The 71,498-nt window shown below is 47.8% G+C and overlaps 4 protein-coding genes across 4 annotated transcripts; 1 reads left to right on the forward strand and 3 right to left on the reverse strand.

The window, feature by feature from the left end:
* Positions 1 to 2,938: 2,938 nt before the first annotated feature.
* Positions 2,939 to 6,256, reverse strand: LOC123054087 (ELMO domain-containing protein A). Its single transcript, XM_044477768.1, has 9 exons — positions 6,018 to 6,256; positions 5,790 to 5,899; positions 5,445 to 5,513; positions 4,828 to 4,943; positions 4,672 to 4,726; positions 4,246 to 4,366; positions 4,043 to 4,090; positions 3,512 to 3,606; positions 2,939 to 3,421 (listed from the first exon to the last, which is right to left on the reverse strand). Exons 1-9 carry the CDS (start codon positions 6,082 to 6,084, stop codon positions 3,320 to 3,322), a joined length of 783 nt encoding a protein of 260 aa, XP_044333703.1. The 5' UTR covers positions 6,085 to 6,256; the 3' UTR covers positions 2,939 to 3,319.
* A 1,793-nt stretch (positions 6,257 to 8,049) lies between these two features.
* On the reverse strand, positions 8,050 to 12,067 carry LOC123054086 (uncharacterized). Its single transcript, XM_044477767.1, has 5 exons — positions 11,612 to 12,067; positions 10,791 to 11,183; positions 9,902 to 9,994; positions 9,180 to 9,319; positions 8,050 to 8,695 (listed from the first exon to the last, which is right to left on the reverse strand). Exons 1-5 carry the CDS (start codon positions 11,951 to 11,953, stop codon positions 8,257 to 8,259), a joined length of 1,407 nt encoding a protein of 468 aa, XP_044333702.1. The 5' UTR covers positions 11,954 to 12,067; the 3' UTR covers positions 8,050 to 8,256.
* Positions 12,068 to 28,825: 16,758 nt separating this feature from the next.
* On the forward strand, positions 28,826 to 30,114 carry LOC123054088 (classical arabinogalactan protein 9). Its single transcript, XM_044477769.1, has one exon. The coding sequence runs from the start codon at positions 28,940 to 28,942 to the stop codon at positions 29,930 to 29,932; it is 993 nt and encodes a 330-aa protein (XP_044333704.1). The 5' UTR covers positions 28,826 to 28,939; the 3' UTR covers positions 29,933 to 30,114.
* Positions 30,115 to 69,277: 39,163 nt separating this feature from the next.
* On the reverse strand, positions 69,278 to 70,230 carry LOC123049702 (stellacyanin). Its single transcript, XM_044472588.1, has 2 exons — positions 69,870 to 70,230; positions 69,278 to 69,755 (listed from the first exon to the last, which is right to left on the reverse strand). Exons 1-2 carry the CDS (start codon positions 70,039 to 70,041, stop codon positions 69,358 to 69,360), a joined length of 570 nt encoding a protein of 189 aa, XP_044328523.1. The 5' UTR covers positions 70,042 to 70,230; the 3' UTR covers positions 69,278 to 69,357.
* Between the last annotated feature and the right edge of the window lie 1,268 nt (positions 70,231 to 71,498).

Consider the following 71,498-nt stretch of genomic DNA (forward strand, 5'->3'; position numbering starts at 1 on the left):
ACGTCGTCGCCTCGGCCTCGCCGTCACTCCCCTCCAGCCACCGAGTCCCGCAAGCCCCTGCCCGAGCACCCCAACGAGCTCATCCCGCAACCTCGCCGATCCGTTGGAGCTTGCCGCCGCCATACACCCATGCCGGTCACCCGCCTTGCCTCCGGCCAGATCCGGGCCGACGCCTCCCTGCCCCTGCCTCACCGTCCCATGCGTCTCCGGCCTTCGTCACTGCTGCCACCGGCCTCGAGCTCGCCGGAGCACCACCATTGCCATTGCCTGCCCCGCCCCTGGACGGTGTCATCCCGGTACGATGTCGTCCGCTGAACCAAATAGCTCCCTGCATCGGCTCGTCCCGCTCCTCGCTGTCCCAGTTCTCTCAGGGTATATAAACGACCAAGTCTTTGGATTTTCATCGCCATATTGCATTTTGTTGATGCATGTAACTTTATGCATGTTTGTCCGATGAAGATAGGTCATCACCATATTGGATTTTCATCTACTCTTCGTTCTCTACATGATGGTGTCTTTTTCATGCATGCTAGGACTCGTATACATGCTCTAATCTTTGTTGCAAAAGTGCATCGCAATGTTAACTGCAGAAAATTGTTATTACTTTCAAAGTTTGCTTGATGATTGCCACTGGACTAGGGCTCATATGCATGTGATTCCTTCATGTGTTTTGTTCTCTATAATGTGTAAATCAGTCACATGCCCTTGGATGCCATGTAAACTTGTTGTAGCATGTCTCTTTGTTGCCCTCAAGATGCCATCATGGTAAGTAAAACTGTCATCATGTTAACAGCAAGTTCCATTTCGTAAAAATCATAGCAATTAATCCATGCATCCTATGAACTTGTGCCAATGGAGTATTTTGAAGATTGCCATGTCAAATATATGCTCATACCATTTTCATAAATAATAAAATTTCTATACTTGCTGTTATGTTCCTCCGAAGTCAGCATCATGATATTACTATTTGCATTCCCTGATTTTCACCAAGTATGTAATCAGCATATTTCATGGTTGCATATTGTTTTCATAATTGTCATGAACCTGTTGCTCCTATGAATATGCCATGTTGTATGATTTGAGCTCCATGTTATGTAATAGCATTATGTGCCATTTGATGCCATGTTCAAGTACTGACCAATACACACTTGTCTGGGTTGAGTTTCATCTAAAGCAAGCATAGGTTGGCAAATGTTTGAGCGAGGTCGGTGAGGAGGTTATCCACGTTATGTGTCTTGACAGCCATATCATCAACATAGCTCAACGTTGAGATCTGATTGTGAAGGCACTTATGCAAGGCACTGGTATGTTCTGCGCGCATTTTAAGCCTAAAAGGCATGGTGTTGTAGTAGAAGGGGGCGAAGGGAGTGATAAAGAAGCTATTCTCTTGATTGGACTTTTTCATTCTGATATGGTGATAACCAGAGTAAGTATCCAGGAAACATAGCCGCTCACATCCTGCCATGGAGTCGATTACTTGGGAGATGCGGGGGAAATGAAACGGATCTTTGGGCATGCCTTGTTGAGGTCGGTGAAGTCGATGCACGTACGCCAAGTTAGGCCTTCTTTTAGATTATAAATGTGTTCGCTAGCCATTAGGGGTGAGAGAACAACTTGATGAAGCCAGCAGCTAGGAGTCGGGCTATTTCTTCTCTGACTGCTCTGTGTTTTTCGAGCGCAAATCGACAAAGGGATTGTTTCACTGGTCGAGCATCTTTTATGACATCAAGGCTATACTCGGCGATGTTAGCCGGAGATCGAGTAGACCAAACTTGACATGAGAGGAGTCTGTAAGGAGAGACCTGAAGGACGTGAATATCAGCAAAAAAAACTAACCACATGGGTGTGTGACTAGATTTAGAGATCTTATGCATTTCAACTCTAGCCTACCCCAACTTACTTGGGACTCTACAACATCACTCTAGCCATCTCCAACTTGTTTGGGACTAAAATAATTGTTGTTATTGTTTGTGTATTCAATCCTACGTACAAGTCAACTAAGTTACATAGGAAAGAAAATCATACAATTCAATTATTCAAAATTCCTAGGAAAATCATTTGCATCAAAGAGGCTCTGAAACTCTCCCCTCCAGGGTTCGCCTCTCCTCTGCCTGCCACTCCATCGACCGGTGACGGGAGAGGAATCCTAGTGCCTCCGCTACGGCTGGTAGTTTAGGTTAGTGATTCTTCAGTCCTATAGGTGTGGCGCTCGGGTGAATGTCAACGCTTCTTCTTCGAGATTGTCTTCGGGGCTCCAATCATCCTCGAGTTTGTCCATCTAGACGTAGTAGACGGAGCTTCGGGGTAGACTCGTGTCGTCTCCTTGGGAGTTAGATACTCTGTCAGCGAGAATTGGTGTGTCATTTTTAAGTTTAACAGTACGATGCGTCTCAGAGCGCGGGAGTTAATTCTCGTCGTTAGTTGTGTCTGATGCAGACTATTAAAGATTAACAGAATGCGGCTCCAAAGCGCTAGTCCTTAGGGGACGTCACGCACGTGCATGAAGGCTTGTGACTGTCAACGATAAAATCAAGCCGGCTCCAAGCGTCTCTTCTAGAGCATAGTGTCGTCGGTGATCTATGTGCCTCAATGTAATTTTTATTATGTTTGTTGCTTGAGATGTTTTATACTTTAGGAGAACTTTTAGAACAGAGTGGATCCTTTTCAAAAAAAGAGGAGGCTCTGAAATATTGAATGACAAGCTTCACGCTTCCACTGGATTTAAAATTATCTGCAAAGTCTGCATTCAAAAAGTAGCGGCTACCTTTACTGGATCATGACTGCTTCGTCTTCCTTGTGTATGCACACAGACCTTACCATAATTCCTCCTAAACACGTCAAGTTTGGTCTACCCGACCTCTCTTATTTTTGAAGTTTGGTCTAGCCGACCTCTCTTATTTGGCTGAACCAACTCGACAATGTCAGTACAATCCATGGATAAATCACACAAAACGTGTGTGTTTAGTGCAAAACAAGAGTGCACCAATATCATTTATGAACTTGGCTACAAAGCTGTCTTGAGTACTGAGGAGTTTCAGAACTTACTACGTATTTCCTAGCACGAAGACTCCGCGCCAGGACAAATTGTTTCCGAAAGTACATCCTACCGGCACTAGCATGGCCCAACTGCTGTTCAGGTAGCCAGTTACTCTAGAGGTCAGATCCAAGAAGACCCAAACATGCGCTCAGGATATCAGAGTACCTAAGCACGATAGCAAAAACCACACAAGCACGAGTCCCTGATTCCTACATTCCACTCTTTAGAAGCATGTGTCAAGAACTTTACTACACGTGGCGATGTTAGGCAAGACTTCAGTTGCTAACGGGCGAGAAAACTGTATGACGGCATGTCCTCAATTTGCTGAATATCTTCAAGTAATAGCTCTCTCTCAAGCTGGCGGCGTGTGGATTTAATAACAGTCTGCAGTGAGAGTATACCAATTTGGTCAGAAAAGAAGGGACTCTGTACGAAGAATGTGACAAGGAGAATGCATACTGAAGAAAGGCATACATTGAAATCCATATATGTGGCGTGCATTTCAAGCCATTTCCGATCCATCAGCTTAAAGGTTATGCAGTAAAGAATATCAAAAGCTCGATCGTTTTCTGCAGAAAAGAACAATGGTTAGATGTTAGTAGCTAGGGGTACACTTACAGTTACAGTAGGAGCAGGCCGCCCGTAATAAGATGGTGGCGTTATTTATTACACCTATGATGTCATCCAATATTAAGGATATTAATTTCCATGCTATGGAATTAAATTAAATTTATTTATGGTCAAGTCTTCAACTGCCCTTATAATTGCTGTGCATTGAAGCATGGAGAACAGTCAAAGTTAGGCCATTCAACTGAGCCCACAAGATCAGCTGTAAGGATATTGCCTTGTTAACAAGCACTGAACCTTTAATCAGTCATTAATTACCTACAATTGATGTAGATTACCGCATAAAACTACTGTACTGTACAATTATTCTGGGACAAAAGGTCCATATAGTAGCCATGTAAGATTTCAATTTTGCAAAAATGTTACAGTAGACTGTACCTATAAGTAGATTTAGGAACACTGCTCCAATCAAAGACCTTGGCTTAGCTGCAGAAGAAATCAGTATTAGTCACTGTGCCATTTGTTGATAATTGCAAAAGCAAAACCAGTTTCACAGTTTAGAAAATTTGCTCGAGGGGAAGGTTACATAGAAGTAAATCCATCAACTAATGAAGAAGCACAGAAAAGTTTAATGAACAAACCTGCTTGAAGATCAAGCATCTGAATGAGCATAAATGTAATATTTACTCCAGCTACAGCAAATGGATATTCCCATAATGCTCTGTCACCATTTTGCTTACAAAGGAGCTCCTCGAAGGATTTCTGCACAGAAAGTGCCTCATTGAGATGAATGAAAGGCCAAACATATAAAAATATAAACATTACCTATCTTAATAGTTCGATAATAAATATTATACATTGCAGTTATTAGCAAAGGATCATTAGCTGTTCAATTTTCAAAGGAGACAGGGTTCCATTGCTAGCTGAATAGATTTGTATAACTGTATATCGCATGAGTCATTAGATTCTTCCCTGCTCTAGCTAAGAGAAGATCATTGAAACCTAGCAATTGGCGAGAAACAGCGATGAATCTGAACCAGCATTTAAGTAAAGGGATTTGTACTCACTGGATAGTTCTTAGCGAAGTAAAGTAAATTCTCCAAAGAGATAAAGCCACCACCCCTGTAATTCCAGCACAATAAATGATTCCAGATCCAAAATTTAACTAAGAAATTATTTATTTCGTAAAGGGCATGTGCGGGAATGAAGGAATGGAACAATACCTGAAATCTGTGGATGGATCTTTCCCTTGCCATCCCATCTCCTTCCATTGATCTGATACTAGTCCTAGAAGTTCAGTCCCAGGAAAAGAAGCATGCCAAAGGGCTTTGAGTGCTTCCTAATGAACAAAAGGTGTGATGAATGGGTTATCAAATGTAGCATTTGAAATGTATGTTCAGGTTTGCTAGATCAATATGAACTATTAATAGCAACAGAGAACAAACTATAAGCAAGGATTTGTGCTGGTGAGCTGCAGGATCATTTGGTCAATTTACTCATGCCAGAAATCACTTCCCCTACTTTGAACAATCTACGGGCACAGTAGTCTAACTAAACTGATTTACTGAGTTACACACGTCCAGTAAATCCTGATACCCTGGGAACATCATATTACTCTGCTCTATTAAAGCAAACATGAGAGAGCACATCCATTTTGTTAGGTACCACACTATACGATGTCAGACAACACTGGCCAGCCTTATAATCAGAGAACAAAGCTCGTCACGAGATTTTAACAGGAATACCCTGTGTTCATCTTACAATAGAGCAATATGGGGTGTCTGAAATACAGAAATTGCACACTACAACCGACAATCAAACACATTTCCACGGATCATACCTGATGCTCTCCATTTTGACTATCATAAGGCACCTCAATCCGGTTCTGTAATCTTTGTAGGCACTCTTCCTGCAATACAAAATACATTACTGTCATATAGGAAGCTTCTAAGTATTTTTTTTTTCAATGGTAGCTTCTAAGTTCAAAGTCCTAAAGACTGCGACATGACATGCCAATTCAAGAGAGCAATATTTGTTGGACCATTGTATATATTCTGTCGTAATCTAAGCACAAATACAATGAAACACGACAGTTGCACCCGCTGTGATTCCAGTTATCCTTTGCATTCATGTTTGAAAAGCAATCGCGTGGTTGCTACATCAACAAATAGCGAGCACCGTTCACCTGAATGGGGGTCAGATCGAAGGAAATGCGCGCGTCGCTGTCCCTCCTCTGCACGCAGACGCAGGAGAATCCCCTCCCGATCCACGCCGTCGACCCCGACACGACGTCCGCTGGAGAAGGGGAGAAAAAAAAATAGAAGCCCATGGGCGTTCGTCAGCCTCTGAACAAGCAAGGGGGGATCCGAGGCGAGCGGACTCACGCACGCACGCACCCACGTGACCCACGTACCCGGCGATGGGTGGTGGTGGCCGGAGAGCCGGCGCACGGCGAGGAAGGAGCCACCATTCTGCTCCATGCGGCGCGCGGGCGCTGCCCCCTCCCTCCTCCCTCCTCCTCCTCCTACGGTGCCCGCCTGCCTACGCGCCGCGATCAGCGAGGGATCCCCATGGCAGGCTCGGGCCGCGGCTTGATCCTGGTGGGCGGGGGAGGGCGAGAGATCCCACGGGCGGATCACGGGGGGGAAAGTGGGGGGGCGGGGGGGCTGCACGACGACACGAGGGCTCGGCGCCGCGGCGGGCTCTTCTCTCCTTCTCTTATCTCCCGTCGCGTCGCGTTGGCGTTGGCTTGGGTTGGCAGCTTTGGCGCTTCTGGATGGCTGGGCGGATGCCGACGGGGGTGGCGGCCTGCCCCTGCCTCGCCTTGTCCGCTGGGGATGGATGGATAGTTGCGCTCGTGTCCTGTTGCTTTCCGTTTTTAGCCAGATCTGACCACCCGTTAACCTCCTGCAATTAGCCCATGATTCCCGTTACCAAAATTAATCTCCTCGTGTCTTTTTTACAAACAACCCACATAACCACAGGAAGAAGAAAACAGAGCGCTAAGATCACAAAACGCCCCTAATTCTGCTACATTTTCGCTCCGCGCATTGGCCGTATGTCTGCAGAAAATTGAAACCACATTAGCTTGCTCATTTATTTATCTATTTTGAGTCGAGCTTGCTGATTTTATTTTATTTTGAACAGCTGGAGCGCCATGTCTTCAGAGGGAAACCAAAAGCTAGCTATCTAAAATTATCCTCAAAAAACAAGCTACTACTTAGCAAAAGTAACGGGAGAAAAGCTAAAGCTACTTGCAAAGGTAACGGCAAGAAATTAAAAGGTGGCCATCGATCATCCCGTGGTCGAGAACGCTTACCTTGCGCTTAAAGCTTGCTTTAGGCAGCGAGCATAGCCAGTTTAGAATGGGGTAGAGCGCGCATCAACACGATAATTCCCACCTACTGTGTAAACTTTGAACATCTATTTAGCTTGTACTCCAAACATAAAGCGTGATTGCATAGTTAGAATGGAGTGCTACCAAACAGCCTGTTCATGGAGTACTTCGACCGTGCCGTGTCCTTTTTAGCATGTGTTCTTTGCTGCAAGCACTAGATTCCCCATTAACGATATTCGGCTAAAGAAAGCAATGCAAATGGTGCGACCTCCTTTGTTATAGTCCACCTTTCTAGCATCAATCTTTAATCACCAGAACCATATGCATGGACCTCAGGTCTTAGATGTTTAGGTTTGGCTGTGATGTCTGTTTGGTATTAGGCCAGACTATCTGCGCCCCTTCATCAATTGGATAGTGTAGCGACAGTTGTTGCTTAGACGGTGGCTTTAGTCTTGCTGTTGTATGGCTTTGTAAGGTCTTGTGAGAATAATTAATAAAGTGGCCGTATGCATCGCCTAGATGCAGAGGCCGGGGGTCATCCTCCTTTTCTAAATTAAAAAAAAATCAACGGTTTCAATTTTTTTACGGAAAGTAGCAATGTTCTTCATCGTCTTTCTCAAGGTTTGAGTACCTTGGTTGCATCTTCCAAAGCTCGACTTCCTACATCTGCTCCATGAGTCATGACCATGGTCCAGGTCCACACCCCTGTTCTCCAATGATCAAGCTAAGTAAACATTATATCCACAACATGTAAAAAACAACACTATTGACGATCTGGAAGAAACAAAAAAAAAAAGAGATGTGATCAGAGGGGTACCTTTCAGTACACCTTGCACATGATGGAGCCTGATAGCTAACATTTTTGTATCCGGTTATACCTTTATCTGTCAATCACAGTAGTTCAGGCTATTTTTAACTCACAGACACTGACCATGGTCATAAATCTTGTCCCCCAAGAAGCCAAGATCTAGATAAAGTACAATGTGGAGCAAGTGGCCTAAATTAACCATTCTAAATTGAGCTGTTCTATGCATAAAATATGGCCATGCACATGGCAAGCAAATGCCTAGGTCTCCTTCCTGGGCTCTTTTTCAGCCCAATTTCTTGCTGATGAAACCGAAGCCTGCGCATTCAACAGAGGCAAAAGGTTTTACAACCGATCTATGATGTACATCAACTGGAGCACTATTTTATATTTGAACTCACACATCCATAGACATTATTGCTCCTAAGTACTACTACCTCTGTTACTATCAAGAAACAGATGTCAATACAAACAGAAAGCTTAAAGGGAAAATGTAACGGATTCTTTGAACTACGGTGGGACTGGTTGATTCCACCTGCGCTTGATTTCAGTTTTCATCCGAACCTCCCTGAGCTTCCCGTCAGTTCCATAGTCTCGCTCCATCACCAGATTAATCCCTTCCTCCGAGTACCAACTAACTCCGATGCAGAGTATACCGTCTTTATCTACGTCAACATAGGCGGTGACGCCTCCAGGCAACCAAAGTATAGTCACGTCTTGCATATCGAGCATCTCCTCCTCCCCAAAGAAAACAGAGCTCTCTGGCAAGCTTCTCTTCTTCATGGTCTCCATGCACAGGTATACAAAGGCAGCTCCACCCTCTATTTCTTTCACTTTCTCACTGAAAATTGGTGTTGCACTGACTTCATATACTTTCCAGGGGCCTGTCAGTTCTGATGGTTTCGTCCGCTTTCTTTGAGAGAAAGGACTGACGTCAACAGGGGTATTACTGCAAAACAAACATGCTATTCAGGAAGAGCAAGCATAATTAGTTCATTAATCTACAAAGGCTGATGGTTCTTGTGCGTGAAAGAATATCTGCTGAGGCATGAAAGTTATGTTGCCAAACTATAAGGAGGCCGATATATAAGACAATTCAAATCATGAGGAACAAGCATGCACAAGCTGTAGATGAGAATGTCTTCAATGCTGTGAAAGTAGAAAGCATCATCGAAGGATGAAATCAAGCAGCAGTAAACCAAGTTTTCAGTTAACCTTGTTTTAATTCGTTGCAAACAAACTACAGTCTGTGCTATGATGTTCTGTGCCCTGTCTAGATTGGTGGCACCAGTCTGACACTATTAGTAAATCAATTCATCATTGTTCAAACTGTACAGTTTCCTCCTGAGTCATGATTGCTGAATAGCAATAAAGATATATGTCATGAGCAGAAAAGCAGATAAACTTGTAGTAGTGGATAACAGGAATCATACTCTTCAACATGGATATTTGCTGGGCTAGCCCATTTTTCTTCATACACAGCAACCCTTACAGTTTGTATATTCGCTCCTCCTTCATTAAATTCAATGGTATGCACAATACGCAGTCTTTTGTGGCATCCTTTGACCAGACTCTAAAACAAAGCTCGATGCCATTGTCAGTTATGAATTGGCAAATCCAAACCCAGAGACAACACAAAGTGTCGAAAGGAAAGTTAAAGGCATCTACACATGAAATATAGAGTATTATATTTATACATATACATATACATATATACATGATCATCAATAATTCATTCCCATAACAGTTGGAGCAGCCTCTCCAGCAAAAGGCCAACATGATAATCATATTCTTGAACACAAACTAGTTGATTAGTAGCTACCTCTGCAAAATGATTCCATAATACTAGCTGACACAGATTGTTGTTACAAAACAAAGAAAGAGGAGGAGTCCCTAGCACATCATCAGAAGCATGTATACCAGCATCACTGTTGATTTTGCTATTTAAGCGTCTGTATGATTCATAAGAGCAATTCACATGTCTATGCAATAGTTATCACAGGAGTCTAGTTTCGTTCCTCTTGTAAAAAGCCAAAAACAGATCTCGAAGGAAAGCATCGGGCAAAAGACTAATTCACAGTCAACATTGCAGTATTGCACTGAACAGAAATTCAGTTTTTGGGCAGATAAGTAAAGTTCAGTATAGTAAACATACTTGCTCAAACTGATACGTTGGTGAAAGGAAGTATTTAGATTCATCATATTCGCCGATTTCTATATCAAGTGGACCTCTAGAGTATGATCCATCCTGAAAACGAAAAATGCAGTGGCCAAAGGAATAAGTTGATAATTCAAATTCACAAAGCAGAAAATGTGTAACATTACTGAATTAAATTAGGGGAGATGATAGCCCAGTCTCACAGCGAACAAATGTGATTGAACAGTAATGGATATACTTAATGTCAGCAATATATTTAACTTATATGGGGAGGAACTATCCAAAAAAGATCCCCTAAGGAGATAACTCTACAAATTGTCTGGAAGCTCCTAGGATCTGTTTCAGTTTTTCTTGCGTGGCTCGTTTGAACTACGAAAGTTTGCTTGAATACAAACTAGCTGTTAAGTTAAACTCATCTTTAGAAAAGGACAGAGCTTAAGCTATGCAAACTATCCAAAAAAGATCCCCATGGTTCATGATTTCCCCAGAGTCTGAAAAGTGAGCAGGCACTATGAGCACCTTAATAAGGTGCTGCTACCGAAGAAAACTTGCTGAGAGGTTCAAGGTTTAACATCACAACTGACTGCCTTTTCTAAAATATCATCTAAGCGTTCTATGTTCAGCATCAGGAAATAGGCCGTAGTTATAAGTTATAACTTCTAAATTAGTACAACAGTAGAGAGGAATGCAATCATATTTTTGGTTCAGTTAGTTATGGCTAAATAAAATATACAGTGTAACTAAGGTCAATCATCTATTGCAACTTTCAAATCTCAAAAAAAAACTATTGCAACTTTCAAGAGCTGAATGGCAAAAGATGTTTCAAAAAGCATTGGAAGTATTTGAAAAGGGCAGAAAAAAAGGGGTGAAGGGAAAAGAATCTCACCTCGAAAAATACAATCCCCGGTTCTTCAATCATAACATCTTCATCAAGTACATCGCTCCTTTTAAGATCAAAATATTCATGTGCAGGTAAATCAACAGTCCCACTTGAGCTACCATGATTCCATTCATCATCGCTGGCACTCTGCTTCTCAGCTTCCCCATGAGGATTGAGTTGCACCCAATTTGTCTTCCTTCGGATCTCAGTTCCATGACCACTATCATACGACTTCTCAATGAGAGAAAGGGTGTAGCAATCATAAAGATACTCCTGTTTGCTTCCTAGTCCAACAGGTTCCATCTCTGCTGTGATTGGCGAGAACACAGCTCCGACACCCTTCCATACGCCACTTAAGCTACTCGCAAATGTATCCCAGGAAGGCCTTAAAACAGATTCCTAATAAGATAAAAGAAGACAATACTCAATATATCAGAAATTACAGCAACTGGATAGGATTTACTGGCCTGGTAAATGCTAGTATTTGATTGCAAGTTTGCTTCGCCACAACTCATTCTCCATAGTTTCCCTCTATCTGAAGCAGTGGACTACAGACTACTTGGTCCAGCTTTGCGAAGTGCACACTGCACAGTGGACTACAGACTACTTGGTCCAGCTCTGCAGCAGGCGTTGGTTAAATGGATAAATTGAACTCATAATCCCTATCAAACCGCATAACTGAATCAATTGGGAAGATTTTGCAGGACGAAATTGAAGAATCCGTCAGGATGACCCCCAAAATGGATTTGCAGGCCAAACTACACACGCCTGTCCATGGCACAAATAGTCCAGTTAGCTACAGTTAGATACTGGTAGTGTCGGTGTACCTGGGTCTGGAGCACGGTCTCGACCTCCACCAGCATGGCTCCGGAGACCAGAACTCTCGTGCCCGCGTCATTCTCCTTCCTCCTCCCCGGCGGCGGGGGCGCCCTGCTGCGGCCGCCCGGGCGCCTGCGCCCGCGGTGGTTCTTCTGGGACCGAGCCTTCTGCTCGGCGGCGCGTTCGTTGTCTACGCTCCAGACGTTCTCCTTCCCCCTCGACGACGCCTTCCCGCCACGAGCAGCGCACCGGACGGTAGCCCTAGTAGAGGTGGAGGGGCGGTGGCGGTGGGCGCCGGGGCCCAGGACGGCGGGGCTGCCCCCGCACGCGCCCAGGCACGGCGGCTGCATGCTCTCGATCGGTGAGCGGCTGCTCGGCGAGTGTGCAGCCGGCGGTGCGGAGGCGAATGGTTTGGACTTTGTTTGCGGATAGTGCCTCCGAGACCGTCGTTACGATGACACGCGGGCCCCGCGGCTACAGGGAGGAGGGAGACCTATCTCCCGGAGAACACGCCTCTCCATTCGACTTGAGATAAACGCTCATTGAACTCTCACGACATAAGCACATTGGTCACTCTTCTCTCAAAATGTGATGAACCGGTCACAATATTTATTTTGATGAGCAAATTGGTCACTCTACCGTTTACGGCCATAACGGGTGCTGAGGTGGCATGCTGACTCGACGTTGGGCCCACAACTACGGCACCTGCACATATTAGAGGTTGGGATACTTTGCAAGAAAGACCCTGAAAATATTAACTAAGAACTTGTCATGGCTACACCAGTTTCACACTAAATTGGGGCCACCTGTCAGCCTCTTATGGGCCATGCATGAGCAACTTAAACGCCAGTTACAAGCGCGACAGGAGCTACGGGAGGTGAGATTGGCGTAGGGGCTATGCGGGAGTGAGGTTGCACCGGCCTGGGGTGGTGCGAGTGTGCGGGTTGGCCACAGGCACGCCGATAGTGAGCTCCAGTGGCACTAGGGCGCATGCGGGCTAGAGAGGACAGAAGAGAGAGAGAAGAGGTGCACCAACACCGAAGGGCGCATGCGGGTTAGATCATGCGTGAGCGGAAGGAGATGACAGTGAATCTTGGAGGTGAGGCCATGGCTGCCAGAGGCGGCGGCAGAGCAAGGTTGCGTGGTGAGGCCTTCTCGAGGATGCGTGACATGGACGGGATGTCGTCATAAGCTACAGACGATTCCCATGGGGGCTACCAAGCTGAGAATAAGAAGCTGGGGTCTCCAGGGATGGATTAATACGCGACAATCTTCCGCCCGAGGGGGAGAAGAAGAGTGCGGCGCAGGTGCTACAGGGACTCGGGGTTCGATTCCTATGGCAGAAATTTATAGGGAATCTCTGCGAAGCCTTGGATAAGACGGCGAGGTTATTGTCTGTGCGTGCGACAAAGGACGTAGGAGACGGTGCACACTGGATGCCGACCACGAGCGTCGTGGACTCCGCGAGCGTGAGTGTAGCTGCCTAGGCGGTGATGTTTTGGTTATTCCGATGAGATGTCATGAGGGAGGACGCGCATGTGCTGGTCCATAGTGTTGGTAACGACGCGAGTGCTAGCATGCCGGAGATGAAGCAAGTGCTAGCATGCCGGAGATGAAGCAAGTGCTAGCATGCCGGAGATGAAGCAAGTGCTAGCATGCCGGAGATGGGTATGGGGACTGGCTTGGCCACAATCGAGAAGGGGAGACGTCCGTGTGAGATAATGCATATCCTGAATCTGGGCATAGTACGGACTCACGAACAGTAAGAACTACGTACAGCGGAAGCGACACAAGTTCAGACAAATACATAGCGGTTGCGGATCGAGGCTACTACGTCCAAGCTCCATCAATTCTATGTCCTTTTTCTCTAGGTGGCTCACTCGGGCGTAATAGGTGGCCACGGAGTGCACGGGGGAGCGCAGTGCAGCAGGCTAGCGGATGAAGGAACCTCCACCCCAATTGAGGGAACACCATGCCACACCAGGAGTGGTCACCGAGAGAAAGACACAATGGGCTCGCCATCGCTTGTCGGGGGCAGTAGCAACGGCGCACATTGCGCGCGACGACGATGGTAGCAATACTGTAGATTGTCTTGTGTGGTGGTAGTGGCGTCGGGGCATGGCATGGCGTGGTGCATCTCAGTGTGAGCGGCCTCGGCAACGGTCATGGGGCGGCGGCGGTCGGCGGACGAGAGCCCATGGCTTGGTAGCTTTGCGTCGAGTACCTGTGTGGACTCTGAAACAAGCACCAGCGGAGCAAAAAATACTACAAGGGTCCAAACTATGCTCCACATCTTCCCAGGGCCCTTCTTGCAAAAAATCCCGCCATCTGATATGCGCATGTGCTGTGTGCATGGGCCCAACGCCAAGTCAGCATGCCACCTCAGCACCTGTTACGGCTGGAAACGGCAGAATGACCAGTTTGCTCATAAAACTGAGTGTTGTGACCGATTCATCACATTTTGAGAGAAGAATGACCAATGTGCTCATCTCGTGAGAGTTCAATGACCAATGGTGTATTTATCTCATCGGGATACGCCTTTAGGTGCTGGAACTTGATACACTTTTCTTAAACCGAAAGCAGCTTTTGTAAACGCCTTCCTAATAATCTGTTAATGCGAGAAAACTGTGGCGAAAGTGTGACTACAGTAGTGTGCACTGATGCATTAGGACCAGTAATTGAAAAAAATTATCGCTGCTGTCCTAGTATCTGAATTTACAAACTTCAATACATGGACGCCTTTTACTGAAAAAATTTATATGCATGACTAACTTTTTTGGGATTTTTTATGAGTCAATTGCACTAGTGGTGCCACAACTTAGCGCAGACAGTCATTTTGATGCTAGAAGTTGTGGCGTACATTGAAGTGCTGTAAAAACGTGACTCGGACGTGCAGATACAGTGTTTATCTCGTTTGTATATGAAATCTGTGCTAGCTAGGCGTGTGGAACCCGCCGTTAGCGACTGGACCAAGGAGAAGGGGCGTGTGGCCTGATTTTTTCAAAAAAATAAACCTCGGAATATTATTTTTTACAAAAAGACAATGTGGACGTGGCATTCTTCGACTGGATGAGCAGCGGGCCCCGCCTGTCAAAATATAACAGCAAAATGGTCGAGCGCCCAGGTTTCAAACCCGCAACCACCTGCTACAAATGAAGGGGGTCTAACAACTACGCCATATATTTTCTACTGCCTAATAGGCATAAGTTTTTTTAGGTAAACTGCTAGGATTTATTAATCAATCGATATGTCGTATTACATTAGGATCATGTGGTTGCCCCAACCAAATGTGACGGACTTGATCCAAACATAAGAGCATGCATAGCTAGTTTATGTGGCTCGAAATTTGAGCTCCTAGATTCAAACTTAAAAATACAGGAATTAAAGAGAGATTTTCACTCCTGGGTCTCCTTAACTACTTCGCCATAGTTCCCACCCGAGCCTTCTTTGATATGCTTGACAACTGCTTCACAATCCGACGTGGTCACCAGATTTTGGAGCCCAAGATCTTCAGCCAGAGACAGTCCCTCTCGGCATGCAATAGTATCAAGGCTAGCTGGATCCGTAAGGCCTCGTATGACGAATACCGAAGAATCCAAGTATGTGGCCGAGTTGTCTCTGCACACCGCAGCCGCTGTCCTAGCACCACGCAAGACGGCAACATCAACATTGGTCTTCGAATGACCCTGGAGGCCTAGACAGCTGGGATCCATCTTCTCGGTGTTGGTCCCGTCGTATTACCTAGGCGGTTCCCACTCGTGGGATTAACCTCCCATAGTTCTGTAATGAAATGAGTAATTAACATATACGTGGACAGATGGCTTTGGTCAATTCCCTCGTGAATCAGTTTATGCCGCGCCCACCATATAGCCCAGATCGTGGCTGTCATCTTGGTAAATTTCTCATGCGGGAGCTTGTCAAGCAAAGTAAACAACCAACTCCTCGCGTTATGTTCATCGTTTTTCATCAACTCTTCAATCAGCTCCCTGTCAACCAGTGACCACACACATCGGGCTGTTGTGCATTCCAAAAGGCTATGCCTCCAAGAGTCCGGCATGCCACATATTGCACAAGTGCATGATAGGGATAACTTTTTTTTAGACAATGATAGGGATAGCTAACAATACTATATGTATTAATCAGTACACAGGTGGAGCTTAAATGGGTTGGATATATTGCAGCCCATTTTGCACAAACAACTTTTTGAAAGATATTTGTAAAGCATAAGTAATCAAATTTATATTCAAATATTTATGTGTTATAAATATAAGTATACACAACCGTGTATTGTAATAAAAACATTTAATTAATACGGATAATTGTGTGTTATAAATTTCGATAATGCACACATTTTAATAACTATATAACTAACATGATGATTTTAAAAAGTGCTTATCCATATTAATTTAAATAATTTAAACAATAGAAATGCTTGAATATTCAAATCAACATTTCAAATGTTAGAATATGAATATTTTTAATTATACAAACATTGAACTATACAAATGTGCATATAATTAATGTTTGTATAATTGGAATAATATTTTTAGTTGTTGATGTTTATAAAATATTTGTATTATTCATAATTATATTTTTTTATAATTCATCATGTGACTTATATAATTATTGAAATGGTTGTCCTATTGAAATTTATAACACACAAATATCCGTATTAACTAATTATTTTTATATAATACATTGTTGTATGTTTTAACATTTTTATTTACTAATCATACTTTGTTTGTATAATATTTATAACACATAGATATTTGAACATAAGTATTTACTACACATAGGTATCTTTTAAAAAATTCTTCGTGCAAAATGGGCCGCAATATTTGTAGCCCATATAAGCTCCACCTGCCTAAGATATAGTATTGTTATCCACGTTAGTCAGGCGGAAATGTAGGAGGGGTAGCCCTAAAAAAAGGTAGGAGTGGTGGTTTGGAGAGAGGCGTTTTGGAGGCCGAGCTCCATGGAGGCCTTTAATTTCGAAAAGTTCAAATTCAAACTTTTATGGTTCAAAAAAATCTGAAAAAAAATATGCGTGTATGTGAGGATGTAACCCACATGTGTGTAAAAATTCATGATAAAATACCTTGAGTTCTGACCTATACAAAAAAGACAAATTTTTGCACCATTTGTATGTCACAACTTCTAGCACCAAAGTGATCGTTTGCGCCAAGTTGTAGCACCACCAGTGTAATTGACTCATTTTTTTATCTAACAACCTACACCATCTTAACTTAATTTCAAATAATATGAATATGCATGCCTACCTACTTGCCTACGGTACTCTCTTTTCTCGAAACAAGGTTGTCTACTCTCTCCAAATTGGAATATGAGTCGTACATGGGTTTTTAGGTCCTCGATTTGACTAGCGAAACATGTGTTTTGTGCCATAAAAATTATATCTCTAGATTCATAGACGAATGAACTTTCTAATCATATATTCATAGTTAAATCGATAACCTAAATTCCCATGTCCAGTTTATAATCCCATCGAGAGAGAGTATGTGCTATCACATATGTGCTTTTACAAACAGATGATACACACTCGTTGTTGCGGAAATCAGTTGCAATATATTTCAATGGATTTGATTCTATAAAACCTGAATATTTGAATCAACAATATATGAATAAACCTTCTTCGCAAAAAAAAATATGTGAATAAACCTAAGACTACATATTATCGATTTTATTATTATTGTGCAGCTGAATTATTTTTTATTGAATGTAAGTGACATCATATAATAGAAAGGTTTTTCCATGCATGTTGAGGTGGGCCTTTCATGAGGTATCATGGGTAGTGAGATGGTATGTATATTTGTTGAGAGAAATGGGAGTAATGGGGATAACTTAGTTTTGTATATACGATACCTTGGACTCGATTGTATGCAGAACAGTGGGTAGTAGCTTTGGATGGGGTGGTAGATGCAGTTAAACTAATTGAGGGTAACAAACAAGATGAAATGGATGATTGAAAAACAGTACAACTTCTCGATGAGGGATTTGTATTTGCAGTTCGGATCAGTGAGGTACCCCTTAGAGCATCTCTAGCAGACCACGCATCGTGCCGGCTCACAAAACGCGTTTGCAGTTCGCGGAAAAATGGTTTTGCGGGCCGGCGCGGACGGCCGCAGAGTCAGACCACGCAAAGCCGACCCGTAAAAAAGGATATTCGCGGAATATACTTTTTCACGGGTCGGCTTTGCGGGGTCTGCTCTTGCGCCGCTGCCGCCAGCCCGAAAATATCAATACCACACCATAAAAATAAAACAAACATCCATACTGCAAAATAATTATTTAAAAAATTATCAATACCAACACAATACAACAATCATCCACATTACAAATAATTATTCAAATCACCGAAGCAAACTAAATAATGCAATACAAAACTTGTCCCGAGAATATACAAATAAAAATGAATAGAAACATGAGTTTGTTACTGTCCAGCCCTTTGCCAATGGTGCTTAATGAGATCCTCTTGAAGCTGAAAGTGAGTGTTTGCATTTTAAATCTCCTTGTATGTTTGAAGGAAAGCTCTAATGCGGTTAGGGTCTCTAACTGGTTTGACACGTCTACCCACATTGTCGTAGAAGAACTCCAAGTTCATGCCTCTCTCATCTTTAAGAATCATATTGTGAAGGATAACACATCATGTCATGATGTTTTTCAAGGTCCGCTTGTCCCAAAAATGAGCAGGACCACAAACAATGGCAAACCTAGATTGCAAAACCCCGAATGCTCTTTCAATGTCTTTTTGGGCTGCCTCTTGCACCCTTGTGAATTTACATTGTTTTCTAGTTTTGGGTTCTTTGATGCTCTTGACAAATGTGCACCAAGGAGGGTATATACCATATGCAAGATAGTATCCTTTTGTGTATTCATGCCCATTGATAGTGTAGTTGCAAGCAGGAGCATCACCACTAGCAAGCCTAGCAAACAAATGAGACCGTTGCAACACATTGATATCATTGAGAGTGTCCGGCATACCAAAGAAGCAACGCCAAATCCATAAATCCTCGGATGCTATGGCCTCTAGCACAATTGTTGCATCACGAGACATGCCACAATACATTCCCTGTCATGCCTTCGGGTAATTTTTCCAAGTCCAATGCATACAATCAATGCTATCTAGCATGCCAGGCCAACCTCTCCTCTCATTAGATGCCATCAATTTCTTTGTGTCATCCTCGTTGGGTGTCCGAATATATTCAGGACCAAAGACACAGATGATCACTTTGGCGAATCTACGCACTGACTTAATTGTGGTATCTTCATCAATGCGAAGGTATTCATCGGCATAGTCAGCCGGAACGCCATATGCAATCACCCACATAGCTGCCGAGATTTTTTGATATGGACTAAATCCCTTTAAGCCCGCAGCATTTCTTCTTTGGGTAAAATACCGACAATTTGCCTCGCAAGCTTGAACAATTTTCACAAAGAGGGATTGACGCATTCGGTACCTTCTCCGGAAGAGGTGCGGTGGATATTTTGGATTCTTCGCGAAGTAGTCTTGCATCAACATCTCGTTCCCGAGATGGCGATTCCGAGGAATGCAAAGACGCCCGACGGTCGATCCTCGCCGCCTCTCCCGGTTCTCGTCTTCGTGCTCCTTCACGGCAAGAGCCATCACAAACGTCTGCTGCCGAAAGTTTGCAAGCAGCGTCTCAACATCCGAGTCGTCCGAATCGGACGAATCGGAGAGCAAGAACTTCTTGCGCGGGCTCAATTCCATCTACATGAACAAGAATCGCATGCCGCGTCAATCAACTATGCATAGCGCTCGGCACAAAGCACAAACAAACACTAACCAGCGGCTCGTGGGGCGGGTGATCCCGGGAGGCGACAGCGACGAGGGGAGGTTCTTCTCGCCGAATCCGGGGGCGGTGCAGCGTATCGGTGCTGGAGGGTGGGGGAAGCCCCCATGGCGCGATTCCACCCGCAGATTTGGCCGGAATCACCGGCGGCAGACGGGCGGAACCAATGTCTGGCGACGGCGGAAGGAAGTGGGGAAAGGGCGCGGGCTGAAATGTCCATCCCGCCAACCGCTTCACTGCGATACGAGGCACCGTAGGGGCGAGGCGGAAACCCGCGTATTCATGGGTTGGGGTCGAGATTTTGCCGCGCCCCTAAAAAAAATTTACGGGTCGGCCGCGTTTGCAGGGTCTGTTCGGGCGGGATTTTTCGCGCCGACCCGCATTTTGGCGATTATTTTGCGGGTCGGGGCTTTTTTGCGGGGTCTGCTAGATTTGCTCTTAGGATAGATATTTTTTTTGTGTGTGTGTGGTTGGTGATTGGAAAGAGCTTTAAGAGAGAAATGATTGGGAATGGTCAATGTTACTTTTTGTGGACAGAAAGTGCTCCAGCTAAACTGGTGTGGTAGGTGGTGCTTTGTGCATTTGGTCTTACAAGACCTTGTGGTTGCACAGAGTGTCTATTTGGAGATTGGATAGATTATTTTGCATCCCAAATTGATGCTGTGCAGAGGAGCGACATTACATTGGACAATCTAGAAGATTAGAGCAGCTTGTTTCAGAGAATAATACCAGCTTGTTTTAACCATTTTCAGTTTGTGTTGTAGGAGTAACCTTGATTTCGCAAAAAGAACGAAATCAAATAAACCTTGAGAAAAACGTCATAAATATAAGGGGAAGCACTACGGCGCAATCGCGGTAGATACTGGCACGTCAACCGTGGTATCATCATGACCTAAGCAGGGCTCGACATCTCCCCGAGATCAGACAACGCCGGTGCCGTCGCGCGCCACTACCATATGTGCGAACGTTCGTGCTACATTATTTACAACATCGAGAAGGTGGTCAGGGAAGCTTACGCACGAAGTCATGGCTGTGCTCCGATGATTAGCATGATTGCAAACTAGTACTCCCTTCGTTCATTTTTATAAGTCGTTTCAGACAACTCAAAATGAACTGTTTTGCACATTGTTTTAAATGTCTTCAAGGTCTTATAAAAATGAACAAAGAAAGTACAAAGTTTCTCATACCGGCGGTGTCCTCACTCCTCAGCCTGGGCTGTGCTCCGTGATCCTTGCCAACTTGGGCGTGATAGCAAGTAGATGTGGCTAAAGGCCGTTGCTCTCCTCTCATTTCGCCTTGTTTCTGTAAACCAGACTTTGCCACGTTGCGGTGGTTTTCAATGGGAATCAACGAGGGGCTCGCTCGTTGCCAAAGCATCTGAAGTTTACGGTCTTCGAAACCTGCATGCTAATTGCCCACAGCACTTGATTTCTTCTTTCGAAGCAGAGTTGACTATACATTACTTCCACAACCACAGTACACTAGTAGAAAACAGGGCATAGGTCACAGGGCAGTTTTCACATTAGCCCCGGTTCAGTCATGAACCGGGACCCATGAGGGCATTCGTCCCGGTTCGTGAGCCCAGGGGGCCGGCCGGGGCCTCATGGGCATTCGTTCCGGTTCGTATGGAACCATTTGTGCCGGTTCGAGCCACGAACCGGGACTAATGGTCCTCGCTCCTGGCCCACAACCATTTGTCCCGGTTCTTGGCATGAACCGGGACAGAAGGCCCGGATTTAGTACCAGTTCATGCCACGAACCGGGACCAATGAGGTGCCTATATACCCCTCGCCCGCTAGCAGAGCACTCCAGTGCTATGTTTTTCTCTGGCCGGCGAGGGGAGGGCTTTGTGGTGCTCTAGCTCACCTCCTATGCACATGAGGTGTTCGATGAAATGCCCGAACCACACTAGTTAAGCTTTGTCCTCTCGAAGCTCGACCTCAAAACTCCATTTTCCTTGAGATTTGTCTAGGTTTAGCGGCCCGTCACGTCCCATTCCCGTCTTCACCGCCGTCGACCGCCCGCGCCGATCTCGTCGCCGGCACCACCGTGGTGAGCCTCTTGTTCTTATCTTCTTTTTGAAAGAAAAAAATTCTTACTTTAGATAGATACTTGTCTAATTTTCTTACTATTTTATTCCTTCTTATTACATAGTGCGATGGTTTTGGTATCCGCCCCCGTCGGCCCTCGTCCTGTCTATGATTCGGATGTGGTATATATTATCTTTTATAACTATTTGATTCATTTATTGTTTATGACAAATATACCGACCAGCGTGACATAGATTTTATTTATCTAGGAGGTGGTTGAACCGGAAATTCTAACCGACCCTATTGTCGAGAGGTTAAATTTAGTTGAAGAAGAAAACAATTACTTGAAGGAAAAAATAAAAAAATTGAGGAGGAGAAGATGATATTGGAGTTGCATGTTGCGGATGTCGTCGATGATCACAAGATCAAGATGGATGCAATGCGCTTGAAGATTAGAAAGATTAGAAAATATGCCATTCATACCGAGGCTTGGTATCATTATGCCGTTGGATCAATTGTTACCTTGGTTGCGATTATGATCGCATTTGTTTTCGCATTGAAATGTTTTACATAGTTTCAATGTATGGTTTAATTAATTAGATGCTCTGGAGAGCTATATATATGTTGTTAGATGAGAACTATGTATGTACTTTGGTTCTAATGTGATGATGAACTTCTATTAATTTGGTCACTTAATTATCTATTCATGATGTTCTGTAATGGTTTTTGACACACTTAATTATATATAATGCACGCAGATGAACCGGCAATGGATGTACGGTGACAGACACACCTCCAAGTACATGAAGGGCATGCATGATTTTCTCGAAGTGGCTGAGGCAAACAAGCAGAATGGTTTTATGTGTTGTCCATGCCCTATATGTGGGAATACGAAGTCTTACTCTTACCAGAAAATCCTTCACGCCCACCTGCTTTACAAGGGTTTCATGCCACACTATAATGTTTGGACGAGGCACGGAGAAATGGGGGTTATGATGGAAGACGGCGAAGAAGAAGAGGACGATGACAACTATGTGCCCCCTGAATACGGTGATGCTGCAACGGGGGAAGCTGCTGAAGATCAAGAGGAACCAGACGATGTGCCCAATGATGCTGCAAGGGGGGAAGCTGCTGCGGTAAAGAGACGAGGCCCAAAGAGAAAGTTGCGCTCGGATGAAAAGTTTGAGATCACAGCAATCGCGCGCGACGGCCAACCGATTGAACCCCTCCGGACAAAGGATGCTTTTGCTGCTCAGTGCGGGGTTCTAGTTAGGGACAAGATCCCGATCAGCATCCACCAATGGTATAAGCCTAAGAAGGAAGACCCTGAGGTGTCTTATGTCAATGATATGCAGAAAGATGATCTTTGGACTGAGATGAAGGCAAATTTCACCCTACCGCCAGAGGAGGATCCGGAGAAGCCAGTTATAGAGCAATTAATCAAGTCTCATGCTCTTAAGAAGATGGCAGACCTATTCAGGAGGTGGAAGAATCAGCTGAAAACTTTTGTCGACAAAGGAGAGACACCAGAATTCGTCGGCCGGTATGAGAAGATCAGAGATCACTGGTCCGCATTTGTGGCCCACAAGACATCGGAAAAGAGTAAGAAGATGTCAGCGACAAACAAGAAGAATGCTGCTATGAAGAAGCTTCACCATCGCACGGGGTCAGGTGGCTACCTCAAAGCCCGGCCTAAGTGGGCCAAGTCTGAGAGGGATCTGCTTGATAAAGGGATCGAACCAGAGACAATGAACTGGCCAGACCGTTGCCGGACTTGGTTCTTCGGGGCTGGCGGAACCTTGGACCCTGTATCAGGGAGGTGTCGTTGGAGGGACGAGCAACTTGCAATACCCGTCAAGAAGCTTAAGCACTATATCGATGCAGCGCAGCAAGGGACGTTCGTTCCAGACAGAGAGAACGACGAGCTCACAATGGCCCTCGGGAATCCTGAGCACCCTGGATGGACACGAGGCACGCCAGGCTCCGTTCCGTGGAAGGCTGGTTTTCCGGACGCGGGCAGTTACAAAACCCAGGAGAGGAGGAAAAAAGTGGAGCAGATCCAAATTCAGCGTCTGCACGAAAGGGTTCAAGTGCTAGAGGAACGAGACGGCAATAGAGATGCCGAAACTGCCCCCGAAGCTACACCGCCATCTCAGCGTAGAAGCAGCGTGGTTTCCACCGAGCTGCCTCAGCTGGAGCATGCGGCTACTCCTAGCTACCCCGTGGATGCTATCACGGAGTCTCAACATTGCCACCTTATGGCGGAATGGCAGAACTTGAAAGTCAAGGCGGCTGTTGGCTCTGTTTTACCTACTGAACCCGGCGCAACCTACCACTGCCGGCAGATTCCAGAAGGATATGCTAGGGTGATGGTGGATGAAATAACAGAGGGATTTGAGGACCTCCAGCTTGACCACCCTACCGGTGAAGGGAGACTCGGCTGGGTTTAGCTCTGAAGACTCCATGCCTATGGCGGAAGGAGCTCATCAAGCTTCCGAACTGGACGGCTCCGGCGAGTAAGGGCACTCCGCCTCCTCCTCCGGCGAGTGATCAGGGCACTCAGCCTCCTTATCCGGCGCGTGGCGGCACTCCGCCTCCTTCTCCGCCAGCGCCGGCGCGCCAGAGCAGACAGCCTCCTCCTTCTCCGCCTCGTCAGCAAGGGCGGAAGAGACCCGCCGCCGCTGCGGCTGCTCCGGCGCGTCGTAGTCCTTCTCCTCCGCCTCGTAAGCAAGGAAAGAAGACAGCCGCAGCCGCTCCGTCTGCTCTGCCGGCGTCTAGCAGTACAGCTGCCAGAGGCGGGAGGCAATACAGATTCGGTCCTTCTCTGAAGACTCCAGAGAAGTTACCATATGAGAGGACCGAGGAGGAGAACGCGAAGATCGTGCGAGCCGAAGTGAAGAACTTCTTTGAAGGGGTCAAAGCAAAGAAACATCCACCTCCGGAGAAGAAGGTAGATCCGGTGAAAGCAAAGCGCACTCTGGCTGCCCTGACAAAACCACCAAAGTCTCCGCCAAGAGGCAACTATGAACGCGTTCTTGGAAATGCATATGCCGAAGCGGAGCAGTCCGGAAGTACTGTCAGTGATAAAAGGATGAAAGAACGACGAGCTAGGAAAAAAATTGCCCAGCTCGGCGAACAAGCGAACCAATCGTGCCCCCCGCTCAAGGTGTCAAAAGACATCGTCGCTAATGTTCCGGGTATGGTGCCCGGTTATAGCAATCTTGGAGATTACCTGCCCCACGATGTACATTATGAAATCATGGAGGTGGACGAACACAAATACCATTACGGGAAGCCTCTCGTCAAAGATGTCAGTTCTCTAAGCACAATGATGCGAAGAGTACATGATTGGTACATGAAAACCTGCAGAGAGTCTGATGGGATGAGTACTTTGACGCTGAGAGTTAAACCGGAGCATGACCTCGTTGGAATTGAACTGCTGAATGTTCCATTTGAGGATTTCTTCCAGTTTTACAATCTAAAGTCCATCGATAAAACAACGATCACTTGCTACTGTCTGTAAGTAGTAGTACTTCTGTCATTAAGTCTCTCTATATATGTCAGCTCTTTCATTGCATGTATTTATACTTATCCTCACTATATTATGCAGATTGAAGATCGGCGAATTGACGAAAAGACAAATCGGTGATATTGGGTTCATCAACACAAATCTCATAGATGCATATACGGTTGAAAAACATCCCAAAGAAGCCGAGGCCAACTTGCTACAGTCGTTGGTATTAAATCAAAACAAAGATATAATACTCTTTCCTTACAACTTCAAGTGAGTGTTACTGTCTTCTGCATATTCGGTTTCCCTTATTAGTCCAGGTTATGGTAATGTAATTGATGACTTATGCATGCATGCGCAGCTTCCACTATATTCTCCTAGAGATTAAGCTTGAGCCGGGAGTAGTAACCGTCTTAGACTCGAGACGAAAAGATCCCAGGACTATGCGAACATGACTCAAATGCTCCAGAAGTAAGTTAAATCGATCATTATCCACCATATCAGCAACTTTGTTCATTTCCTGATATCAAGTAATTGTTTTCTTTGTCTGGCAAGGTTTGGAGAAAATTCACCTCAAAAGCCCCGGGACTGCTGAACCAGCTGCAATTTAGACACCCGAAAGTAAGTACTATAGTAGCATGTTCCGCGCATCTCCTAGTGATTCAAGCGCTAGTTTGATCAATACCATTTAGCATGCTTGCTTATCAGTTTGATTGACCTCTATTTCTTGTAAAGTGGTTTTGGCAGTAACCCGGGAATAATTACTGTGGATACTACATTTGCGAGTCCATCCGCTGCCATACCTGTGAGCGGGGCTACACTGAAGAACAATATGAAGTGCGTAAGCAATAATATTCATAATTTTATTTTATTACCATCATTTGTGTTGAGTTTCATTTATTCATATATATATATGTATTGACCCCCTTCTTCAAATTAGATTTTTCGGAAGCGGGATCAACTCCTAGCAGAAGATCGTATGCGAGGAATTCAAGAGGAATTGGCGGCATTCTTCCTTGACCACGTGATCGCTGAAAACGGAGAATACTATGTGGACCCTGTGTTCCTACAATATAATTAGGAGATTGTATTGTAAAAGATAATTATTGTATATATGTAGCCGGTAGTGTCGGATAGATATACGAGAACTTGTTGTTCGACCAATATCTCGGAGAAGGAGAGGTGGTCGATATCACTTCTTTCTGTATGCATATGTTCATGACGATCTTCTGTTTCCTTTATTTGATTACTAGCTAGCGTGTCTACTCCTCTCCATACGTATATAGTACGTAGCGTCGACCAAGCACGGAGATAAGAGAGGACACTTCTCTCTATTAATTAGCTAGCTAACACAATATATGAAACACCTAAATTAACCTCCCAAAACCCCTAAACCACCCCCTTTCAAAAAAAAGAAAAACATCAGCTCCTGCCAGGTGCTGACGCGTGGATGCCTATTGGCCCCGGTTGGTGGCACCAATCGGGACCAAAGGCCCTCCTGCCTGGGCTCCTCGCACCGGCCACGTTGACGGCCTTTAGTCCCGATTCATGTAAGAACCGGGACTAAAGGGCTAGGGCATTAGTAACGACCCTTTAGTCACTTTTCCTACTAGCCTGAACTCGCTGCAAGCACCCGGCCTCCATCGGCCTTCGACGAAGATCGAAAACGGCAGGGCACCGACACTCACACAACCAAACGTAACAAGAGACGCGCGCAGCGCCGCAGCCCGGCCATCGTAAACGCGTCGCCGAAACCGACCTACCTAGCCACGCTTCAAGTCAAGCCCCCGGAGCTAGCCAACCCACCACCATCCTCGCCGAAGGGCCGGCCCGGCGCCACCGCGCACACGCGATGATTGATCAATGGCATGCACGGCGGTTGTTGGTCGGCCTTGTCGAGCAGCGCTCGGCCGATAGCCTTTGCGAGGTCGGCGTACGCGTACGGTGTGCATGGCCTGGTCTGCAAAAGCGACGCCTATTCGCTCAAATTATTAGGAGGCAAGCAAAGGAAAGTCTTTCTCTGCCCACCGCCGGTGAGAGAGCGCGTCCCATGCAGCATTTGCATTGCCACCGACAGCGCTAATCACCGCGTCAAGCGGATCGGGGCTGATTATTGGTGGCAATCGCGCAGGCACAGCGGAAGTACTGCTTCCGACCCTTCCGTGCACGGTCCACGCAGAGAGTGGTGGTTAGATAGCTCCAAGCACCATCGACATTGTGTCGGTCGGGTCGATGGTCATTTGGCAATGCTAACAGCCGAGAAACCCAGCTGCTAACCCAAGCCAGTCGTATGCGGTAGTAAGCGGGATGCAGAGGCGGGGGTTTATCCTTCTTTTCGAGGAAATCATAGGCAAATGGGTCTAGAACTCAAAAGGACAATTTGCCTGATATAGCAGGCGATTTTGATGTGCCATGGAAAATGGAAACAGAAGCATTAACACACAAAATCATACTGTATGTTGCTACTAATAACAAAATCAAAAATGATAGTAGTAGTCCTTGGTGGTTGGGGAGAAGGCGAAGGAACAAATGAAGTGGGGGTTAGCTTTACTTTCCTTGCGATGCATGCAAAGGTCCCCCGGCCAGGCCTCCTCGAGATGTTGTCATGACTCTTTGCCAGGCCATGATACAGTGCAGTCGAAAGGGAAATCATAGGCTCTATGAAGCAATAGCGGTGCGGTGGTGGTGCTGGTGGTGCACTAATGCATGCATGTCCAAATAAATAGATATTAATCATTGTACCGGTGATCGGCATGAATCCAAGCGAGCCGAGCTATCAGCTAGCTAGTGTTGCCAAACGAGAAGAGGCTCTTAAGACTGGTGTGTGTGATCCAGGCTGTCCATGGAGACTTCCAGGGCAGCTGGTTCGCAAGTCCATGTCACGGGTAATTGCTAGGACGGTAGCTTAGGTGTCTCGGTGGTTCTTTGGTGAAAACTTTGGCATTGGCATAAGACACCTACTACGCACCATGGAGTGATTAAGCTGTACTGTACCAACAGAGAAGTGCAGGACATTGGCAGTAATGGCCTAGCTACTTGGTACTGGTCGTCCATGCTTTCGGCTCTAATTAAGGGACTGCTTGCATCTGGTGAGTGCTGGCTCCTAACCGAGAGCAATCCCATAGCTGTCACGACACCGGACGGCGGGAGGGCCGCAGGTGTCGGTCGCCGCTGAGATTTCGACCAACCTCTTCGGGCCGGGCCGGGTCGATCAGGGTCGGCCTGAGCGTACGGTTCAGGGAGTCGACCTCGCTTCAAGCTTTGAGGAGCACGAACACGTTGCCGTCCTTGGTCCTCACGTGCACGCATGGTTCAGAAACAACTGCCTGTGATGTGCTTGGGTTGGATCCATACATCTCTGGCCACTTCGATCCCTTTGATTCTGCATGCACTCGATCGTGTGCAGCAGTGCAAGCAATGGCGCAACCCGTACCGTTAGCCCTCGAACTCGACACGTCACGTAGCTTGTTCATGCAAGGAGTTTCTCTAAGGTGAAGGGTACGTACGTACGACGAGGTCCGGGGTCTGACGATTGCATGTAGGAGAAGATCGACGTGCCGTTTTAAATTCGGGCGTGAAACCTTGCACGTATACGCGTGTGGGTACGCACGCACGCACGAACGAACGAGCCCCTGCCATGAATCGTCCCGTGCGATGCGAGTGCACGCGGCGTGCACTGAATGTCTGGCCTGCATCGATCCTGAATCATAATTGGGAGAGGGCCCCTCGCTGGGCTGTAAGCCTGTAAGAAGGGTCATTTTCTGTGCAGAGTGAAGGTCATTTGGTCACGTGTTGGCCATCGGGCCAGTTTCGCACGCAGGATCGTCGCGCTATATATAACGTCGCCACAGCTCTCGCTACCTCCATCCACCATTGCCAGCGCCAGTGCTCCTAGAGTCACAGAGAGCAAGCTAGAGCACTGTACTGGTTGGGAAGAAGAGAGAGGGAGCTAAACAGCAACCAGCAATGGCGCTCGTCCCTCTCCTCCTGTCGCTCCTCCTCGTCTCCTGCGCCGCGCAGTCGCCGGCCTCGTCGCCGTCCGCGTCCAAGGCTGCTCCGGTCGGCGCCTTCCCGCCGCAGACATTCGCCGCGGCGCCGACCACGGTCAAATCACCGCCGCAGGCCTCGGCCGCCTCGCCATCGCAGGTGTCTGCAGCACCGCCGACGTTCTCGGCCGCCTCGCCGTCGCAGGTGTCTGCAGCACCTCCGATGGCCGTCGCTGCCTCGGCGCCACAGGTGTCCGCCGCACCGCCGACGACCGTCGCTGCCTCGGCGCCACAGGTGTCTGCCGCGCCGCCGACCGTCGCTGCCTCGGCGCCGCAGGCTGCCGCGGCAGCTCCGCCGACAGTGGCCGCCTCGCCGCAGCTTGCTGCCGCGTCAGCTCCGACAAAGAGCTTCGCCGCTGCACCGCTCACCGCCACGTCGCCTGCGGCGTCCACTGTTGCCTCTCCGCCATTCACTGCCACGTCACCTCCACCTGCCACCTCCTCGCCACCAGTTTCCGCACCCCCTCTCGCAGTGACCGCAGCCCCGCCGGCGATGCCACCCACCGTCGCCGCGCCGCTTCCGGCCCCAGTGGCCGCACCCATGGCCACACCACCGGCCACCGCGCCTCCCGCAATGGCTCCGTCACCCCTGCTCATGGCTCCCGTGGCGTCGCCCATCGCCCCACCAACAATGCCCCCCGCACCGGCGCCCGTGTCACCGGCTCCGGCGCCCATGTCACCTGCACCGGCACCGATCTTCGCCCCGACTCCGTCGCCCACGATGGCACCGGAGCCGGCGCCCACCATGGCGCCCGAGCTGTCGCCCATCATGGCCCCATCGCTGTCCCCGCTCGCCTCGGCGGGCCCCGCGTTCGCGCCCGTGGCAGAGGAGGACTCGGCGGCCGGGAGCGCGCGCGCCGGCGTCGCCGCGCTCGTGGCCATGGCGGCTGCGGGGCTCGTGGTCTTGTTTTAATTGAGCAGAGCAGGGCTGGCTTACTTTGGCGATCTTGTTTAGCGTTACGTTACACGAGCGTGTTGTCCCGCTGACGTTCCTCCGGACGTCGCATGTACTGCGAATTCTTTCTTGGTGTACTGCACATTATTGGCCATTTGTTTATTTCTTCTTATAAATATATGGATGGATGGTATCTCAGATGTTTCATGTACGATTCAGGTGGTTGCGCATTGCATCCTCATGCTGCGTATGCTTTCTCACTCGCTTACTACTTGGCATATGACCGTTGTATACTATTCTTGTCGGTGGAAATTGTGGTTCAGTAGCTCGAACACCTGAGATGCGCGTTCACTAGAAAGTGTCGAAAATAACAGCGCGTGTACGACCCATGCAAATGTGGGCCGAGGAGAAGCACGGGACACTTCGTATCAGAAACGTGATCTGTAGGGTCAGCCTGCACCCACAAAGTCTGTGTGGAATGGACACGGCAGGCCAAGGCCATACCGTGCATTCCGCTGTCACGGAGGCTGACGAAAGGGAAAAAGTTACGTGTGCGTTTCACGGTTCACACAGCAGATGCCATACGCAATTACGCATCACGCCTAGCGATTACACGCTCCGGGGCAAATCGTTGCGCGAACCCGTGAGCGGGCTGGCCCGGGGACGCCGGTTGGTGCACGACGGCCTGGGTCCGCCCTGGTGGGGAGAGGCCATGCATGCATGTATGGCCGTCTGATTCGCGAGCAGGACAGATTTCAGGACGTACGTACGCGTGGATCGCGGCGATCGTTTGGGGCTGGTCCCGGATGGAGGCGCATGCGGCCGGTGATGAGGGTCTCGCTGGCTCGTGCGCATCCTGGCGTTTTGCTGCACCGGTAGCGGTAGGATCTGCTCCGGTGTCGGTGGCTCCCAAGATGATGCCCCGTGCGAGGCCGGTGCACTGCACTCCAGAGTTAATAATGGCAACACCGCACCACCGCTGAATTTTTTTTTTGAGCTACCACCGCTGAATTCATGAGCTCAGTACAAACATCTCCCAACAGCTGTCCACAAATTTGGTGCCCTAATTTTACTTTATTTTGAAATTCACCACGATCTATTTATTCATACCAGGCAGGAATCTCTACCGAGATAATGTGCAGGATACATTCACGCGGTTCATGTAGCCAAACTTTACACTGATTATTCAATACCCCGTCCTTAGCTAGAACTTGTGCTGCACTATTTGCAGACCTTCTAACCCGCATCACTTTCCACCTCTGTCTAGTGTAATGTTTTCTTTAGATATAAAGAGCAGCGATTTTTGGACATCGATAATTTTTCTGCATTTTCAGGGACTCTAAAATTGGTGCTCTATAATTTGAGAATTACATGAAACATGATGATCTGACGACGGGGCGACGACGATGACATCCAAATCTGGCGGCGTAGAAGTGTGAGGACGGCAGCGCGGCGCCCAAGACGGCGACGGAGGCTCGTGGGAGATGGCGGGGGGATCCGACAAATTGGAGCGGTGGGACGACCGTAATTGGCCAGGACCGTCCGGCAGCGTCGCGAGCTTGGCGGCGGTAGTTGTCGGCGTTCTGGGAACGGGGTCCCCAGACTTGCCTGCCTGCGGCCCACGGCGTGGCTGTGCTAGCAGGCCTGTACGGCCCATCTTCATCAACAAGGCATTCAAGACCCTCGCAAGGGGCCAAGCCTCGCGAGGCGGACGACGCAAGACCTCCTTAGGAGCGGCCTCGCCAGGCAGGCTCGCGAGGGGCGGAGAGATCAAGGCAAGGCAAACCTCGCGAGGTTCTCGTGACGTGAGTCATGACGATCGAGACCAGGCGGGCGCCAGCGCGCGCAGCGTCCTTGTTTCCTCTTTGGTGCTAAGGAGGCAAGCGCAGGCGCGGAGTATCGAGGCATCAAGCAAATGTTTCCATATCGGTGCAACGAGACCAGGACCAACAGGACGGCAAGACGGAGGTCACCATGGAGCCCAAGGCTGAAGGAAATATGCCCTAGAGGCAATAATAAAGTTATTATTTATTTCCTTATATCATGATAAATGTTTATTATTCATGCTATAATTGTATTAACCGGAAACATAATACTTGTGTGAATACATAGACAAACAGAGTGTCACTAGTATGCCTCTACTTGACTAGCTCGTTGATCAAAGATGGTTATGTTTCCTAGCCATTGACATGAGTTGTCATTTGATTAACGGGATCACATCATTAGGAGAATGATGTGATTGACTTGACCCATTCCGTTAGCTTAGCACTCGATCATTTAGTATGTTGCTATTACTTTCTTCATGACTTATACATGTTCCTATGACTATGAGATTATGCAACTCCCGTTTACCGGAGGAACACTTTGTGTGCTACCAAACGTCACAACGTAACTGGGTGATTATAAAGGTGCTCTACAAGTGTCTCCAAAGGTACTTGTTGGGTTGGCGTATTTCGATATTAGGATTTGTCACTTCGATTGTCGGAGAGGTATCTCTGGGCCCACTCGGTAATGCACATCACTTAAGCCTTGCAAGCATTGCAACTAATGAGTTAGTTGCGGGATGATGTATTACGGAACGAGTAAAGAGACTTGCCGGTAACGAGATTGAACTAGGTATTGAGATACCGACGATCGAATCTCGGGCAAGTAACATACCGATGACAAAGGGAACAACGTATGTTGTTATGCGGTTTGACCGATAAAGATCTTCGTAGAATATGTGGGAGCCAATATGAGCATCCAGGTTCCGCTATTGGTTATTGACCGGAGACGCGTCTCGGTCATGTCTACATAGTTCTCGAACCCATAGGGTCCGCACACTTAAAGTTTGATGACGGTTATATTATGAGTTTATGTGTTTTGATGTACCGAAGATAGTTTGGAGTCTCGGATGTGATCACGGACATGACGAGGAGTCTCGAAATGGTCAAGACATGAAGATTGATATATTGGACGACTATATTCGGACACCAGAATGGTTCCGGGGGTTATCGGATATATACCGGAGTACCGGGAGGTTACCGGAACCCCCCGGGGGTTTAATGGGCCTACATGGGCCTTAGTGGAGAAGAGGAGGGGCGGCCAGGGCAGGCCGCGCCCCCCTCCCCCTCTAGTCCGAATTGGACAAGGAGGGGGGGGGGGGCGGCGCCCCCCTTTCCTTCCTCTCTCCCTCCTCCTCCCCCCTTCTCCTAATCCAACAAGGAAGGGAGGGAGTCCTACTCCCGGTGGGAGTAGGACTCCCCCTGGCACGCCCCATCCTGGCCGGCCGCCTCCCCCCCTTGATCCTTTATATACGGGGGCAAGGGGGCACCCCATAGACACAACAATTGATCATTGATCTTTTAGCCGTGTGCGGTGCCCCCTCCACCATAGTCCACCTCGATAATATCGTAGCGGTGCTTAGGCGAAGCCCTGCGTCGGTAGAACATCATCATCGTCACCACGCCGTCGTGCTGACGAAACTCTCCCTCAACACTCGGCTGGATCGGAGTTCGAGGGACGTCATCGAACTGAACGTGTGCTGAACTCGGAGGTGCCGTGCGTTCGGTACTTGATCGGTCGGATTGTGAAGACGTACGACTACATCAACCGCGTTACGTTGTGCTAACGCTTCCGCTTTCGGTCTACGATGGTACGTGGACAACACTCTCCCCTCTCGTTGCTATGCATCACCATGATCCTGTGTGTGCGTAGGAATTTTTTTGAAATTACTACGTTCCCCAACAAAGGCGGCGTCACCTCCAGAGCCTTTTGCAGGCGAAGACCGCTTTTGTCAGGATAAGCTGTACTAGCTGTCCCCTTTCAAATTGGCCGTTGTTGGCTCCCTTCCCGCTCAATATTTGGGGAGGGGACCAGGGCCTCTATAAATAGGACTAGCCACCACAGTAGAAGGCAACTAAGCCTGAGCGGATCGAATCCTCACACACACAAGTTCGCCAAGCACAAGAACACCTCAACCTCAGGAGGTTGTTCTTCCCCTTGTACTGTTCATCATTAGCCCAAGAGGCAATCCACCACCACCACACTGGAGTAGGGTATTACACCACAACGGTGGCCCGAACCAGTATAAATCTTGTGTCCCTTGTGTTATGAGTTCGTCGAGTTCGTCCGTGAGATCTTAGCAAAATTAGGACGTGGATCGGTAGGGGGAAGTCTTCGTGCGCACCCCAGTGTTCGAACCTTGAGGGTTTTGCCGGAACCCGTGATCCGACATTTGGCGTGCCAGGTAGGGGTGCGCCGTAGCCTCCCTCCGCTAATCTATGCTCCTCCACCACCGCGCTCCGCCCTCATGGCAGGCGCCCCGCTACCGGCTCCGACGGCCGGCGCCGACGACGGGGCCAGGGGGCTTCGAGCCCTGGCCCCCGCCTTGCAGCAGGTGCAGTGGCTGATGTCTACTACACAACCTTCTTCTTGTAGACGTTGTTGGGCCTCCAAGTGCAGAGGTTTGTAGGAAAGTAGCAGATTTCCCTCAAGTGGATGACCTAAGGTTTATCAATCCGTGGGAGGCGTAGGATGAAGATGGTCTCTCTCAAGCAACCCTGCAACCAAATAACAAAGAGTCTCTTGTGTCCCCAACACACCCAATACAATGGTAAATTGTATAGGTGCACTAGTTCGGTGAAGAGATGGTGATACAAGTGCATTATGGATGGTAGATATAAGTATTTGTAATCTGAAAATATAAAAACAGCAAGGTAACTAATGCTAAAAGTGAGCGTAAACGGTATTGCAATGATAGGAAACAAGGCCTAGGGTTCATACTTTCACTAGTGCAAGTTCTCTCAACAATAATAACATAATTGGATCATATAACTATCCCTCAACATGCAACAAAGAGTCACTCCAAAGTCACTAATAGCGGAGAACAAACGAAGAGATTATGGTAGGGTACGAAACCACCTCAAAGTTATTCGTTCGGATCGATCTATTCAAGAGTTCGTACTAGAATAACACCTTAAGACACATATCAACCAAAACCCTAATGTCACCTAGATACTCCAATGTCACCTCAAGTATCCGTGGGTATGATCATACGATATGCATCACACAATCTCAGATTCATCTATTCAAACCAACACAAAGTACTTCAAAGAGTGCCCCAAAGTTTCTACCGGAGAGTCAAGACGAAAACGTGTGCCAACCCCTATGCATAGGTTCATGGGCGGAACCCGCAAGTTGATCACCAAAACATACATCAAGTGGATCACGTGATTTCCCATTGTCACCACAGATAAGCATGACAAGACATACATCAAGTGTTCTCAAATCCTTAAAGACTCAATCAGATAAGATAACTTCAAAGGGAAAACTCAATCCATTATGAGTAGAGGGGGAGAAACATCATAAGATCCAACTATAATAGCAAAGCTCACGATACATCAAGATCGTATCACCTCAAGAACACGAGAGAGAGAGAGAGAGAGCAAACACATAGCTACTGGTACATACCCTCAGCCCCGAGGGTGAACTACTCCCTCCTCGTCATGGAGAGCGCCGGGATGATGAAGATGGCCACCGGTGAGGGATCCCCCCCCTCCGGCAGGGTGCCGGAACAGGGTCCCGATTGGTTTTTGGTGGCTACAGATGCTTGCGGCGGCGGAACTCCCGATCTATTCTGTTCCCCGAAGGTTTTAGGGTATATTGGTATATATAGGAGGAAGAAATACGTCAGGGGAGCCACGAGGGGCCCAAGAGGGTGGAGGGCGCCCCCCCTGCCTCGTGCCTCCCTCGTTTCTTTCCTGACGTGCACTCCAAGTCTCCCGGGTTGCTTTCTTTCCAAAAATAACTTCTCCAGAAGGTTTCATTCGGTTTCGACTCCGTTTGATATTCCTTTTCTTCGAAACACTGAAACAAGGGAAAAAACAGGAACTGGCACTGGGCTCTGGGTCAATAGGTTAGTCCCAAAAGTAATATAAAAGTGCATAGTAAAGCCCATAAAACATCCAAGATGGATAATATAATAGCATGGAGCAATCAAAAATTATAGATACGTTGGAGACGTATCAGCATCCCCAAGCTTAATTCCTGCTCGTCCTCGAGTAGGTAAATGATAAAAACAGTATTTTTGATGTGGAATGCTACTTGGCATAATTTCAATGTAATTCTTCTTAATTGTGGTATGAATTTTCAGATCCGAAAGATTCAAGATAAAAGTTCATATTAACATAAAAGTAATAATACTTCAAGCATACTAACTAAGCAATTATGTCCTCTCAAAATAACATGGCCAAAGAAAGTTCATCCCTACAAAATCATATAGTTTAGTCGTGCTCCATTTTCGTCACACAAGAATGCTCTCATCATGCACAACCCCGATGACAAGCCAAGCAATTGTTTCATACTTTAGTAATCTCAAACTTTTTCAACCTTCACGCAATACATGAGCGTGAGCCATGGACATAGCACTATGGGTGGAATAGAATATAATGATGGGGGTTATGTGGAGAAGACAAAAAGGAGAAAGTCTCACATCAACGAGGCTAATCAATGAGCTATGGAGATGCCCATCCATTGATGTTAATGCAAGGAGTAGGGATTGCCATGCAACGGATGCACTAGAGCTATAAATATATGAAAGCTCAACAAAAGAAACTAAGTGGGTGTGCATCCAACTTGCTTGCTCACGAAGACCTAGGGCACTTGAGGAGGCCAATTGTTGGAATATACAAGCCAAGTTCTATAATGAAAAATTCCCACTAGTATATGAAAGTGACAAAACAAGAGACTCTCTATTATGAAGATCATGGTGCTACTTTGAAGCACAAGGGTGGTAAAAGGATAGTAACATTGTCGCTTCTCTCTTTTTCTCTCATTTTTTTTGTATTTTTTTTGGGCCTCCTCTTTTTTTTATGGCCTTTCTCTTTTTTTATTCCTCACTTGGGACAATGCTCTAGAAAATGATGATCATCACACTTCTATTTATTTACAACTCAATGATTACAACTCGATACTAGAACAAAGTTTGACTCTATATGAATGCCTCCGGCGGTGTACCGGGATATGCAATGAACCAAGAGTGACATGTATGGAAGAATTATGAATGGTGGCTTTGCCACAAATACTATGTCAACTACATGATCATGCAGAGCAATATGACAATGATGAACGTGTCATGATAAACGGAACGGTGGAAAGTTGCATGGAAATATATCTCGGAATGGCTATGGAAATGCCATAATAGGTAGGTATGGTGGCTGTTTTGAGGAAGATATAAGGAGGTTTATGTGTGAAAGAGCGTATCATATCACGGGGTTTGGATGCACCGGCGAAGTTTGCACCAACTCTCAATGTGAGAAAGGGCAATGCACGGTACCGAAGAGGCTAGCAATGATGGAAAGGTGAGAGTGCGTATAATCCATGGACTCAACATTAGTCATAAAGAACTCACATACTTATTGCAAAAATCTACAAGTCATCAAAAACCAAGCACTACGCGCATGCTCCTAGGGGGATAGATTGGTAGGAAAAGACCATCGCTCGTCCCCGACCGCCACTCGTAAGGATGACAATCAAAGGACACCTCATGTTTCAAATTTGTTACATAATGTTTACCATACGTGCATGCTACGGGACTTGCAAACTTCAACACAAGTATTTCTCAAATTCACAACTACTCAACTAGCACAACTTTAATATCACTACCTCCATGTCTCAAAACAATCATCAAGCATCAAACTTCTCTTAGTATTCAACACACTCATAAGAAAGCTTTTACTAATCTTGAATACCTAGCATATTAGGATTATTTAAGAAAATTACCATGCTATTTAAGACTCTCAAAATAATATAAGTGAAGCATGAGAGTTCATATATTTCTTCAAAATAAAGCCACCACCGTGCTCTAAAAGATATAAGTGAAGTACTAGAGCAAACAACAAACCACTATGAAAGATATAAGTGAAGATCAATGAGTAGTCGAATAATTATGCAACTATGTGAAGACTCTCTAACATTTAAGAATTTCAGATATTGGTATTTTATTCAAACAGCAAGCAAATCTAAAGAAAATAAAATAACGCTCAAAGCAAAACACATATCATGTGGTGAATAAAAATATAGCTCCAAGTAAAGTTACCGATGAACGAAGACGAAAGAGGGGATGCCTTCCGGGGCATCCCCAAGCTTAGGCTCTTGGTTATCCTTGAATATTAACTTGGGGTGCCTTGGGCATTCCCAAGCTTAGGCTCTTGCCACTCCTTATTCCGTAGTCCATCGAATCTTTACCCAAAACTTGAAAACTTCACAACACAAAACTCAACAGAAAACTCGTGAGCTCCGTTAGCGAAAGAAAAGAAAACACCACTTCAAGGTCCTGTAATGAACTCATTCTTTATTTATATTGGTGTTAAACCTACTGTATTCCAACTTCTCTATGGTTTATAAACTATTTTACTAGCCATAGAGTCATCAAAATAAGCAAACAACACACGAAAAACAGAATCTGTCAAAAACAGAACAGTCTGTAGTAATCTGTAACAAACGTATACTTCTGGAACTCCCAAAATTCTAAAATAAATTGGTGGACCTGAGGAATTTGTCTAGTAATCATCTGAAAAAAGAATCAACTAACTATCACTCTCCAGTAAAACTTTGAAGCTAATCTCGTGAGCGCTAAAGTTTCTGTTTTTTACAGCATGATCATAAAGACTTCACCCAAGTCTTCCCAAAGGTTCTACTTGGCACAAACACTAATTAAAACATAAAACCACATCTAAACAACAGCTAGATGGATTATTTATTACTAAACAGAACCAAAAAAGCAAGAAACTAAAATAAAATTGGGTTGCCTCCCAACAAGCGCTATCGTTTAACGCCCCTAGCTAGGCATGATGATTTCAATGATGCTCACATAAAAGATAAGAATTGAAACATAAAGAGAGCATCATGAAGAATATGACTAGCACATTTAAGTCTAACCCACTTCCTATGCATAGGGATTTTGTGAGCAAACAACTTATGGGAACAATAATCAACTAGCATAGGAAGGCCAAACAAGCATAACTTCAAAACTTTAAGCACATAGAGAGGAAACTTGATAGTATTGCAATTCCTACAAGCATATGTTCCTCCCTCATAATAATTTTCAGTAGCATCATGAATGAATTCAACAATATAACCAGCACCTAAAGCATTCTTTTTATGATCTACTTGCATAGAAATTTTACTACTCTCCACATAAGCAAAATTCTTCTCATTCAGAATAGTGGGAGTATCATAAGAGACTTGAATACTATAAATTGTTTCCACATTAAAAGAGTAATGTTCAGAAAAAGGGGAATCATAATCATGACAAGTTTTATAAATATAGTCATCACTACTTTTTATAGCATAAGTTTCATCACAATAATCATCATAAGTAGCAACTTTGTTCTCATCATAATCGATTGAAACCTCTTCCAAAATAGTGGATTCATCACTAAATAAAGTCATGACCTCTCCAAATCCACTTTCATAATTATTATAAGATTCAACATTCTCCAAAATAGTGGGATCATTACTTCCTAAAGTTGACACTCTTCCAAACCCACTTTCATTAATATAATCATCATAAGTAGAAGGCATGCTATCATCATAACAACTTTGCATATCAAAACTTGGGAGGCTAAAAATATCATCTTCATTAAACGTAGCTTCCCCAAGCTTGTGGCTTTGCATAGCATTAGCATCATGGATATTCAAATAATTCATACTAACAACATTGCAATCATGCTCATCATTCACATATTTTATGCCAAGCATTCTATGTAATTCTTCTTCTAGTACTTGAGCACAATTTTCCTTCCCATCATTTTCACGAAAGACATTAAAAAGATGAAGCGTATGATACAAACTCAATTCCATTTTTTTAGTTTTCTTTTATAAACTAAACTAGTGATAAAACAAGAAACTAAAAGATTCGATTGCAAGATCTAAAGATATACCTTCAAGCACTCACCTCCCCGGCAACGACGCCAGAAACTGCTTGATGTCTACTACACAACCTTCTTCTTCTAGACGTTGTTGGGCCTCCAAGTGCAGAGGTTTGTAGGACAGTAGCAAATTTCCCTCAAGTGGATGACCTAAGGTTTATCAATCCGTGGGAGGCGTAGGATGAAGATGGTCTCTCTCAAGCAACCCTGCAACCAAATAACAAAGATTCTCTTGTGTCCCCAACACACCCAATACAATGGTAAATTGTATAGGTGCACTAGTTCGGCGAAGAGATGGTGATACAAGTGCAATATGGATGGTAGATATAGGTTTTTGTAATCTGAAAATATAAAAACAGTAAGGTAACTAATGATAAAAGTGAGCGTAAATGGTATTGCAATGATAGGAAACAAGGCCTAGGGTTCATACTTTCACTAGTGCAAGTTCTCTCAACAATAATAACATAATTGGATCATATAACTATCCCTCAACATGCAACAAAGAGTCACTCCAAAGTCACTAATAGCGGAGAACAAACGAAGAGATTATGGTAGGGTACGAAACCACCTCAAAGTTATTCGTTCGGATCGATCTATTTAAGAGTTCGTACTAGAATAACACCTTAAGACACATATCAACCAAAACCCTAATGTCACCTAGATACTCCAATGTCACCTCAAGTATCCGTGGGTATGATCATACGATATGCATCACACAATCTCAGATTCATCTATTCAAACCAACACAAAGTACTTCAAAGAGTGCCCCAAAGTTTCTACCGGAGAGTCAAGACGAAAATGTGTGCCAACCCCTATGCATAGGTTCATGGGCGGAACCCGCAAGTTGATCACCAAAACATACATCAAGTGGATCACGTGATATCCCATTGTCACCACAGATAAGCACAGCAAGACATACATCAAGTGTTCTCAAATCCTTAAAGACTCAATCCGATAAGATAACTTCAAAGGGAAAACTCAATCCATTACAAGAGAGTAGAGGGGGAGAAACATCATAAGATCCAACTATAATAGCAAAGCTCGCGATACATCAAGATCATGTCACCTCAAGATCACGAGAGAGAGATATCAAACACATAGCTACTGGTATATACCCTCAGCCCCGAGGGTGAACTACTCCCTCCTCGTCATGGAGAGCGCCGGAATGATGAAGATGGCCACCGGTGAGGGACCCCCCCTCCGGCAGGGTGCCGGAACAGGGTCCCGATTGGTTTTTGGTGGCTACAGGGGCTCGCGGCGGCGGAACTCCCGATTTATTCTGTTCCCCGAAGGTTTTAGGGTATATTGGTATATATAGGAGGAAGAAATACGTCAGGGGAGCCATGTGGGGCCCATGAGGGGGGAGGGCACGCCCAGGGGGGTGGGCGCGCCCCCCTGCCTCGTGCCTCCCTCGTTGCTTTCCTGACGTGCACTCCAAGTCTCCCGGGTTGCTTTCTTTCCAAAAACAACTTCTCCAGAAGGTTTCATTCCGTTTCGACTCCGTTTGATATTCCTTTTCTTCGAAACACTGAAACAAGGGAAAAACAGGAACTGGCACTGGGCTCTGGGTCAACAGGTTAGTCCCAAAAGTAATATAAAAGTGCATAGTAAAGCCCATAAAACATCCAAGATGGATAATATAATAGCATGGAACAATAAAAAATTATAGATACGTTGGAGACGTATCAGTGGCCACCCAAGTTCAAGCAGGAGATGCCGCCGCGCTACGACGGCGCGGCGGACCCGACAGCTTTCCTGCTGGTGTACGAGGAGGCCGTCCTCGAGGTCGGGGGCGACGACAAGGTCATGGCCGACTGGTTTCCCATGGCCCTCACCGGTGCGCCACGCGCCTGGCTGCTCAACCTCCCCGGATCCACAGTGGCATCTTGGGAGGAGCTGCGCGACCTCTTCACTGCACGCTACGCGGCACCGGTGCACCATGCGGTCGCGGCCCTACTAGGCATCTCACAAGCACCGCCTTCAGATCGTCATATCAAGCCATTCCTTTGCCAGATCGGCGCCGCTTCCAAGCGCTCAGGGGCTCCGCCGGGCTGGGCCGCGCCCGAAGCCGACCTCACCTTTGAATCAGAAGACCACCCCGTCACCGCCGCCGGCTCGAGTATGCTCCCGATGTTGTGCACGCCCATCATTTGCAACGTGGCCGTCACCAAGACCCTCATCGACGGCGGCGCCGGCCTCAACGTGCTCTCCGTGGAGGCCTTCAGCCTTCTTCAAGTACCGCTCGAGCGGCTCAGCCTCAGCAAGCCTTTCTCAGGAGTTGGTGGCAGCACCGCCTACTCCCTGGGGCAGATCCGCCTCCCCGTCACCTTTGGCACGCGCGACAACTACCGCAGCGAGCTGGTCGACTTCGACATCGCCCGCATCGGCCTCCCGTACAATGCCATCCTCGGGTACCCGGCTCTGGCCCAGTTCATGACAACAACCCACCCGGCATACAACCTCATGAAGATGCCTGGAAGCAAGGGTGTCCTCACTATCAAGGGGGACACCAAGGAGGCCGTGGCGGCGCTCACACTTGCCTTCAAGACCGCCGCGGCGTCACAGCCCATCGGCACGAGCGCCCCCGAGGCCAAGGAGGCCGCACCGACCAAGAAGAAGCAGCTGTTCACCCAAGACAAGGCGGAAACCAAGCAGGCGCCGGTTGATGAAGACGGGTCCTCGGGAGCCACCTTTACCATAGGTGCCGGCCTTGACCCGAGCCAAGAGGAAGCGTTTGTGAAGTTCTTACGCGCAAACAAGGAGATATTCGCATGGGAGCCCAAGCAGCTGGTGGGAGTCCCGAGAGAAGTGATCCAACATCACTTGAGGGTGTGCCCCAACGTACGCCTAGTGAAGCAGCGGGCGAGACGGCAGTCCACGGAGAAGCATGCCTTCATCGTCCAAGAGACCCGCAAGCTAGAGGCGGCGGGTGCCATTCGCGAGGTTCGGTACCCCGAATGGATGGCGAACCCCGTCATTGTGCCGAAGAAAGGTGGGAAGGAGCGAATGTGCGTCGACTTCACCAACCTCAACAAGGCCTACCCCCAAGATCCGTTCCCGCTCCCGCGCATCGACCAGATCGTCGACTCCACCACCGAGTGCGACCTGCTGTGCTTCCTGGATTCATTCTCAGGGTATCACCAGATCAAGATGGCGGTAGAAGATGTAGAGAAGACAGCCTTCCTGACCCCATGCGGGGTGTACTGCTACACTTGCATGCCTTTTGGATTGCGTAACGCGGGCGTGACTTTTCAGCGGATGATGCACATCGCCTTAGGGCGATAGCTCGGGAGGAACGCTGAGGCCTACGTCGACGACATTGTGGTAAAATCTCGGGAGGCGAGAACCTTGATTCAGGATCTGGAGGAGACCTTCGCGAGTCTACGCCAGGTGAACTTGTGACTTAACTCGAAGAAGTGTGTGTTTGGTGTCCCTTCCGGCAAGCTGTTGGGTTTCCTCGTATCACACAGAGGGATCGAGGCAAACCCAGAAAAGATCAAGGCCATCGAAGACATGAGCCCACCTCAGACCCTCAAGGAAATGCAGAAGCTGGCTGGACGGGTGACTGCGTTGGGGCGCTTCATCTCCAAGCTGGGAGAGCGCGCCCTCCCTTTTGATGACCCACAAGTATAGGGGATCTATCGTAGTCCTTTTGATAAGTAAGAGTGTCGAACCCAACGAGGAGCAGAAGGAAATGATAAGCGGTTTTCAGCAAGGTATTCTCTGCAAGTACTGAAATTATAGGTAACAAATAGTTTTTTGATAGGATAATTTGTAACGAGCAACAAGTCACAAAAGTAAATAAAGTGCAGCAAGGTGGCCCAATCCTTTTTGTAGCAAAGGACAAGCCTGGACAAACTCTTATATAGAGAAAAGCGCTCCCGAGGACACATGGGAATTATCGTCAAGCTAGTTTTCATCACGTTCATATGATTCGCGTTCGGTACTTTGATAATTTGATATGTGGGTGGACCGGTGCTTGGGTGATGTTCTTACTTGAACAAGCATCCCACTTATGATTAACCTCTATTGCAAGCATCCGCAACTACAACAAAAGTATTAAGGTAAACCTAACCATAGCATGAAACATATGGATCCAAATCAGCCCCTTACGAAGCAACGCATAAACTAGGGTTTAAGCTTCTGTCACTCTAGCAACCCATCATCTACATATTACTTCCCAATGCCTTCCTCTAGGCCCAAATAATGGTGAAGTTTTATGTAGTCGACGTTCACATAACACCACTAGAGGATAGACAACATACATCTCATCAAAATATCGAACGAATACCAAATTCACATGACTACTAATAGCAAGACTTCTCCCATGTCCTCAAGAACAAACGTAATTACTCACAAAGCATATTCATGTTCATAATCAGAGGGGTATTGATATGCATAATGGATCTGAACATATGATCTTCCACCAAATAAACCAACTAGCATCAACTACAAGGAGTAATCAACACTACTAGCAACCTACAGGTACCAATCCCGGACTTAGAGATAAGAATTGGATACAAGAGATGAACTAGGGTTTGAGAGGAGATGGTGCTGGTGAAGATGTTGATGGAGATTGCCCTCTCCCGATGAGAGGAGCGTTGGTGATGACGATGGCGATGATTTCCCCCTCCCAGAGGGAAGTGTCCCTGGCAGAACAGCTCTGCCGGAGCCCTAGATTGGTTTCGCCAAGGTTCCGCCTCGTGGCGGCAGAGTCTCATCCCGAAAGCTTGCTTATGATTTTTCTTCGGACGAAAGACTTCATATAGCAGAAGATGGGCACCGGAGGGCCAACAGGGGGCCCACGAGGCAGGGGGCGCGCCCAGGGGGTAGGGCGCGCCCCCCACCCTCGTGGACAGGTGGAGGCCCCCCTGACATATCTCTTCCGCTCATTATTTTTTATTATTTCCAAAAATAACCTTCGTGGAGTTTCAGGACTTTTGGAGTTGTGCAGAATAGGTCTCTAATATTTGCTCCTTTTCCAGCCCAGAATTCCAGCTGCCGGCATTCTCCCTCCTTATGTAAACCTTGTAAAATAAGAGAGAATAGGCATAAGTATTGTGACATAATGTGTAATAACAGCCCATAATGCCATAAATATCGATATAAAAGCATGATGCAAAATGGACGTATCAACTCCCCCAAGCTTAGACCTCACTTGTCCTCAAGCGAAAGCCGATAACGATAGATATGTCCACATGTTTAGAGGTAGAGGTGTCGATAAAATAAAATACGGACATGAGGGCATCATGATTGTTCTCATAATAGCAACATATATGGATATTGTCATATGATTTCTTATGCTCAAGTAATAATCCATTCACAATGCAAAGTATGAATCAGAAACTTTATTGAGAACTAACAAGCTATAATCTCAGTCATTGAAGCAATTGCAATTTATCATAACATCAGAAAGAGTCTATGTCATAGCTTTCTAGCAAGTCCACATACTCAACTATCATTTAGTCTTTCATAATTGCTAACACTCACGCAATACTTGTGGTTACGGAGTTTTAATCGGACACAGAGAAAGATAGGGGCTTATAGTTTCGCCTCCCAACCTTTTACCTCAAGGGTAATGTCAACAATAATAACTCATGCTAACTTACATCCAATTAGATATATATATATATATATCAGGATCTTTCCAACACACTGTGCTTGCCAAAGGATAAAATGTAAAAGGAAAGGTGAAGATCACCATGACTCTTGCATAAGGTAGAAGGTAATAATAAAAGATAGGCCCTTCGCAGAGGGAAGCAGAGGTTGTCATGCGCTTTCAGGGTTGGATGCACAAAATCTTAATGCGAAAGAACGTCACTTTATATTGCCACTTGTGATATGAACCTTTATTATGCAGTCCGTCGCTTTTATTTCTTCCACATCACAAGATCGTATAAAGCTTATTTCCTCCACACCAATCAATCATACATATTTAGAGAGCAATTTTTATTGCTTGCACCGATGACAACTTACTTGAAGGATCTTACTCAATCCATAGGTAGATATGGTGGACTCTTATGGCAAAACTGGTTTAAGGGTTTTGGAAGCACAAGTAGTATCTCTACTTGGTGCAAAGAATTTGGCTAGCATGAGGGGGAAAGGCAAGCTCAACATGTTGGATGATCCATGACAATATACTTTATCTCAGATATAAGAAAACATAACCATTACGTTGTCTTCCTTGTCCAACATCAACTCTTTAGCATGTCATATTTTAATGAGTGCTCCCAATCATAAAAGATGTCCAAGATAGTATATTTATATGTGAAACCTCTCTTTCTTTATTACTTCCTATTAATTGCAACGATGACCAAAGCTATGTTTGTCAACTCTCAACAACTTTTAATCATCATACTCTTTCTATGTGAAGTCATTACTCTCCATAAGATCAATATGATCTCTTTTTATTTCTTTTTATTCTTTTCTCTTTTCTTTTATTCACTCAAGATCATGGCAAATAATCAAGCCCTTGACTCAACACTAATCTTTATTATATAGCTCACGGACTCGATTACATAGAGAGATCATAAAGCAAAACTCAAAACTAGATCATACCAAAACTTTATTCTATTATATCAAGATACTACTAAAAGGATCGAACTAAGAAAAACGGTAAAGATAGGAGTGTGACGGTGATACGATACCGGGGCATCTCCCCCAAGCTTGGCAGTTGCCAAGGGGAGTGCCCATACCCATGTGATTATGTCTCCTTTGCTGGTGAAGGGATTGTTGATGATGTAGGCTTGTCGTCCATCTTCCAAGGCATAGGCTCACCATCATAGAAGGATGATCGAGTCTCCGGGATCCTTAAATCTGCAGCCAAACTCATCCTCTTGAATCTATATTCATACTCACAGTTTTGGTTTTGCAGGTCATAGATTTGGGCTTGGAGGTGCTCGATTTTCTCGTGGAGCTTGAAGATGGCCTCCCCAATGTCCTTGGCATCCAGCTTGTGGTTGTTGGTGAACTCCGTGATCATTATGTGATTGGAGTCAAGTCCACGCTCCACCATCTCCTGGCACTTGAAAACTTGTTGCTCCATTGCTTCAAGCCTTGTCTCCACGCTTCCGGTCCTCCGTGGTCCCTCAACATCGCGGATGTGCAGCACCCCCTCATGCATCTCAATGGTTTGAGGGTGTTGCCAGCACCTCCGCGAGGTAGGGATTGATGACCTTCTCGAAGAACTTGTCCTTGGGGGCACTTGGAGACGTCATGATGATCTAGATCTGTCAGAAAAACAGCTCGAAACAAGAACAGAGGATATTTGCGTCATACAGGAGTCAAAACCTTCAGGAGATTATATAATGAATTTTTACCGACCAAAATACGTATCGTTCAAGAAAATGGAGTCCGGAGAGCGCACGAGGTGCCCACGAGGCAGGGGGCGCGCCCAGGGGGGTAGGGCGCGCCCTCCACCCTCGTGGAGCTCTCGTGTCCTTCCCGGACTGCTTCTTATTTTTCTATTTTTCTAAATATTCCAAAACGGAGAAAAATTGCCTTTAGAACTATTTTGGAGTCGGTTTACTTACCGTACCACATACCTATTCCTTATCGGAGTCTGAAACGTTCCGGAAAGTGTCCCTTATGTATTCCTCCGGGGTTACGGTTTCAATAACATTGGTTTCAACATTTGTAGGATTGCCTAAGATATAATGTTTAATTCTTTGACCGTTCACCACCTTCGGATTTGTGCCTCCGAAGTTGTTGATTTTTATGGCACCAGAACGATAGACCTCCTCGATAACGTAAGGGCCCTCCCATTTAGAGAGAAGTTTTCCTGCAAAAAATCTTAAACGAGAGTTGTATAGCAATACATAATCACCTACATTAAACTCACGCTTTTGTATTCTTTTGTCATGCCATCTTTTAACTTTTTCTTTAAACAACTTGGCATTTTCGTAGGCTTGGGTTCTCCATTCATCAAGTGAGCTAATGTCAAATAACCTCTTCTCACCGGCAAGTTTGAAATCATAATTGAGCTCTTTAATAGCCCAATAAGCCTTATGTTCTAGTTCGAGAGGTAAGTGACATGCTTTTCCATAAACCATTTTATACGAAGACATACCCATAGGATTTTTATATGCAGTTCTATAGGCCCATAATGCATCATCAAGTTTCTTGGACCAATTCTTTCTAGATCTATTAATAGTCTTTTGCAAAATTAATTTGAGCTCTCTGTTGCTCAATTCTACTTGACCACTAGATTATGGGTGATAAGGAGATGCAATTCTATGATTAACATCACATTTAGCAAGCATTTTACGAAAAGCACCATGAATAAAATGTGAACCACCATCAGTTATTAAATATCTAGGGACTCCAAACCTCGGAAAAATAACTTCTTTAAGCATCTTAATAGAAGTGTTATGATCAGCACTACTAGTTGGAATAGCTTCTACCCACTTAGTAACGTAATCAACAGCAACTAAAATATGTGTATATCCATTAGAGGCAGGAAAAGGTCCCATATAATCAAAGCCCCAAACATCAAATGGTTCAATAACGAGTGAATAGTTCATAGGCATTTCTTGATGTCTACTAATATTACCAATTCTTTGACATTCATCACAAGACAAGACAAACTTACAGACATCCTTGAAGAGAGTAGGCCAATAAAAACCGGATTGCAATACCTTATGCGCAGTTCTATCTCCAGCGTGGTGTCCTCAATAAGCTTCGGAGTGACACTTGCGTAGGATCTGTTCATGTTCATGCTCAGTTACACAACGTCTAATAACACCATCTACTCCTTCTTTATAAAGATGTGGGTCATCCCAAAAGTAATGTCTCAAATCATAGAAAAACTTTTTCTTTTGCTGGTATGTGAAACTAGGTGGTATAAATTTAGCAACAATATAATTGGCATAATCAGCATACCATGGAGCAGTACGAGAAGCATTTATGACATTTAGTTGTTCATCCGGAAAGCTATCATCAATAGGTAGTGGGTCATCAAGAACATTTTCTAACCTAGACAAGTTGTCTGCAACGGGGTTCTCAGCTCCCTTTCTATCAACAATATGTAAATCAAATTCTTGTAGCAGGAGGACCCATCTAATAAGTCTAGGTTTAGCATGTTTCTTTTCCATAAGATATTTAATAGCAACATGATCAGTGTGAATAGTTACTTTAGAGTCAACAATATAAGGTCTGAACTTATCACACGCAAATACAACTGCTAATAATTCTTTTTCAGTAGTAGCATAATTTCTTTGAGCATTGTCTAGAGTTTTACTAGCATATTGGATAACATTTAATTTCTTATCAACTCTTTTCCCTAGAACAGCACCTACAGCATAATCACTAGCATCACACATAATCTCAAAGGGTAAATTCCAATCAGGTGGCTGAACAATAGGTGCAGAGATCAATGCTTTCTGAAGTATTTCAAATGCTTCTACACAATCATCATCAAAGACAAATGGTATATCTTTTTGTAATAAATTAGTCAGAGGCCGAGAAATTTTTGAGAAGTCCTTAATGAACCTCCTATAAAACCGGCGTGACCAAGGAAACTTCTTATACCTTTGATGTCCTTGGGACATGGCATCTTTTCAATAGCATCAACCTTGGCTTTATCAACCTCGATACCTCTTTCAGAAACTTTATGTCCCAAGACAATACCTTCATTAACCATAAAGTGGCACTTTTCCCAATTCAAGACAAGATTAGTTTCTTCACATCTCTGCAAAACTCGATCAAGGTTGCTCAAGCAATCATCAAAAGAGGATCCATAGACGGAGAAATCGTCCATGAAAACCTCACAAATCTTTTCAGAAAAGTCAGAGAATATAGCCATCATGCATCTTTGAAAGGTAGCAGGTGCATTACATAAACCAAAAGGCATACGTATATAAGCAAAAGTACCGAAAGGGCAAGTAAAAGTGGTCTTTGATTGATCATCGGCTGACACAGGTATTTGAGAGAAACCAGAATAACCATCTAGAAAGCAAAATGTGTATGTTTAGATAATCTTTCTAGCATTTGATCGATAAAAGGTAAGGGGTAATGATCCTTTTTAGTAGCTTTATTTAATTTGCAAAAATCAATTACCATCCTATAACCTGTAATAATTCTTTGCTGGATCAATTCATCTTTATCATTAGGAACGACAGTAATACCTCCCTTCTTAGGGACACAATGGTCAGGACTTACCCACTGACTATCAGCAACGGGATAAATAATACTTGCCTCAAGAAGCTTTAGTATTTCCTTTCTTACCACTTCTTTCATCTTAGGATTCAGCCGTCGTTGGTGATCACGAACTGGTTTGGTATCTTTCTCCAAATTTATTTTGTGTTGACATAGAGTGGGACTGATGCCCTTAAGATCATCAAGAGTATATCCAATAGCAGCACTGTGCTTCTTCAGAGTTTTCAACAATCTCTCTTCTTCATGCTCTGAAAGGTTAGCACTAATAATAACAGGATATATATTTTTCTCATCAAGATAAGCATATTTAAGAGTATCAGGTAACGGTTTAAGCTCAAACACGGGATCACCCTTGGGTGGAGGAGGATCCCCTAGGATTTCAACAGGCAAATTGTGTTTCAGGATAGGTTCCCGTTTAAAGAATACTTCATCTATTTCCCTTCTTTCATTCATAGACATATCATTTTCATGGTCTAGAAAATATTGTTCTAAAGGATCACTAGGAGGTATGGCAATAGAAGCAAGACCAATAATTTCATCCTTACTAGGCAATTCCTCTTCACGGTGTTGTCTACTAAATTTAGAGAAATTAAACTCATGAGACATATCACCCAAGCCAATAGTAAGAACATCCTTTTCGCAGTCTATCCTAGCATTAACAGTGTTCAAGAAGGGTCTACCAAATATAATGGGACAAAAGCTATCTTGTGGGGAACCAAGAACAAGAAAATCAGCAGGATATTTAGTTCTCCCACACAAGACTTCAACATCTCTAACAATTCCAATTGGCGATATAGTATCTCTATTGGCAAGTTTAATTGTGACATCAATTTCTTCTAACTCAATAGGTGCAATATCATGCATAATTTCTTTGTATAAGTCATGAGGTATAGCACTAGCACTGGCACCCATGTCACATAAGCCATGATAACAATGATCTCCTATTTTAACAGAAATAACAGGCATGCCTACTACAGGTCTATGTTTATCTTTAGCACAAGGTTTGGCAATTCTAGCAGTTTCATCACGGAAATGAATAACATGCACATCGATATTATCAGACAAGAGATCTTTAACAATAGCAATATTAGGTTCAACTTTAATTTGCTAAGGAGGTGTATAAGTTCTAATATTGCTTTTACGGACCACAGTTGAAGCTTTAGCATGATCCTTTATCCTAACAGGGAAAGGTGGTTTCTCAACATAAGAAGTAGGAACAATGGGATCATTATAAGTGATAGTCTTTTCTTCAACTTTAATAGGTGCAGCTACTTTTACTTCTATGGGACGATGATATTTAAACCACTTCTCCTTAGGGAGATCAATATGAGCAGCAAAAGATTCACAGAAAGAAGCTATTATCTCAGAGTCAAGTCCATATTTAGTGCTAAATTTACAGAAAACATCGGTATCCATAAAAGATTTAACACAATCAAACTTAGGTGTCATACCTGACTCCTTACCTTCGTCGAGATCCCAATCTTCAGAGTTGCGTTTAATTCTATCCAATAAATCCCATTTGAATTCAATAGTCTTCATCATAAAAGAGCCAGCACAAGAAGTATCGAGCATGGTGCGATTGTTATCAGAAAGCCGAGCATAAAAATTTTGAATAATCATTTCTCTTGAGAGATCATGATTGGGGCATGAATATAACATTGATTTAAGCCTCCCCCAAGCTTGAGCGATGATTTCTCCTTCGCGAGGCCAAAAATTATATATATAATTGCGATCACGATGAACAAGATGCATAGGATAAAATTTCTGATGGAATTCCAATTTCAATCGTTTGTAGTTCCATGATCCCGTATCATCACATAGCCTATACCATGTCAATGCATCTCCCTACAAAGATAAAGGGAAGACCTTCTTTTTAATAACATCACCGGGTATACCTGCAAGCTTAAATAATCCACAAACTTCATCCACATAGATTAGGTGCTCATCAGGATGCTTTGTTCCGTCTCCTGCAAAAGGATTAGCTAGCAGTTTTTCTAACATACCCGAAGGAATTTCAAAGTGGACATTTTCATTTTCAGTAGGTTCAGTAGGTTGAGGAGCAACTCTTTGCTCTACTGGTCGGGGTGAAGATACCCCGAACAAGCCCCTCAGAGGGTTACTTTCCATAGTAACAAGTGACAGTAAATTTCAGCACACTATATAAATTTTTCCTTACCAAATTTCACCTACCAAAGGCGCTTCACTCCCCGGCAACGGCGCCAGAAAAGAGTCTTGATGACCCACAAGTATAGGGGATCTATCGTAGTCCTTTCAATAAGTAAGAGTGTCGAACCCAACGAGGAGCAGAAGGAAATGATAAGCGGTTTTCAGCAAGGTATTCTCTGCAAGTACTGAAATTATAGGTAACAAATAGTTTTGTGATAGGATAATTTGTAACGAGCAACAAGTAACAAAAGTAAATAAAGTGCAGGAAGGTGGCCCAATCCTTTCTGTAGCAAAGGACAAGCCTGGACAAACTCTTATATAGAGAAAAGCGCTCCCGAGGACACATGGGAATTATCGTCAAGCTAGTTTTCATCATGTTCATATGATTCGCGTTTGGTACTTTGATAATTTGATATGTGGGTGGACCGGTGCTTGGGTGCTGTTCTTACTTGAACAAGCATCCCAGTTATGATTAACCTCTATTGCAAGCATCCGCAACTACAACAAAAGTATTAAGGTAAACCTAACCATAGCATGAAACATATGGATCCAAATCAGCCCCTTACGAAGCAACGCATAAACTAGGGTTTAAGCTTTTGTCACTCTAGCAACCCATCATCTACTTATTACTTCCCAATGCCTTCCTCTAGGCCCAAATAATGGTGAAGTGTTATGTAGTTGACGTTCACATAACACCACTAGAGGATAGACAACATACATCTCATCAAAATATCGAACGAATACCAAATTCACATGACTACTAATAGCAAGACTTCTCCCATGTCCTCAGGAACAAACGTAACTACTCACAAAGCATATTCATGATCATAATCAGAGGGGTATTAATATGCATAATGGATCTGAACATATGATCTTCCACCAAATAAACCAACTAGCATCAACTACAAGGAGTAATCAACACTACTAGCAACCTACAGGTACCAATCCCGGACTTAGAGACAAGAATTGGATAGAAGAGATGAACTAGGGTTTGAGAGGAGATGGTGCTGGTGAAGATGTTGATGGAGATTGCCCTCTCCCGATGAGAGGAGCGTTGGTGATGACGATGGCGATGATTTCCCCCTCCCGGAGGGAAGTGTCCCTGGCAGAACAGCTCTGCCGGAGCCCTAGATTGGTTCCGCCAAGGTTCCGCCTCGTGGCGGCGCAGTCTCGTCCTGAAAGCTTGCTTATGATTTTTCTTCGGACGAAAGACTTCATATAGCAGAAGATGGGCACCGGAGGGCCAATAGGGGGCCCACGAGGCAGGGGGCGCGCCCAGGGGGTAGGGCGCGCCCCCCACCCTCGTGGACAGGTGGAGGCCCCCCTGACGTAACTCTTTCGCTCATTATTTTTTATCATTTCCAAAAATAACTTTCGTGGAGTTTCAGGACTTTTGGAGTTGTGCAGAATAGGTCTCTAATATTTTCTCCTTTTCCAGCCCAGATTTCCAGCTGTCGGCATTCTCCCTCCTTATGTAAACCTTGTAAAATAAGAGAGAATAGGCATAAGTATTGTGACATAATGTGTAATAACAGCCCATAATGCCATAAATATCAATATAAAAGCATGATGCAAAATGGACGTATCACCTTTCTTCAAGCTGATGAAGAAGAGAGGCCCGTTCGAGTGGACCCCGGAGGCCGACCGAGCTTTTCAAGACCTCAAGAGATACCTGACCAGCCCTCCAGTGATGGTGGCGCCACGGCCTCTCGAGCCCCTAGTTCTTTATCTCGCCGCCACTCCGTACTCGGCCAGCGCAACTCTAGTGGCAGTTCGGGAAGAACACCAAGCCAAAGGCGTGTTACGACGAGCCACGCCACCAGCCGGACTGACGCAAGATCGGGAAGACACCGCAAGAGCCGTAGCAGCATCAGCAGAAGATCAAGCTCGGCAGGACGACGTCGTCAAGGTCCCGACAAGCGATCAAGCGTCGGAGGTTCCACCACCTCGCGAGATAGCCCAACTTCCGCAGGACACAAGCCTCACCAACACGCCGGTTCTCGTCGAGCACCCAGTGTATTTCGTCAGCACGGTGTTGCGGGACGCAAGGGCACGATACCCCATGCCCCAGAAGCTCTTGCTCACGCTCTTGGTGGCCTCACGGAAGTTGCGGCACTACTTCCAGGGCCACCCCATCAAAGTCGTCTCGACCTACCCATTGGAGAGAATACTCAGGAGCCCCAACTCTGCTGGAAGGGTCGCTGAGTGGAACATCGAGCTGCAGGCATTCCAGTTGGAGTTCAACACCACCAGGGTCATCAAGGGAGCTGCCCTCGCTGATTTGGTGGCAGAATGGACGGATGCCCCGATGCTGGAAGTAGGCGAGGACCAGTTGTCGGTGTCAAAACCGGCGGATCTCGGGTAGGGGGTCCCGAACTGTGCGTCTAGGATCGATGGTAACAGGAGACGGTGGACACGATGTTTACCCAGGTTCGGGCCCTCTCTATGAGGTAATACCCTACTTCCTGCTTGATTGATCTTGGTGAATATGAGTATTACAAGAGTTGATCTACCACTAGATCGTAATGGCTAAACCCTAGAAGTCTAGCCTGTATGACTATGGTAATGAGTATCTCCTTTCCGGACAAACCCCTCTGATTTATATAAACACTGGGGGGGATCTAGGGTTACATAGAGTCGGTTTACATAAGAAGGAATCTTCATAGTTTGGTCGCCAAGCTTGCCTTCCACGCCAAGGAGAGTCCAATCCGGACACGGGTATGGTCTTCAGCCTTCATGTCTTCTCAGCCCATCAGTCCGGCCCAATGGATAATAGGCCGGATGCGCGAGGACCTCTTAGTCCAGGACTCCCTCAGTAGCCCCTGAACCTGGCTTCAATGACGAGGAGTCTGGCGCGCAGATTGTCTTCGGCATTGCAAGGCGGGTTCCCCCTTTTTCTGAACTCCAAGATAGTCTTCGGATGCGATAATAGTATCTGGACCTGTTACACACACCATACACAACTGCAGAGAGAATATATTTTTACACGAGTTCTATCCACTGACAACTTTTCGTAGCACGACAGTACGTTTGACCGGTCATAATTCCAAACCGTTCTTGTGTTCGACGCCCCACGTCCCGATACGCAGTTGCCATTGGCACGTCTTGTCAAAGCAGAGATCGTGTCCCCTTATTGCGGGATTCTCATCAATGCGGGCATGGGTAACCCAACCGTGCCGTTTATACAACCCTTGGGAATAGGCAAATCTTAAGGCGAGTGAGGAGGCGTTTAATATAAGCTTCCTCTATAAGGGGATAAGGATTCCGTCTTCCTCTTTCACGCCCTCTCTCTGTCTCCGCCTTTCCAATCTCGAGCTCCAGCGCCCAAGTTCTTATCTCCTTTCCACTCAAGCAACCATGTCCGGATCCGGAGGTCATGGCAAGTGGATGGTCTCCTCCGTCAAGGAGGAGGACATTACTGAGCTTCGGGCGGCCGGATATTTGGCGAAGGAGATCGCCCACCGTCTGCCGGCCGAGGGACAGGTCGTCCCCACGCCAAAGCCCATCGAGAGGGTAGTATTCATCCCCCATTTCTTCCGCGGGCTAGGGTCCCACTCCACCCTTTCGTCCGTAGGCTAATGTATTATTACAGGATGTATTTGCATGATCTGTCCCCGAATTCCTTCCTCAACATCTCGGCGTTCATCGTCATGTGTGAGGCCTTCCTCCGCATCCAACCCCACTTCGGGCTGTGGCTCAAAGTCTTCAACGTGAAGCCGAAGGTGGTAGATGGCCAGCACGCGGAGTGTGGAGGAGCCATGGTGAGCAAGCTACCCAACGTCTCCTGGCCAAAAGGTACTTTTGTGGAGACAGTAAAGGAGTGGCAGAGACAATGGTTCTACATCACAGAACCCCGCGGCACTACCTGGGCCGCGGCTGCCGAATTTCGCTCCGGTGCTCCCATGCGACTCACCTCCTGGGTCAAGAAGAGTCCGGACTGGTGTTCGCCCGATGAGCTGATAGCGTTGCAGATGCGCGTCCAGACCATGATGGCCAAGGACGTCAAGCTCGTCGATGTAATCCAGGTGATGCTAGTTCGCCGGATTCTCCCATGCCAGCGCAGAAGTCGCCCTTTGTGGGATTTTAATCCGAAGAAGCATCAAACCCTGGTGAGGCTCTTTGAGACCACCCACGAAGATGCTTGGAAGTTGCTCTTTAAGGGCAATGAGAAACCTCCGGCCACAGATTCAGACCGTCGTCACAATTGTAAACACCCCGCCAGTGAGGTATGTTATTTTTTTATGTACCCCCAACTTAATTGTTTCGAGGATGATGTCTGAGCTTTTACTATTGCTTTTTCAGGACTGGATGGAGAGGGCGAAGCGGATCGAGTGTCTGGCTCAGCTGCCTGAAGAACCGGTCATCCCGCGTCTAGCAAATATGCTGGTGCCGGCGCCATATAAAGCGCCGGAGAAGAAGGCCAAGGGGGCCAAGAGTGGCCCCCGTCGCAAGGGAACTTCGGACGTGACGTCCGAAGATGACGAAGCTCATTCCTCTGTCCCTGAGGACAATGGCGAGGAAGAGGAGGAGGAGGAAAACAACCCTCCCCCTGAGGAGAGGAAGAAGAAGAGGGCGGCTTCGGTGCATCTGGAGGCGGAAACGCCCAAGAAGGGGAAGGGCGTCCCAGCGGCCAACACCGCGTGGGATGTTGACAGAAGTCCGGAACGACGCCCCCGCACTAAGCCCCAGGCCGCATCATAAGTGACATGGCTCGCTCATGCGCACATCCGGCCCTTTCTCTTTATTATCTTGACATAGTTAACTGTACTATTGCAGTCCGGCCCGCGACCTTATCCAGCGATCCTCATCTGGAGGTTCGTTGGCTCCGTCGGAGATGGCGAGCATGTCGCCACCGCCTGCTTACTCCCCCTGGGCCAGGGACGACACCGAAGTGTTGTCCCGGAGGACCGCTCTGAACCGGGGAGGAGCCCAGGACGCTGTCCGGGAGGCGCCACAAGGCGAGACCTCCACTGCCGGACACATGGGGGAGCCGATCCTCATGGAGACTGGTGAAGAGGGCCGCATCCAGTTCGGCCCTCAGCCGAATACAATTCCGGGGACCCATATGGCTCCGGAGTCGGGCGAGCAGCCCCCTTTGAAGGAGGGGGGTGTGCCGCTTCCACCGATGGCCCCTGTCCATCCAGGGGCGCCGGATAACCTGATGGAGGCGCTACGAGGCGCCTCCGTCGTGGACGAGCATCGTGTCCTTATGGGTGCGGTGATCGAGAAGGTTCAGTCCGCCAAGAGTGGACTGAATGAAGCCTGCAGCAACCTGTTGACAGGTTTCGAGGTCAGAAAGAGAAAAACCCCGTGTAGACAGTAGCCCCTGAGACACTGTCTAGTGTTCAGCGAGAAGAACCGGATAGAGGATCAATCTTTTATTGTAGGAGACTAACGTAATATGTATGAATAAGCAGGCGTCGCTGTTGGCCGCAACCTCGCATGCTGCCGAAGTCTTTGAGCTGAGGCAGAGGCTGGAGCGGACCGAGAACGAGCTCAGCGAGGTTAAGGTTCGGCTCCAGGAGAAGCAAGGTGAGTGACGACTTGCTATGTGTTCGGAAAGAACAGGCGCTGTATATTGACCGTAGTGTCGTAATATGTGCAGGAGCCGCGACCGAGGTCGAGGCCCTAAAAAAGGCCCTGGGTGAAGCCGAGGGGAAGGCTGTCCAGCAGCAAGCCGCCCGAAAAAAGCTCAAGGCCCAGGTCAAGGACGTCCAGCAGGAGCTCCAGGACGCGGTGAAGAAGTGCGAAGCCTTGGAGTGCGAGGCGTCGGTCCGAGAGACCGAACTTACCAAGGTTCGCTAGGGTGAGGAGGCCGCGCGGAATGAGGCCCGGGGCGCCCTCCGGGAGATCCAGGAGGCCAAGAAGATCGGAGCGGGTAAGGCATTTAACATGCAAAGCAAGTATGCGGAGAGGAAGTACCTTTTACTAACCCGGATTCGGAGTTGCCCAGGGGCTTTTGCGGATCTGCCACGCAGCATGTCCGATGCTGCGGAGTTCTTCCAAGCCAGAGAAGGGAGCTCCACGGAGAAGTTGTTCTGGTCGCAGTACGCTACGCCGGAGCATCCGGTGCCCTTTACCGACCAGCTGAAACAGTTGGTGGAGCTGCATAGGGTGGCCGAACTGGGCATTAAGGATTTGATAATCCGGCTGTGGCCAGCCGAAGCTATGCCCGACAGCTACTTCGGCCTCGTGAAGCGGCTGGTGGACGCCTGTCCGCAGCTGGACACCGTCAAGTGATCAGCCTGCATCGAAGGTGCCCGCATGGCCTTCGCCCATTGCAAGATGTGGTGGGCGAAGATGAACGCTGTTGAAGTGGCCAGAGGGCCGCCGGAGGGCAAGGAGCACCGCACACCCGAGCGTTATTTTGCGGATGTCATAGAAGGGTCTCGTCTTGCAGCAGCGCAATGCGGGCAGGACATTATTTTTGAATGAAAACATTCGTGTTGTCTTTATTTTGTATGACTGAAACAAAGTTCGTTTGTAATATAATATTTGGTATGTTTTGATTGTTTCCTCCTGTGCGACCGTGGTGTATAGAATTTGAGGGTTGGCCAGTCGTCGGCTTCTGCCCTCACGTAGGTAGTACGGAGGTGTTCGGGATGGTATCTAAACAATCTTGATCCAATTATATGGTCCTTGAAGGAGTTGTTTAGCGCGACGAACCAGGCAATCGGACTATGCAGCTTAAACGCCCTCACTTAGCCATAGGAGTTTTATAATAAAACATGGGCGCAGCCCCTGGTATGCGGACCAGGGTGCTGTCAGCATCTGATCGGGAAGTACCGCCTTCGCATAATGCGGAAAAAATCTCCAACGATTTGTAACCCTCGAACAGCTGACTGGCTCTCGCCGCATCATGACAGTCAGTTTTCAGCTTTCTCTACTGAGGTGCTCATCCGGTTTATACCAGGGCACAATCGCAACATTTCTCCCTTTACTACCCTAGCCGATGTAGCGGAACGTAGGGTAGCAAACATAGGAGCCGGGCAACCCAACTATTGACCAAAGACATGATTCGGAGCCGATGCATATAATGCTAAATTCGGGGTGCCGAACTTCTCTATAAGAAGTGTTCGGACTTTGTTGCCATGTTATGGGGCGATGATGAGCCCCTGGCAAATATGAAACGTACCAGAGTGTACGGTTGCTAGGAAATAAGTAATTGAAAGGAAAACAGAAGGAGAACAGAGATAGTGTCTGGGGCCCTTGAACTCGGACCATGAACTGTTTCCATTATAGTTGTATTGATGCGTCAAAGCGCATTGGTACAAAATAGTGCCATAAGCAACCGGCTATTTGACATGCCGCAACTAAAGGCGGGCTGCGTATGGGTCCTGAAAACATATAGAGTAATCGTTGGATTGGCCTCTAGGGCTTCCCATGTACGCCTGAGCTCCGTGTCAATCCGGTGTGATTATCCTTTGACATGACCATTAATCAGGCCGTCGAAGGAGGCCCGCCTAAGAGAAACCTGAAAAAAGGGAAAAGGAGATAGTGAAGTTGTATTTGTGTCCGGGATCGGTCTAGCCGAACTGTAGATCCCGGGCTAGTTTGTGCCTCCGTCGATGCCCATGGAATTTTGAGTGCTTAATTATGTACGCGTGGTACAAATGCCACTACCTTATCGGGATTGGGACGGAGGCCGAATTGCTAATCGAGCTCTTGACGAGCCGCGTTGTCCTGTTGCAGTGTAGTCCGAACCCTCTTAGTGATGTCCAGGGGCTCGGCAGCCAGACTATGGTGCTGTTTGAGAAGGCCGCTTTGTACCTCTGTTGCTAGGGCGGCGGCGTGCTCCTCTATCCGGAGGGAGCGTTCTGTCTTTCTGTTGATTGTTATGACACCACGTGGACCGGGCATCTTAAGCTTGAGCTAAGCATAATGTGGCACCACATTGAATCTAGCAAACGCGGTTCGTCCGAGCAGTGCGTGGTAGCCGCTGCAGAAGGGGACGATATCAAATATTAACTCTTCGCTTCGGAAGTTGTCCGGAGAACCGAAGACCACGATTGAGCCCGTACAGCGGGCCTCTACGCCTGGTATGACTCCTTGAAAGGTAGTCTTTGTGGGTTTGATTCGTGAGGGATTAATGCCCATCTTCCGCACTGTGTCCTGATAAAGCAAGTTGAGGCTGCTACCACCGTCCATCAGGACTCGTGTTAGGTGAAACCCGGCGATAATTGGGTCGAGGACTAGTGCGGCTGAACCACCATGGCGGATACTAGTTGGATGATCTCAACGATCAAAAGTGATCGGGAATGACGACCACGGATTGAATTTTGGGGCGACTGGCTCTACCTCGTAGACGTCCCTGAGTGCTCGCTTGCCCTCCCTTTTGGGGATGTTTGTAGCGTATATCATGTTCACCGTTTTGACTTGAGGGGGAAATTTCTTCTGCCCCCCAGTGTTCGGCTGCCGGGGCTCTTCGTCCTCGTCCTCACTTTGTGATCCCTTTTCTTTGTGTTCGGCATTTAACTTGCCAGCCTGTTTGAAAACCCAACAGTCTCTGTTGATGTGATTGGCTTGTTTATCTGGGGTACCATGTATCTGGCAGGGACGATCAAGTATGCAGTCCAGGCTGGATGGTCCCTCACTGTTCCTTTTGTAGGGCTTTTTTCGCTGGCCGGACTTGGAGCCGCTGAATCCGGCATTAACTGTGGTGTCATCGGTGTTATCGCCATTGCTTCGGCGTTTGTGCCTATTGCGCTGGAGCTTGCCGGTGCTGTTCTTGGCCTCGGAGGGGCCTGTCTCGCTGGCTGTGTTTTTGCTACGAGCCAGCCATCTGTCCTCACCCGCGCAAAAGCGGGTCATGAGTGCCGTAAGGGCTGCCATGGACTTCGGCTTTTCTTGGCCAAGGTGGCGTGCTAGCCATTCGTCATGGAGGCTGTGTTTAAAGGCCGCTAGGGCTTCAGCATCCGGACAGTCAATGATCTGGTTCTTTTTGGTTAGGAACCTAGTCCAGAATTTTCACGCTAATTCTCCAGGTTGTTGAACTGTGTGGCTTAAGTCATCGGCATCGGGTGGCCGGACATATGTACCTTGGAAGTTGTCAAGGAAGGCTTCTTCCAAGTCCTCCCAGCTGCTGATGGAGTTTTCAGGCAGGCTATTTAGCCAGTGTTGAGCTGGCCCTTTGAGCTTTAGTGGGAGGTATTTGATGGCGTGGAGGTCGTCTCCACGGGCCATGTGGATGTGGAGAATAAAGTCCTCAATCCATACCGCGGGATCGGTTGTTCCGTCGTATGATTCAATATTGACGGGCTTGAACCCCTCGGGGAATTCGTGATCCAGCACCTCATCTGTGAAGCAGAGAGGGTGTGCGGCGCCTCTATATCGGGCCGCGTCACAGCGCACCTCCGATGAAGTCCGTCTGCGGTTATCGGCCCGGGTGTGACTAGGTTTGTCACGTCCGAATAGATAGTCGTCATCTCGAGTTGGGAAGCGTCCTCGCGATCCGTAGATTGATCTGGTGTGTCCTGCTCTACTGTCCAGATCTTGCCGAAGGTCGTATGTATGGTCCCGAGCTGTTCTGTCCCTGTTTTTGCGAGGCGGTGGGGTAGGCTGTTATTTGGCCTGAGTTGTCATTTTATCCCGACCGCGGGGTGGTCGGTCCGCCGCACTATCCCGACCACGTGGTGGTCGGTCCGCATTGCGTGAGGGAGGTATGGGATCTGGTGCTTACTCATCGAACTGAGGTAGCAGTCTGTGCTTTGGGTAACTCTTAGCTGGGCGCTCGAGGCTGTATTCTTCGGCTGCCAGGACATCGGTCCACCTGTCAATGAGCAGGTCTTGATCAGCTTGGAGCTTCTGTTGCTTCTTCTTCAGGCTTCTTGCAGTGGCTATTAGCTGGCACTTGAAGCGCTCCTGCTCGAGGGGTGCCTCAGGCACGATGAAGTCCTCGTTGCCGAGGCTCTCATCATCCTCGGAGGGTGGATGGTAACTATCGTCCTCCGGGTCACTGGGCATGGCCTGCTTATCAGGGTTAACTTTCTCATTGTCTTTTTCCTCTTGTTCGGATGTTGCTCCCACAGGGTCTTCATTGTTTTCGGCGTTGTCAGGAGTACTATTTTCCCCGGTGCCAGTGTTGCTGTCTTTTGAGCGACGTGACTTAGAGCGGCGTTTAGGGCGCCGGCGCCTGGACTGCGTCTCGGAGGGTTTATTCACATCCGGCTCTTCTTTGTCATTGCCGCCAGATCCTTTAGGTGTATCAACCATGTACACGTCGTATGAAGAGGTGGCCGTCCAACGTCCAGTAAATGGCGGGTCTTGGCCTTGCTCCTTGTCGGCATCGTCGTCCATACCGTCGATGTCTTCGGAGCCGTAATCAAGCACGTCGGTTAAGTCATCGACAGTGGCTATGAAGTGGGTGGCGGGTGGGAAGCAAATTCCCCATCATCAGCCTCTAGTTCGAACCAGACATAGTTCGGCTGTGAGTCCCCCGTCAGGGACAAGTTTTTTAATGAATTTAGGACATCGCCCAAGGGCGAGTGTTGGAAGACGTCTGCGGCGCTGAACTCGAAGATCGATGACCGATCCAGCTCGGTATCTGCAGGCGCATGCGGTTCGGAGTTTATAGCCGGAAACGAGTCCGGAATTTTGTTGACGCAGATATTCCTTGGTGTTGAGTCTGTGTGCGGCTTCGACGCCGCAGACTCTATGGCTTCGGATGGTGCAATCTGCTCCGGATCTAAGGCCGTAGCGGTTATTGGAACCATCTCCTGAGCCTAGTCCGACGACAGATTTAAGTCATGTTCATCGGAGCGAGGGGGAGCGACCGCCGCGGTCTCGAATCCAGTGAAGATCAAGTCTCCACGGATATCCGCGACGTAGTCCAAGCTTCCAAATCTGACCTGGTGGCCAGGGGCGTAGCTATCGATCTGCTCCAGATGGCCAAGCGAGTTGGCCCGCAGTACGAAGCCTCCGAATATGAAAATCTGTCCGGGGAGGAAGGTTTCTCCTTGGACAGCGCCACTATAGACGATTGAAGGGGCCATCGAACCTTTCGTCGATGACACAGTGGAACTCTGAATGAAAGCACCAATGTCGGTGTCAAAACCGGCGGATCTCGGGTAGGGGGTCCCGAACTGTGCGTCTAGGATCGATGGTATTAGGAGACGGGGGACACGATGTTTACCCAGGTTCGGGCCCTCTCTATGGAGGTAATACCCTACTTCCTGCTTGATTGATCTTGATGAATATGAGTATTACAAGAGTTGATCTACCACGAGATCGTAATGTCTAAACCCTAGAAGTCTAGCCTGTATGACTATGGTAATGAGTATCTCCTTTCCGGACTAACCCCTCCGGTTTATATAGACACCGGGGGGATCTAGGGTTACATAGAGTCGGTTTACATAAGAAGGAATCTTCATAGTTTGGTCGCCAAGCTTGCCTTCCACGCCAAGGAGAGTCCAATCCGGACTACGATCTTCGGCCTTTATGTCTTCTCAGCCCATCGGTCCGGCCCAATGGATAATAGGCCGGACGCCTGAGGACCCCTTAGTCCAGGACTCCCTCACCAGTCTACCTCGCCGGGAAGTGAGGCGCCCGACGGCTGGGTCATGTATTTTGATGGGGCCTTTGCGCACCAGGGCGCGGGGGCTGGAGCAGTACTCGTCTCGCCCACTCAGGACAAGCTCTAGTATGTTGTACAGCTCTGCTTTCAGCAGGGCGAGAAGGTCTCCAACAACATTGCAGAATACGAAGGCCTAATAGCCGGCCTGAAAGCTGCGGCAGCACTGGGGGTGAAGGGCCTCACCGTCAGGGGCGACTCGCACCTTCTCGTCAACTTCTCCAACAAAGTATACGAGACGAAGGACGAGCACATGGAGGCATACCTCACGGAAGTGCGCAAGATGGAGAAGCAGTTCCTGGGCCTGGAGTTGCAGCACGTGCCCCGTGGAACCAACAAGGAAGCTAACGACATCGCCAAGAGGGCATCCAAGCGGCAGCCCCAAGAGCCTGGCGTCTTCGAGGAGCGGCTCTTCAAGCCGTCAGCAACGCCACCACTCTCGAGGACAACTCAGCCTCGGGAGGAGCTCCCGCAGCCGCCTACCACGGGAGCCCCAGCCTGCGGCCCGACTTCGGGAGCGCGCCTGCTCTTGGCGCTCGAGCCCCAGGAGGGATGCTGGACCAAGGAATTCAAGGAATACCTGATGCAAGGGACGCTGCCGGAGAAGGAGGAGAACGCGGAGCGCGTGGCCCGGCAAGCCATGGCATACTGCATCCAGGACGATGAGTTATACAGGAAGCGACCAAATGACGTTTCATTGCGTTGCATCTCCAGAGACCAGGGGAAGGAGTTGCTATCCGAACCCTCGTCGACAAGGCATTCCATAGCGGATTCTACTCGCCCACGACGCTCAACGATGCAGCCGAGCTGGTGAAGTCCTGTGAAGCCTGCCAGTTCCACGCCAAGAAAATCCATCAGCCAGCTCAGGGTCTCCAGACTATCCCACAAACTTGGCCGTTCACGGTCTGGGGGCTGGATATCTGGGGCCCATTTCCTCGAGCACCAGGGGGCTACCACTACCTCTAGTCACCATCGACAAGTTCACCAAGTGGGCAGAAGTGGAAGCCGTCCGCACCATCCCAGCTGGTTCCGCGGTCAAGTTCATCAAGGGTCTCGTGAGCCATTTCGGGGTCCCCAACCGCATCATCACTGATAACGGCTCGCAGTTCACTAGTAATCTCTTCAGAACATACTATGCTAACCTTGGAACGCAGATCTGCTACGATTCGGTGGCACACCCCAGGAGCAATGGTCAGGCCGAACGCGCCAACGCAGAGGTCCTGAGGGGCCTCAAGACCAGAACTTTCAAGAAGAAGCTAGAGGCCTGCGGCAAGGGCTGGTACGACGAGCTCCAGTCCGTGTTGCGGTCCATCCGCACCACCGCCACCAAGCCAACGGGCGAGACCCCATTCTTCCTCGTCTACGGAGCAGAAGCGGTACTCCCTCACGAGGTCAGGCATCGCTCCACACGGGTCCTGGCGTTTGATGAAACGCAACAGGACGCCATGCGGGGGATGGACCTTGTGCCGGGGGAGGAACGCCGCCGCGAGGCCGCACTACGGGCGGCAAGGTACCAGCAGGCGCTGCGGCGATACCACTGCCGCAACATCCGCTCCAGGACGCTCGAGGCGGGTGGAAGGGATGCATAAGCGCTCACCCATGTGGGAGGGCCCGTTCAAGGTCGTCCATGTCACCAGGCCTGGCGCCGCGCACCTGGAGACACTGGACGGGGTACCCATCCAGAACGCTTGGAACATCCAGCACCTCCGGAAGTTCTACCCATGAAGAAGGCCCAGTGCCTGTAAAGAAAGGCCCATTGCCTATGAAGAAGGCCCAGTGCCTGTGAAGATCGCCGCCCGTGACACTCTCACGTAATAACAAGTGGGGCTGTACACGCCCCGGAGTCTCAGGAGTGCCGCCCTCGGGCCTCGGGGGCTCCCTCCCACGTCCAAGTGGCAGCACTTAGCTCCGCGCTAGTGATAAGACTCGAAGACTAGACTAGGTGCCGGACGCAGCTTTTCATTTGCTTTCCGTAGTTGGCTCGCCTCCTTTTAATTGAAAGTTTGCTTCTGGAGTTCCTTGCTGATTTGGTTTCGTTGCTTTCTGCAGCTGTTTCCGGTTCCAGTTTAACCTGTTTTCTCTCTCTCACACATACCTCGTGAGGGGGCTAGGCAGACGCCCTCGCGAGCCTTTTCCTCCCCTCTGCCCTTCGTCTGATTTTTCGCGAGGCATCCTCATTCGATCCAACAAGCTAGCACACCTCTCCTGATCCGTGCCCCTCGGGTATCCGCGATACGAAGCGTTGGGTCTAGACTCGGGTGAAAGATAAGCCTCCTGGCGACGCTCCTAACAAGTTTTTCGCAGTTCCCTAGCACCCGCCAAGTCAAGGAAGGCCTCTGCAGGCACCAAGAAGCAAGTCCCTCGCGAGAAGGAGGCTACCCCAAGCGTGCCAAGCTAAGTTACCTCTACACAAAATAACGACACAACATGGAAACAACAAACATAGCATAATGACTGGGAAATCATAGTTCGATACACGCCCTCCGGGGCCCATACTGGTTTCTTCTTGATGCAGAAAGGAAAGGAAGAATAAAGCGGCGCCTGCCCCTACAGCGATCCAAGGAGACGGGCTCCTGGCACCGCCCCGAGCTCAGCCAGACCCCTCCTCGCGCTTCACGGAGGCGCGGCAACGAGACGATCCGCCACCACCTTCGAAGTCAGCGCGGCGGCGTGGCGGCTGGTCGTAGCCACCACTACTGGAGCTGTCGTCGGGGGAAGAGCCGCCGTAGCTGGACGAGACACGGTCGGCACCAAGGGCGGGTTCGCCCTCGTCCTCGTCTCGACGATCGCCAAGGCCGAGCACCTCCTCGCCATCGTTCACCTCGGGGCAGCACCCGGCGCGGCGACCATCTTCCCCAAACGCCCTCACGTAGAGGGTCGCATCACCGTCGTACCTGAAATGAAGAGTACACCGCCTGCCTAGGCCGCGCGCACGGGGCAAACGTCTGCCAGCCGCGGGCCAGAGCTATGTTGCCCGCGGCGGAGACCTCAACCACAACCCAAGAAACTCTGCTGCAGCAACCGTCCGCCTGCAGCCACAACCCGGCTGGACCGGAGACCGGCAGCTCGTCGGCGAAGAAGCGCGGGAGCTAAAGCCAGTTGCTGGCCGGGTTCTCCGACCAGACGACGAACTCCGGCCACACCTCCGCTGAATGGAAGCGCGGCCGGGGAGGCCGTGCAACCATGGCGCGTCTCCCTTCGTCACCAGGGCTGCCACGACTGGAACAACCCCTGACGCGCGCAGCGGCGCCACCACGGGAACAGGGGGCCACGGCGGGGGTCGCGGTGTGCTTACGGGGACGGCCGCGTCCACGCTTGGGCGCCGGGGAGCCGGGCCCCTCGCAAGGGGCCTTTCCCTTCTCTACAGCGGAGAACCTCTTCGACAGCGCCATTGGAGTCGGCGGTGGAGCAGAAGAAGAAGCAAGCGGAATGGGAAGGAATGGGCGACGGGGGCTCTGGCCCCCTCCTCATTTATAGCAGGAGAAGGCCAACCAGCGCCCCCCACGATCACAGGTAATGATGGTTTTCCTTGCATGTCGCAGGGTCTTGTCAAGTCGGGCAGTTGTCGAGGCAGCGTGGGGAAGCGGAGACGCCCACGTCCAATCAACCGCCACGCGTCGACCAAGGCCGCAGGCTATTGGGGCCTGCGGCGCTCCTCACTTGACCTTTGGCTTCGCCTCGAAGCCAAGCCCGAGTGCGCCTTGGGCCCGGGGGCTACTATCGGCGTTCTGGGAACGGGGGTCCCCAGACTTGCCTGCCTGCGGCCCACGGCGTGGCTGTGCTAGCAGGCCTGTACGGCCCATCTTCATCAACAAGCCATTCAAGACCCTCGCGAGGGGCCAAGCCTCGCGAGGCGGACAACGCACGACCTCCTCAGGAGCGGCCTCGCCAGGCAGGCTCGCGAGGGCGGAGAGATCAAGGCAAGGCAAACCTCGCGAGGTTCTTGTGAAGTGAGCCATGACGATCGAGACCAGGCGCGCGCTGGCGGGCGCCAACGCGCGCACCATCCTTGTTTTCTCTTTGGTGCTAAGGAGGCAAGCGCAGGTGCGGAGTACCGAGGCATCAAGCAAAGGTTTCCATATCGGTGCAATGCGACCAGGACCAACAGGACGGCAAGACGGAGGTCACCATGGAGCCCAAGGCGGCGTCACCTCCAGAGCCTTTTGCAGGCGAAGACCGCTTTTGTCAGGATAAGCTGTACTAGCCGTCCCTTTTCAAATTGGCCGTTGTTGGCTCCCTTCCCGCTCAATATTTGGGGAGGGGACCAGGGCCTCTATAAATAGGACTAGCCACCACAGTAGAAGGCAACTAAGCGTGAGCGGATCGAATCCTCACACACACAAGTTCGCGAAGCACAAGAACACCTCAACCTCAGGAGGCTGTTCTTCCCCTTGTACTGTTCATCATGAGCCCAAGAGGCAATCCACCACCACCACACTAGAGTAGGGTATTACACCACAACGGTAGCCCGAACCAGTATAAATCTTGTGTCCCTTGTGTTATGAGTTCGTCGAGTTAGTCCGTGAGATCTTAGCAAAACTAGGACGTGGATCGGTAGGGGGGAAGTCTTCGTGCGCACCACAGTGTTCGAACCTTGAGGGTTTTGCCGGAACCCGTGATCCGACAGTAGTGGGGGTTGAGGCAGGGCTCGGGGCGGCCGCTCGATGACAGGTGGTGACCGTAATTGGCCAGCGCAGAGACGGCAAAAGCTCACCGAGCAATGGTGGGTTCCACCACATCGTTTTTGTTTATAGAACAGCGTGTGATGTATATTTGCAGCACTTTTAGCAATTTTTAAGTATGGTGTCATTTTTTTGACACCATATATCTATACGGAGTTATTGGAGTCTTTTTTGTTTGCCCCAAGCAACCCAACCTTTAGACACAACTATGTCTTTAGGGCAGATGTTGGAGTACCAAAAACCTACATTTGAGCTTCTATTTGTCCACGTAGAACGATGTCTTTTGTCTAATTAAAAGAACTCGAATATATATTCAATGTCGGATTAAAAATCTGACACCCTCGGATACATAACGTCTGATCCCAATCAAACGCATGACAGTTACCCGCTACAATATGGAAGTTTTTCCTGACAAATTTTACACTACACGATAATTTTCACTTTAGAACATGTCAAATCTTACGCAACTGTCCGAGAAATTAGTCTTTTTTCGCATGGCAACTCTGGATGTTTGTTGACAAACGCTAAAAACCTAACGCCACATTTTAACATTTGCCAATTAAAAACAGATAGTTCCTATTCACCTTGTTCCCAGCATAGTGAAAATTATCCTTCCTACAGCGCCGCGACTTCGAAAGTGATACGCCACCTGCTGCCCTTGTCCGTGCTATACACGAGCCTACCCAGCAAGAACAACAGTACGTGGTACGTACGCCCAAGACGCGTGTCCATGTGGGCGCGTCACGCTGACACACGACACGACAATTTTGTACAGCCTTCGCTGTGATGAGTAGCGAGGTTTTGGCCACCCACCAATAGCCATTTTTCGGCCTCCGTTTGATACCCCGATCGACCCGTTTGCACATAATACACAACACAGTGGAAAAGGTTAAAAATCACTCAGAACGAGCAATAAGTTTGACAAAAACTTTCATGCAGCGCTTCAAAAAACAAAAACTTTCATGCAAACAGAGCCGCAGCTAGGCACAACCACAACGTCGCCAGCGCGGGCCACACGACCCCCAGCCGGTGCGACCCGCCGAGGTCGAGCCTGGGGATGCCGGCGTCGTCGTCGGTGCCGCCGGCCGGGCCGAGAGCGGCGCCGGGGCTCGCCCGCGGGGCGCCGGCAGGGGCTCCCGGCGTGGTGGAGCCGGCTGGCGAGGTGACGTGCACGTGCAGCTTCATGCCGCCGAGGCAGTGCATCTGGTGGCCGCAGATGAAGTACCGGTCGCCGCCCGCCGTCAGGGGCACCGTCGTGTTGCCGTCGCTGCTGGAGAGCAGCGCGTTGGCGGCGCTGCAGCTCTTGAACCCCGCCGCGTCCACCTCGTCCAGGGTGTGGGTCTTGGAGTACGTGAACACTGCAGATCGATCGCAAATTAAAGGCGTATACGTGGACAAGTGGTGGTCAGTTAAGCATAAGCTGCGATCGAGCGAAGCAGAGGACGGACGGCGCTGCCGCGACCCGTTCTTACCTAGAACGTCGCCGACGTTGAATATCTTGGCGGCGGCCCACGACTGGAGGTCGGCGCTGATGTCCCAGCCGGCGCTGTTCCCGACGGTGTACGACGCCGCCCGCGCCTCCCAGGCGACGCCGTGGAGGAGCAGCAGGGCGCACAGCGCGAGGGCGACGCGAGCTTGGGCCATGGCCGGACGCTGCGGTATCCCGATATGCTAGTGCAGATTGCAGAGATGAGAAAATTTAACTCAGACTGCATCGTCAAAAGCTTGGATATATACGAGTTCCCTGAGCGCCGGTTCTGGTTGAGGATTGGGTAACCTAATCTTTCGAGCGCGTCGCTGGAAATAATTGACCTAATCTTGTAAGGCGACCAGGGGACGGTGCTGCGGATTAAGCGAGCGAGCGGCACACGCGAGCTAGCGACTGAAAAGGTTGTAAAATGGGGAGGTGCAACGGTCTTCTCCCGCTTTCTTGTGTCTGTTCTGATTTGAATATGTGATCGCGGGGAGGAATGGGGGTGTTTGCTGAGGTTGGTGATGCAACTTTCTCTTGTGTTGTTGGTACTAGGTATGGGCGGTTAAGCTGTTCCTGCTGCTCCAGGGTCGTGCCGGGCCATCTTCAGCACTTTTGTGGTTTTCTACTCTTCTTTATTGTAGCAACTTGTTCCCCCACTTCTTGGAGAGGATTATGATTTTCTAGTAGGTTGAAACTGCTCCCCGCAAAAAAAAAAAAACTAGAGTACAGTTTTTTTAGCTGAAACTACAGTACAGTTTTAGAACAGGGAGAGGGAGAATCCTATTTGCTTTACTTTTTCAAGGGAAAGAGAATCCTATTTGTTTTTTTAGGGTTTAGAGAATCTTTTTTTTAGCAAAAGAGAATCCTATTTGTTTGTTGGACATTGCTAACGTCAGACGTGCGGACCATAGCGAGAGATCCGGACAATCCGCATGCAGCCTGTTCTAACTCGGATTACATGCAGTCCGTTGTTCTCCACATGCATGTGATAATTAGTGCTTTTTATTCTTCATAATGTACGTGCATGGCAGAAAGCTAATTACATGCATGCATGTGAGACGAAGTTGATGTCATCACTATAGATTCTCTCATGTTTGAAAAATTCAAAATGTTTCGTAGGCCAACCGTCGCTCCGATCGAAAAATTGTTTTCACATAAAAGAACTGTCGTGGCAAGAACTTCGAAACTAGATCCCATGTTGATATGTTCCGACAACTTTTTTTTTCGGGTAAAAATTTACCACGCATTGGGTATGCTAGTTATCACGTATATGGTACATCAGTTACCGCGATGTTTACATAGGCAAATTCCGGGCATAAAAATGACTTCTTCCAACTTTCTCGCCACATGCAAATGCACTAAAAGTGCAGAAAAGCTAATGTCATCATGGATTCTTTTTGTTTTGAATTTCAAAATGTTTTGTCGCTCGAATCGCCTGTTCGATCCAAAATCTGTTTTCACAAAAAAAAATCCACCGCGGCAAGACCTTCGAAACTAGATACCATGTTGGCATGTTCCGAATAATAATTTTTGTGGGTCAAAATTTATCATGCCTGGGTAAATAAGGTATCAACTCTAGTGTGCATATATTACCATGTTATTTACACAGATCCTACCGAGTATGTTT

This window comes from Triticum aestivum, chromosome 2D (assembly GCF_018294505.1).
Source record: "Triticum aestivum cultivar Chinese Spring chromosome 2D, IWGSC CS RefSeq v2.1, whole genome shotgun sequence".
NCBI lineage: Eukaryota > Viridiplantae > Streptophyta > Magnoliopsida > Poales > Poaceae > Triticum > Triticum aestivum.

Coding starts and splice junctions, on each gene's coding strand:
- LOC123049702 (XM_044472588.1), bottom strand. CDS start 70,041: ATGGCCCAAGCTCGCGTCGCCCTCGCGCTGTGCGCCCTGCTGCTCCTC. Junction 69,756..69,869: donor CAACGTCGGCGACGTTCTAG/GTAAGAACGGGT, acceptor ATCGATCTGCAG/TGTTCACGTACTCCAAGACC.
- LOC123054086 (XM_044477767.1), bottom strand. CDS start 11,953: ATGCAGCCGCCGTGCCTGGGCGCGTGCGGGGGCAGCCCCGCCGTCCTG. Junction 9,995..10,790: donor CGGGGATTGTATTTTTCGAG/GTGAGATTCTTT, acceptor TTTCGTTTTCAG/GATGGATCATACTCTAGAGG. Junction 9,320..9,901: donor CAACGTATCAGTTTGAGCAA/GTATGTTTACTA, acceptor GCTTTGTTTTAG/AGTCTGGTCAAAGGATGCCA.
- LOC123054088 (XM_044477769.1), top strand. CDS start 28,940: ATGGCGCTCGTCCCTCTCCTCCTGTCGCTCCTCCTCGTCTCCTGCGCC.
- LOC123054087 (XM_044477768.1), bottom strand. CDS start 6,084: ATGGAGCAGAATGGTGGCTCCTTCCTCGCCGTGCGCCGGCTCTCCGGC. Junction 4,727..4,827: donor GATCCATCCACAGATTTCAG/GTATTGTTCCAT, acceptor CTGGAATTACAG/GGGTGGTGGCTTTATCTCTT. Junction 3,422..3,511: donor CCACATATATGGATTTCAAT/GTATGCCTTTCT, acceptor CTCTCACTGCAG/ACTGTTATTAAATCCACACG.